Here is a 72,089-nt window from a genome sequence, read left to right as displayed (position 1 = left end):
AGTGATTGGCTTAGGTCGTATCACTTGATATGGATTATTGACCCATAATGACCTTAATTTGCATATATAGGGACACTACCCATGTTCTATTATTGTCCCTATGCCAAGCAATATTCATGTAGCACAGAAATCTTACCGGGGATTTGCTTTGACTATGTCAAGAATATGTGCCTGAGAATATACTGTGTGATAACACATTTATTGCATGCCTGGCCTTATTCCGAGACTGGTAGATGTCATATTACCCTGGTGTTATTATTTACCAATTCACAACTACATACAACTCGTCTTTCAGTCTCGGGGGAAATATATAATTGCTATATAACAATTATTCAATAATAGACGTCTACATCATAGCCAGGCAATAAATGTATAATAGTCCATCCCTGTCATCAAATTATGTTGATATACATGTACATGTAGGTACACAAGACATTACAATTCTCTCCGATGCTAAAGTATGACCAATTGAGAACTTCCCAACCTCGAAAATCCGAGGTTAGTTAATATGCTAAGCTGGTAGAAATGTGTTAATTGGCCTCATCATCTATATCAACAGAAATAAAGAAGTGTCGGGTATTTGCATAATCTTCTTTTCCATCTTTTCATTGTATGCATGGTGCACTCAGACCACTATAGAAAGTTGTCTTGCTGCTAGACGTTCGGGCTTTCTCTCGACGAAGTTCGCTGTGATGGCAAACGCCCATCCTTGTCGTATTGTAAATTCGGAATAACACCTGAGGTCTAGCAGCTAGACTAGGACATGAGTAGCTGTGGCCAGATTCATAGGAAGTATTTATAGTAGGAGCACAGAAACTTCAAAGGCTTATTTATTCTTTATTGTTTAGTATAATGTCGTAGCGTTATTTTACAAATTGTGACGCGAACTTGGCTGCTTTATAATGAACACGCAGGACAATAGCTACCTTAGCTCTGAAATATGATTTGAGAACTCTGTCAGCAGTTGTGTCGCAGTTCTCTGAGTGCACATTTCCAAACTTTGACCCGTCTTTTTTACACCTGACCCCATGAAGACGCGACATTACACAACTATCCATTATCGGATAAAATCTAATTTTAGACTCTAGGTTAGATGCTTGCTCTGATTCACTTTTTATGATATTATCCTATAAAAAGTACTCTGTACGTGCGAAGAGTAATATTAGAGTCTAAAATTCGATTTTGTTGGCGTCTGTCAAATCGCTACCTAGTCTTGCTGCTAGATGTTCGTGCTTCCTTTCGATACTATAAGCGAACGAAGTTCGCAGTGAGGGCTTGCCTTGGATGTTCCATCCTCGATAGCGATGTTCGGTCGTGTGTCGTATTGTATCGGAAGAACATCCGAGGTCTAGCAGATAGACTAATCGCTACCATGAAAAGAGGCCAATGGTTTGCGTGATGTTGAAAATAAAACGTCCATATGATTATTATATTGAAACGTCTTAGTGAATACACACAACTAGCACTATAAACGGAGATGTGTTCCAACTCACACTCAGACTACTAATGAATATTTTCAGTGGTCTGAGGTTACACAGACAAGGAACACAAACTTTTATAATGTTTTGCACTCGCAAATCCGTGATCAAAGAATGTACACTTGCTATTGAATCCAGGATGAATAAAGTATAAACGTTGTAAACCTTTCTCGAATATATTCTGACAGTGATGTTGAATTTGAGGGAAAATTCTGTTTGACAATAGAATAGACTAGCCAAGATTACTGACTAGCTCTTCAATGTAAGTGTGAGCAGTGAAGTGAAAACAGCTAGTGTACTTCCCGTTTCTCGGACAAGGCAACATTATATCGCCCTTCACATGCTATTGTTTGTAATTGATAAAACAAAAGGCGTTCTATAGAATATCATATCCCTTCGTCGCTAAAATTAACAGAGACGAGAAAATGACGGAAATGCAAGTTATCGAACATTCAGGACAAACACCTTTTTCAGTTAGAAAAACTTCCCTTTTTGAAATGGAGATTAGTCCCCAGCATCATTTTCACAAACCTGCGAAGAGGCCTTGATTGACACAACATTGTACAGTCATGGACACAGTCTATCTGAGAGACATTCCTTACTGTTCACAAATACAGACATTTCTACTAGGCTACATCCATTTCGTAGGGTCTATGATCCATCTCAGACTGGTTGACCACTAGTGGTCTGAGGGTCCATGTCACCCTGCTTGCATACGGAGTAAGTCGCCTACAAAGAGACAGTTGTGAAACCTGGGCTTACCTGAAACGCTAGTAACTAAAGATTTAACGCATCTGTGTTCAAATATCAGCAATAAATCGACTATTTAGTAATTTTACCTCGCCTTGGCTACAAAAATACTAGTCCCAGTCCGGAGGACCAGAAATCCCGAAATCACAAGTTCAATCGTAATTTATGCCCCCGATTCCTCCGGTCCTCCCCGTGTAAATACTGAAGGTTCCCTAAATAGTACGCCATGGCGTTCGTCCTTGGCCTCATTTTACATGGTAGGGTATACAGAAGTTATTTTCATGAGTGGTTCGGTTTATTCTGCTGAATTTTCAGTCTCTTTCGCTCGGCAGAATAAACTGAATAACTCGTGATTCGTGGTTCAGTTCTTGTCTATTAATACGACAGAATTAAAACGCCTGATGCGGTGTAATAGATAGTATTTTGATCATCTCGTGTCATCACACTCTTACCGTTATCGAGGCTTCCTATTTTGATAGGGAGCGTAGGTCTTCCTACGAAGTCGTCAGCTTTCTCCACCAAAGCACTCCTGATAGCATCGTACTTGTTGAGAACTACGACCAACTGTGTGCCCAGACGTACCGTAAAGACATCACCGTACTTGGTGGCTATATCGCGAAAAGTACGGAATTGTGTCACGCCGATGAACTCATACAGGTTACCGACGAGAGGAAGTCCCCAAGGCCCTGGCGGTAAATTTCTCTGCTTGGTCTTGAATAGGTTGAATATCAAATAAATTGTCAGGTAAACGATGGCGGCTATCAACACTGTACGCAAGTCCAGCCATTTCTGTAAATTTGGCAATATCATGTTGAGTGACATCGTAGCGTGCCTTAATTTTTGTTCACTGTTTGCAATGTAGTCAGTCGTCAGTGTAGTCTGTAGGGTACGCCCTGACGGGGGCGCCCTCACACTGGCAAGATATCACTTACACTAACAGTTTGCTCTATTTATTATTTTCTGGGAGATTATCACTCTCAGTTATGCATAATTATAACTAGTGTGTCCATGTCTGACTGTTTGTCCAATGTGATAATCTTCCAGAAGATTAGATATAAAGCAAATGTTCGCGATAACTGATCCAGGCCATGCTAATTCTGAGTTATGGGGTGTTTTAATTTAGACAAGAGAAGAAGAATGGACAAAATGTATTTAATTAGTCAATAAAGAGAGAATTATATACAACTGAAATAGAGAAAAGTATCGTAGCCAAAGAAAGAAGGAAAAAGTTTTATATCACCAAATTAATAAATGAGTCAATTGATCAATATCACACACAAAATAAGTTTTATTTCATCATAAAATTGATCATTCAATCGAACAAGCATTCAATAAAATAATTAATCAATCAATAAATCGATCGACCAATCAATTATATGCTCGTTGGCCCTCGTGTATACATGTATATTAACTGGTGTGATAAATCTCTCGATACACATTTACGATTCGTCCATCCACCCTGCCAGCCAACCATCCATCCATTATATACGCCTTGCTCTCCACTGAGGGGTTGTGGACTCTTTGTTGGTAAATATAATTCAGCGGTTAGCATTTATTCCTATTCAATCTCAATTGTTCATATTTTAACTTTGAAAAGACTTGTTAAACAGTAAAAGTTAAACATGATTTTTCTCCTAAAATATTAGCAGTTTCTGTTGTTGTTGTTGTTGTTGTTGTTGTTGTTGTTGTTGTTGTTGTGTGTGTGTGTGTGTGTGTGTGTGTGTGTGTGTGTGTGTGTGTGTGTACATGCATGTACCATACTATCATGACTATGCCTGCATGCCGGCCTGCATTTGTGTATGTGTGTATAATGTTTGTGTGTCTACTAATTCCTAGAAATTGAAACGAAAGCATCAAAAATATGATTGCATATGTTGGCACCTGTGAATGAATAAGCCATTTACAGTACTGTAACAGAAATCATGGATGCTTATAATATAATATATGTATATTATATATATGTATGTGTATATATGTATATTTATATAGGATAAGTTTGTGCTGAAAGCGTGTTTATGATTTGTGAACTGCTGTTTGAATATATTCTTTGCTAATCCGAAGTACAGTTTTCTGTAGTTGTCATTTCTTGTTTCTTGCGCACTATACATAATGTTGGTGTGTCTGTGTCTGTGTGTCTGTGTTTGTGTGTGTTGACGCTCATCGTTTGACTGTCTTCATCCTGTACTTTGGAGGTTGTAATGTTACGTGCATACTTCCTGTCATATCCGGAAGCGGAAATTCGTCATCAGACACAAGTGTGTAGTGTTGTAACACACTTGTAAAAACCAAAAATAATTCCATCTTCGCCAACTGCTCACCAAGACACACACGTGGTCCTGAAACATAGAATGAACCTTTTGTTGATACAAGTTTATGGAATTTGTTTCACAACAAGACACTATATTTAACATCATGCCATGAACCTTAGATATGCTATCTGACATCTGGATCAAATGACAGAAAATAGTTAAAATGGGAATGACACGCCAGGAAATATATGTATTAATTACATAAACTTGGGTTATGTGAAGGAAGTAAGCGCTTAGAAATCATGAATATTCAGTGTGCATCTAATGAATAATCATGTCTGCTAAGACCATAGATCTTGACCCATGATGCAATGTGGTTCCACCGAAAGAACAAGAAGAGTTTCGACTCGTGTTTCTTGGCAACCGAGCAAAAAGTGAAGCTTTAATGACACGGATTACTTACCTAGGCCGAACGGAATGTAAGTATCTGGTCTGAAAAACTTTCCTTCAGAGTCTATGAAACGACTCGGATCAAACTCTTCAGGTCTTTCCCACAATTCTGGATCCCGCAAGGCACTCCAGATATTGGGCAATACCATTGTATCTTTAGGGATGTCATATCCGTATACTTGGGTGTCGTTCACGGTCCAACGTGGTACAGACAGTGGCACTGTACTAGCTAGTCGCAGAATCTCAGTAATGGTAGCTTCCGTGTAGGGTAGATAAATTCTGTCGGACATATTAGGAAATCTGTCTTTACCAACGACTCTGTCTAACTCTTCCTGGACTTTTTTCTGTATGTCTGGATATTTGAGCATGAACAACCATGCCCACATCAGCGTTGAGGTGGTTGTTTCCGTTCCAGCAGCAAACATGTCCAGTATAAGACAAAATACGTGGTAATACTTAAACGGGAGGCCTTGCACTTTCACGATTTGAGGGGATGTCTCCGAAACTTCTTTTTCCCATTCTTTGGTAGTCTTCAAAAAGACGTCTATGAAATCACGTATATTACCAGGATCATATGTCTCCTCGTGTTCTTTGATAAAAGGTTCGACGATATCATATACACCTTGGTTATATTGAAGAAGATATTTGCCAAATAGGAAATCTATGATCTTCCCAGCTCCTCTAAACATGTATGGCATACCGAGGTAAAGAGGCCCGATTTTGAAGATTGAATCTAGCGACGCGATACATTTCTTAAATCTGGAATCTTTGTAATCAAACCTCTCACCTATCGTGATTGAACATACAACGTTATACACCGTGTTTGTCATGGTTTCCATTGGATCAAATGCAACCATCTTCTGGTCTTCGAGAGCTTGCAGCAAGTAACGTGATTCCTCTGAAATACGTCTTTCCATTGACGCTTTCCCCATACCAAACGTTCGCAGGTAAGTCAGAAAAAGTCGTCGCCTTAATTTCCATGTTTCGCCGTTCGAAAACACAATACCTGATTGGGAAATATATAAAGCAGAGTATGTTATAACCCGTGACACTGAAGTAAAGCATATTACTACCCTTAACAATGAAGTAAAACACTTTCTGCATTTGTCACACTCATTTATAGCATTCCTATCAAGGGGATAACCAAATTTGTGGGCTTTCTAACTGTAAATTTGTAGACCTTCTAACAGTCAATTTGTGGACTTTATAATAGTCAATATGTAAAGATGTTTTCTGCTAACAAAGTGCAGACTACTTAAACCAAATGATAGCTCTAAATATGATCTAGACAGTGTTTTATAGTATCTATGTCATCAATTATTCAATGTGTGTTTGCTGCTATGTTACAGATTGTGTACAGATTGATTAGGTAGAGAGAGACGCTACATACTGTGCTAATGAAAATGCAATTGAAACTGTGTACTTGTACACTTGATATTGATGCTATAAATAATAGTGGTAAAATATACCAACTTTTTACTTGTGTCTTGCGAGCTATTATAAATGGCTTGTGGAGGTATATGGTGATCATTCAGGATCATTGGTACCGGGTCATACTGTTGGTTTGACAGGTATGCGTATTTACCAGTTCTTCTGTTTGATCAATTTCTCTGAATACACACTTGGAAAGGGTCTCATGTTTGATAGATGCATTTGCAACTTCAAAAGTGAGTGAGTTAAACCGAGCTTTCTACGTCATATATAATCCTTCTTAGACTAAGCCTATGATGGTTATTACCTAGCCTATGTCCTGACATGGACCGTATTACGTACTACAGTCCCAGTCTAGTCAATCGCCTTGCTCAAGGCGTTAAATGTGGTTCAACACAACACCCCCCCCTCCCCATGGTGAAAAGGTGCATGTCAGTACTAATCCATCACAAATTGACAGGCTGTCGTCATCGCTCATTAATATTAATTTGTACAGCTGATTCAGTTTCGACTATGATAAGCAAATATCCACCCAGGACTACAGTCTTAAAACTAAAATCTCGTGGGGACGCCACTACGTCATCATGTCTATATGAATGACATAGGGGGGATCGGAGCACAGATATCCCTGCTCAAGCAAGGGAATTGACTAGACTGGGATTGTAGTACGTAATATGGTCCCTGTCAGGACCTAGACTAGTTATTACCCGAATATTGCCTTTCACTAAGCCTTTTATCCAATCGAAAGTGACTGCTTCCTTTGACGATAGTTTGGAACTTTAATCTTTGAGACAAGAACCAAATCGAATCAAGCAACCAATCTGTCAATCAACAAAGCAGTCAATACATCAATATATCAACCAAAATATTCATCCATCCATCCATCCATCCACCCACTGGCATCCATCCACCCAGTCCGTCCGCCAACTATTCAACCAACTATCCATGAAACACTTACCCACTATCCATCCATATATCCATCCATCCATCCATCCATCCATCCATTGTTCAATCACTCGCTCACTCACTCACTCACTCACTCACTCACTCACTCACTCACTCACTCACTCACTCACTCACTCACTCAATCAATCAATCAATCAATCAATCTAATCAATCAATCTATCCCCCCCCTAAAATGCTGCACAGCATATCATCTCCATGTTAGAGTAGTTGATGTCGCATTCATGTAGAGACCAGGCTCAACATGCCTACCAATTAACTATTAACACTGCAACGTATATCATTGTTCCCCAGGTGAAAAACTGATGCCATACATGTGAACGCCTACGTATTTACTTGATAATTAGTACATCATACTTTGTACTGCCACACCACGGTATTGTTGGATTCATGGGCTAATATTCGTTTCCATACTGAGAGTTTTACTAAGGACTTTAACATAAATATACAGTGATCGTATATATATGCAAAGTGCATATAACTGATGGTGGGTGGTATTGTTCGGATCCCATGAGCGATACAAAATGTCGGCTAATTGCCGACAATAAAACAGACAATAAAACACATGATGCGGTGTCAAACAGTTTTGATCATCTCTTGTCATCACACTCTTACCATCATCCATGCTTCCTATTTTGACAGGGACCGTTGGTCTCCCTACGAAGTCGTCAGCTTTCTCCACCAAAGCACTCCTGATAGCATCGTATCTGTTGAGGACCACAACCAACTGTGTGCCCAGACGTACCGTAAAGACATCACCGTACTTGGTGGCTATATCGCGAAAAGTACGGAACTGTGTCACGCCGATGAAATCATACAGGTTACCGAGAAGAGGAAGTCCCCATGGCCCTGGCGGTAAATTTCTCTGCTTGGTCTTGAATCGGTTGAATATCAAATAAGTTGTCAGGTAAACGATGACGGCTATCAACACTGTACGCAAGTCTAGCCATTTCTGTAAATTTGACAATGTCATGTTGAATGACATCGTAGCAGTACTGATGCCTTGTTCGCTGTTTGAATTGAACTGAGGTCAGGGGTCAGCCTGAACTTTATAACACGGGTGCAGAGCTCAGGAGTACAGTCTTCGTCCTGATTTCATCGATTCTGACACGTCTGTATCGTTTGAAAAACATGTTTTCGTCAAGTCTTTTTCGTCATTGTTAAAATGCGCATGCGCATATAGCGCTAGTTACACAACCAAGTTATACAGTGTGGACAACGCAATGAATACGTCGTTAATTCTACGATATTATTGTGTTGAAATTGTGCGATGCACCTAGGCATGACGGCATGCAACATATAACCGTTTCTGTATTACACATTTCGCGCCTTAAATGGACTTGCTCCAACTAACATTTGTGACCTTGTAACTCGCTATTGTCCTACCCGCACTCTCAGATCTATGGATCAATGTCTACTGACACCGACGTCAGTTAACACCAAGTCTTACGGTCAACGTGCCTTTTCACATGCTGCTCCTAAATTCTGGAATTGTTTGCCAACAGAACTTAGACTTTGTAACTCTGTTGACATTTTTAAACGAAAACTGAAGACTCATCTTTTTAAGAAGGCGTATGCCTAGTTTTAATTTGTTTCATTAGTTGCTACTTTTATCTATGAACTTCGAACTTGTGGGACTTTGAACGTTTTTAACTTTTATCCCTTTTAAGTACATGTACGTATTCCTTTCACCTTTTTAGTTTTGTTCAGCACCTTTGAGCAAACCCTATTTGTTATTATACTGGCGCTCTATAAATGTTATTATTATTATTATTATTATTATTTATTGTTGCTGTAGGACGTTTAGTTATTATTTTTTATTATTATTATTCCCAACATTATTCTTTTGTGGCGGTCGGATGATATCCTAAGCCAAGTCCATAGTGTTAGGTAGTTTTCCGTTGTTTCCTACAGTAATTACGACGTGGAGTTTGACTGGGAGTAACACTAGAAGTCGGCTACATGGTAACCTTCAGCCACGTAGGCAGGTCACATGGGGTATATTTTCCCGCTATTTCCAAACATGGAATACGGCCTCGAAACATAAGTCTTATTTGTAGTCCATTAGCTTAATTTTGGCGGGGTTTTAGTGTATACAAAGGGGAGAGTTTCCGAGATTTCGTTAGTCACCCTGGGGACTCACTGGATGCTGTAATTTCGGGGAGAGAGTACTTCGTACTTTCGCTATTTCGTAGCCGACTTCTCCACAGTCACTGACCCGGTAAGCTACACTGGTTAGCCCGTTGGCCTGGTTCGTACATGTGGCTGTGGTAGATGCTGCACGAGTTACGAGTTGTATAGTGGGAAACTAGGCCTTGTCAATACAAAACTAGACCTCTGTCCCTGACGTACCAAACTGCTGTCTTGTGTTATCCTTTAGTCTGAAATAAAAGTGACGGTTAGTCTGAAACGTTCTTGCTGTGCGTTCTGCTCGTTAAGTGTAATTTATTGGGGTGCGAGACGTTAACCTTGCTGCGATCCCCGATCGCTCCATACCTCCTGAACAGATATTACGTGGACTTGGACTCACGGGGCTATTTGTTGGGGGAACGGGGATTCGAATAAGTTCTCACGTTAGACAAATAGCACGCACGGGGCACGAGTGCGACACTTTGTACAGTTTTTCTGTTTCAGTCATGGAATATACGGAGTGACCTAAGGGGCCATGTCACTACGAGTTTTAAGACGAGCAGTGACAAAACCCTTAGGTTGCAAGTATTTTCATGCTGAATGAATGTACGAATACTGAGGAATGATATAATTATACTTCCTCAAACAGAAGTTATTAAAATTCGGGAAAAATTATGGCAACTTATAACACATACTTCGAGCGCCATCGTAACGTAGACATGCGCATGAGTTGTCGTACAGACAAGTAAGAAGACCTTCTTACTTGTCTGTGGTTGTCGTACGTTTCGTACAACGACCGTGGTATGCAATGACGAGGTATGCTCTTCATATAACGTGTTATTTCGCCGCTAGTAAAATAAAACCATACCCCTTGATGTCAAAACCAAGGTCAATGTACGTATCTAATACGTACACGCTAACTTGAGAACTTTATGTAACAATCAAATGACTTCTAGCTAAGACGTCAACTGAAGTGATAATGACTAAGTCATTCTATCTAGACATCTTTATATATTCGACCATCCAGCCATCCAGCCAGTGATCCATCCATCCATCCTTCCATCCATCCATCCAAGTATATGTCTGTCTGTCTGTCTGTCTGTCTGTCTGTCTGTCTGTCTGTCTGTCTGTCTGTCTGTCTGTCTGTCTGTCTGGCTGGCTGTCTGTCTGCATGGCTGGATGGATTGGTGCGTGCATACATGCATGTATGGTTGTATGTATGTATGTATGTATGTATGTATGTATGTATGTATGTATGTATGTATGTATGTATGTATGAATGGTTGGATGCATAGAGGTAGGTATGTAGGTAGGTAGGTAGGTCGTAGGTAGGTACAATGTAGGTGTGTCTCGCAGTATCTATCCATCTTCCTTCATTCTACATAATCCATCCGTCCGTCCAGCCAACCATCCATTCATCCATCCTTCCATCCAGCCATGCAACCGTCCGTTCATCCATCCATGTGCATACAAAGCTATATATCTTCACAAAACCTTGAATGGGCTGGAACTTTAGTAGTCTATCAGCTAGCCCTCGGATGTTCTTCCGATAAAATACGACACACAGCCGAACAACGCTATCGAGGATGGAACATCCGAGGTCTAGCGAATGTCATCAGGATATAAATAACTGCCAATCAGAGAACCGTATTAGCGACAAGCACAAACAGAGGACAATAGCTAAATTTTCATGCATATTCATCTTAAGGAGGGGCTTGTAAAAATAACCACCAATGCGTTAACTAACATGTGTGAATGACAAGGTCTACACACTCATCAAACACAATTACCATAAACTGATAAGACATAGTAATGACATAAATGTGTTTGTCAACACCTGCATGCAGAGATTGAATATATTAAAGTATATATATGCATATATGGCCCAACCCACCGCTTATCGTAATCTCAATGGAATGTCCGGTCTGAAAATGACATTCGCTAGAATGTTCGGGCAAGCCCTCACATGCGAACTTCGTTCGCTTATAGTTATAGCATCGAAAGAAAGCCCGAACGTCTAGCAGCAAGACTAGAACTTTAGTTGAGGAAGACCAGTGTCATTGCGCTTGACACGAGGAGGTGCAAAAATCCTATCAGATTTCGAAAACAAAAACTGGGGATATAACAATTTGTACTCCGGTGTGGGCGTTAAATGTCGACTGACAGTTACAAATGAGGCTATTGACCAATCAGGGAAAAGCATGAAGACCGGTGTATCAGCTGAGTAGCAAATTTACCTAATATCTTTGGCGGGAGTGTATTTTCTCTGTATGAGATCCTGGGAAGAATGATTAGATGCAGACAATCATAACAAAAACTTGTTAAATAAGACTTGGTTCACTCACTGAACGTTATTTTAGTAATAATAAATGTAAACATGGCCACAGAGGGTATTTAGAAGGTGAACAAAATCAGTTTCTTACTTGTCTGTGATAAAATACGTAAGTCGCAACTTGTAAGTGATACACAGTATCATGGCAGGGAGAAAGCGACAGCTTGCTGTTATGACATCTGAGGACATAGATCAGAAATTGAAGGTAAGTGGTACCGAAAAATACACAATATGGTATTGCTGTTTCTTTACGCTGGTCTTGTTTAATAGACACAGGTGGAAGTTGTACTTTTTATAGAATTGCTGTTGCTTGCTACCGCGGACACATTATTGCAGACATCCAGAGATAGATCGTAGTGCATCTCCTTACAAAGAAGAACACGTGAAACCGATGGGGAGCAGACGATCAATGTGTGTCTGAACATTTGTACAAGCAAAAAAGTCGCAATAATTGAAGACTGCATTGTGTGTTGATGACGGACATATGACATATCCATTGTTATGGGATGTTAGCTTTATGTACACTATATTGCTTCGTAATACACAACATTTCAAATGTTTCATTGGTGTATTTTATTTGCGCGTAATTATGTTTCTTTACATTAGTCTTGTTGAATAGAGACAAATAAACAATTTCTCTGAAAGTTGTATTTATGATATCAGTAGCCACGTTTTGTTTTATCAGTGGCGATTGAATTTCATATCACTAGTTCCATAAACATAATGAATGTGATTGTATTGAGTAGTTTGTAGTATGAATGTCCTGTATAATAATAGCAAGTACATAGTGGTACGAAATACACCGTCAATTGAGATGTAATTGCTATTTTCGTCACAACGTATATGTAATGATATACGTGTGTGACATTGAATGTTGACACTGGCGTGTATCAATGTTGTCGGCTGTAGGCGTCAGTCTTCTTATCGGAAATCAAAACACAGACGCTGGGTGTATGAAGTTCTTCCTGGAAAGAATATATCACCACAAATGAAGTTCCAGGGGTACAAGATAAACGTCATCCGGGCAATACACGCCTCCTACGTTGACGTGTATTTACCCGGACGGTATTTATTACTCTCACCGAACATAGAACACCGATGGCAAACATCCAACATGAAGTTATGGCGACCGATATTTTGCAGCTCCCTTTACTTCTTCGTAAAAGAATTATTGTGGAACGGCGTGACGTCATTAATTCCATTACGTATATTAAATGAAAGTGTAACTACATCATTATCTAGTGTATTGCCAAGCTATTTATTTTCTTCTAATAATAGCTCGAAACAAAAGAACATACTGATCGACTGTTGATGGCGTCATGCTACCATAGCCTTCACGTGTATTTCCACCCGGTTCAATATTGCGACTGGTATGTAATAAGTATGTTACATGTATATTTCTATTTCGGAATTAAGAAACAGATTAATTTGTCAGGAAAGATAAGCAAGTGAAATCCACAGACATACAGTATATACTATGGTGAAAAAACCTACACACTCACTCTCACTCCCGTGACTTGCTTTGCCGAATTGTTTTCATTTCTACTCTTCTTTTTCTGTCTTTATAATTAAACTGCTCTGTCTGTCTGTCTGTCTGTCTGTCTGTCTGTCTGTCAGGGAAACGACGAAACCAGACTTCCAAAGCTCTGTCAAATGGTGTAACAGTTGTGAACCGCCCGGTCAGGCATCCAGGGCACTGTCAACTTTTATATAGTGAACCGATCGAAGTCAGGCTTCCAGGGCTTTTGTCACAACTTGTAGTTTCCTAAGTAGAATTTTATTATTATCTGCTGTGTATAATGAAAACTGACAATTCTAGGGACATTTTGTGATTTTATTACTAAGTTAACCTATCGATATTACTCAATGACAATTTATCGAAACCAGTGTTGAACGGAGAGCGAATCTAATAGAAGCAACAACACTTTCCAAATATCCTAGTGCAATTTGTATTATCCGTTTAAGTTTGCCCTCTGGCTTTCTAAAGGCCGATACAGTTTACCTGAACAGTTTAAATTATAGCCCAACTACATTTGTACTTGCAATTTGTTGATAGCTTTCAATAAATGGTGTGGGGGTTTTTTACACAAAAGGGCCATTGCATTACAATTCTGCTGATGCTAAAAGTAACACCTTTTAGCACCTTCTTACACCTGTACCCATATGGTGAATAACGCCACCAGCCTACGCTTTGGGGCTATGTGTAAATAAAACTTGTTTGTCTAAACTAAGCATCTTGCTGGAACTCGTTGACACCTCTCAATCCGATAATTGTCAGTAGTTGTACCTCAGATCACAGACAAGAAACTGTGTTCCTTGTCTGTGCTCAGATGTTGTACCATGGCTGACAGTCCTGCTTGCAGACGGTGCACGCGTTTCGCTCAACACCGTCCTACGAAAAGTAACCGTCCTATAGCGAGTGCGAAAACAAAATACTTTCGCACCAATAACAAAATAATTACATATAATTTTTTTTTATAAAGCTATCAATATTAGCAATCGGTCGAATATGTACTCATTTTACATCTTTTTGACGATAGTAGTCGCTGGTACGATCACAAAAAGTGTCGAAATCGGAACTTTTCCAGTTCCGACTGATTTCAAAGTCCCGCCTTTGATCGGGCGTCCACTTGCTTGGGGAGGGTCATATTTTGCATTACAATGTTTGGGGAGGGTCTCATTTTACAATCCGTAGTTTTGTGATCAAATTGAAGATTCAATTATTGTCAATTTGTTTTGTGTGTTTTGAGATGTAAAAGTGAGATGAACACTTTACGAGTACTTCACATGCCAAAATACAAAAATAAAAACACATATATTGTAAGAAAATTGTTTAATAAAACAATTGCATTGAGTGTACCATCTCACCTTATCACTCACACTGTCCGTAAATGTTGTTGTTAAAATATGATGGTGATGGTAGCAGTGCTGCTGCTGCTGCTGATGATGATGATGGTGATGATGGTGGCCGCAACCAGTTCTGGTTGGAAACGCTGGGAAGAGTCCAGTTCGATACAGACGTGTTAGGGGTTGGCCGATGTTTGAGGGCGCACCGTCACGGCGTACCTTACAGACTAACAAGTGACCAGATCAGACAGAGTATGCACAACATGAAAAGCACGTTTTAGATACTAACTAGATTGTGTATGATTATCAGTGAAAGGTAACTAGCCAGTCTTTTACTGTTTGTCACTTTATATATACAAATATTGCTTTCTAATACAGAGTCAAAATCACTTAATTTGTATGTATACATATAATGGGAATATTGGTTAACGTTCAGTATATGCAATTGTCATGGGGAGGGTCATGTTTTACAAAATGGGACAAAGGGGAGGGTCACTTTTAACAAATGGAGAATGGGTGGGGTCATGTTTTACATAACAGACCATGTGTGATTTCCTCCGGCCCTCCCCTCTTGTAAATACTGAAGGCTCCCTTAGGTCGCCCAACATCTCCTGTGACCTCTTGTGTAACCTTTTGATACTACGGCCTATTGTTATGCAAATTTGTCTCAAGCTGTAATCTAAAAAGTAAGTTCGTCGACGTTTGTATAATGTAAGACAACAACAGGCATATTTATGAATTAACTCGCCAAATCCTATGATAACCGACAGGAAGGTACATGACTTAGTTGTCTAGAACTAAAAGTTTCATTATTCTGGCCCCTATTTTCTGATCAATAGCGATGGCGTTCGTGACCAGTTGGCAAACGACAGTTCCAAACGACAGTTGGCGAATAATATCTTTCTTGGTCGGATATCACCTACAGTAATGAATTTACTTAAACAAATGTTTCATAGAAGTGTATAATTATCCAGTGGAAATGTTTAAAATATCAGATACATTCGATACATTAATAAACATCAAGATCGATTATGCTTACATACGGAAAGTAGTTGAAGTGTTTACTCGTTTGCAGTGAAAATACTAGTCTCGCTGCCAGACTCATGACTAGCTTTGTAAGGCGCACAGAATGCGCCCTGAGCGGCGAAGCCGCGAGAAGTTAGGGACTTAAGTCCCGGCAAGTCCCTCTCTTCTCGCGGCTAAGCCGCTCGGAATACATATCGATTAGGGACGATAGTCACAAGTCTGGCAGCGAGACTATGAAAATACCTAACTAATTTGCATAGTTATTTGATACTTCAGAACTTAGTGATGATAGTCAAAAAAATAGTGAAATACTTTATGAACAACATATTTTTTTCTTCAAAAAGTGTGTAAAAAAGAAAAGAAAAGACACGTATTTATTTATTTATTTATTTCCATCAGGGATTCGTTTTTCATTAGGATCTATTTCATGTAAATTTATCTCATTTGCTAACCCAACAGTGAAAATATAAAGCTCGATGTGTGGTCAGTTTTTTCACCTTGGCCTTAGCTGAAAACACTGTTTACAATTAACTATGTTAGAAAGGCTATGCACTGAGCTTGTAATTAAAGCATTTGAAAGTATATATACCTTTCCACTTGATAGAAATGCTATAAATGAGTGCGACTAATATAGAAAGTGTTTTACTTCAGTGTTAGGGGTTGCAATAATATGTTTTACTTCAGTGTTAGGGGTTGTAATATGCTTTACTTCAGTGTTAAGGTTGTAATATGTTATACTTCAGTGTTAAGGGTTGCTATATGCTTTACCTCGGTGTTAGGGCGTGTAATATGTTTTACTCCAGTGTTCGCGGTTGTAATATGGTTTACTTCAGTGTTAAGGGTTGTACTATCTTTTATGTCAGGGTTGTGATATGCTTTACGTCAGTGTTAAGGGTTGTGATATGTTTTACTTCAGCGTTAGAGGTTGTAATATGCGTCACTTCAGTGTTAACGGTTGTAATATGTTTTACTTCAGTGTTAATGGTTGTAATATATTTTACTTTAGTGTTAACGGTTGTAATATGTTTCACTTCAGTGTTAGGGGTTGTAATATGCTTTACTTCAGTGTTAGGGGTTGTAATATGCTCCGCTTATTTCCCAATCAGGTATTGTTTTTTCGAATGGCGAAACATGGAAAGTTAAGCGACGTGTTTTTCTGACTTACCTGCGAACGTTTGGTATGGGGAAAGCGTCAATGGAAAGACGTATTTTAGAGGAATCGCGTTACTTGCTGCAAGCTCTCGAAGACCAGAAGATGTTTGCATTTGATCCAATGGAAACCATGACAAACACGGTGTATAACGTTGTATGTTCAATCACGATAGGTGAGAGGTTTGATTACAAAGATTCCAGATTTAAGAAATGTATCGCGTCGCTAGATTCACTCTTCAAAATCGGGCCTATTTACCTTGGTATGCCATTCATGTTTAAAGGAGCCGGGAAGATCGTAGATTTCCTGTTTGGGAAATATCTTTTTCAATATAACCAAGGTGTATATGATATCGTCGAACCTTTTATCAAAGAACACGAGGAGACATATGATCCTGGTAATATACGTGATTTCATAGACGTCTTTTTGAAGACTACCAAGGAATGGGAAAACGAAGTTTCACAGACATCCCCTCGAATCGTGAAAGTGCAAGGCCTCCCGTACAAGTATTACCACGTATTTTGTCTTATATTGGACATGTTTGCTGCTGGAACGGAAACAACCACCTCAACACTGATGTGGGGATGGTTGTTCATGCTCAAATATCCAGACATACAGAAAAAAGTCCAAGAAGAGTTAGACAGAGTCGTTGGTCAAGACAGGCTTCCTAATATGTCTGACAGAACTTACCTACCCTACACGGAAGCTACCATTACTGAGGTTCTGCGACTAGCTAGTACAGTGCCACTGTCTGTACCACGTTGGACCGTGAACGACACCCAAGTATACGGATATGACATCCCTAAAGATACAATGGTATTGCCCAATATCTGGAGTGCCTTGCGGGATCCAGAATTGTGGGAAAGACCTGAAGAGTTTGATCCGAGTCGTTTCATAGACTCTGAAGGAAAGTTTTTCAGACCAGATACTTACATTCCGTTCGGCCTAGGTAAGTAATCCGTGTTATTAAAGCTGCACTGACTGCAACTGGAATGCTCAAACCTTTTTAAAACACTGTTTTGTGGGATGTAGTTGACTTTCCAATAACGTCGTACATCCTGAACAGTATTGAATCACCTCTGTGTTATTATATACATATAACAAGGTATAACAATACCAACTAACTTGATTTGGGGGTCCGCACCTTAAAACCAACAGTCCTAACACTACCGTGATGATTTCAACCCGTTACTTTACTCCATATGGACACAACCAACCTTTAACCAACACAATATGATACAGCATCGACATAATAATATATGATAATAAGAATACAATATCTATATAGCGCCATATATATCCAAGAAAATGCTTATAGGCGCTTCATAGAAGAAAAAATGAATAAATCAAAAAGTACTGCACAAAGAAGTACAATGGCTGAAAAAGGTAAAAACTAAACAAAGTATTTCACAAACATTGTCTCAACAAAGGTAAAATGCTTTGAAGAATAGGAATTAACAAATATTGGGACTTGTATTTTAACACATTGAATGTTTAGTAAATATATAGTTATTTGGCTGACCATGAAAATACATACCTTAGTTACAGCAAGTGTGGCTTTAATATTGTTTAGAATAAGTAGCTGTAATCAGTCGTGATAATTTTATATTTATTAATCTCTGTTGCCATCGACATGTTTGTTTGTTTATTTGTTTTTATAAATGTACTGTTTTAGTTTATTTAAATATTCACCTTATCTTATTCATGTTTATTCAAACTTCAATCAGTGAGTTGAGGAAGTATAAAGGGTTGAGCCACCATGAATCTGTGCCAGGGGTAAATATTGTAAAGCGTTTTGAGCACAGTGGGAAAACGCTAACCAACATTATTATCTTACATAAAGTGCATTGCTACGATGAAAATAACATTAAAGGGGAATGCCACTCCAACAAATAAAAGTATTGTCGTAAACTTTGGGTTGTGGAGAGTCGTTTCATAATTTCACATTGGTTGCCAAGAAACCAAGTCGAAACTCTTTTTCACCTCTCTTGTTCTTTCGGTGGAACCACATTGCATCATGGGTCAAAATCTATGGTCTTAGCAGACATGATTATTCATTAGATGCACACTGAATATTCACGATTTCTAGGCGCCTCCTTCCTTCACATAACCTGAAAATACCTTTTATTTCCTGAAGTGTCATTCCCATTTTAACTCTGTTCTGTCATCTTATCCAGATGTCACATAGCTTCTCTATAAGATTGGTGGCAAAGTGTTATTTATAGTGGCTCGTTCTGAAACAAATTTCATAAACTTGTATTCTATGTTTCAGGACCACGTGTGTGTCTTGGTGAGCAGTTGGCGAAGATGGAATTATTTTTGGTTTTTACAAGTGTGTTACAACACTATACACTTATGTCTGATGACGAATTTCCACTTCCGGATATGACAGGAAGTATGCACGTAACATTACAACCTCCCAAGTACAGGATGAAGACAGTCAAACGATGAGCGTCGATACACACAGACAGACACACAGACACAAACACAAACACAGACACAGACACAGACACAGACACAGACACAAACACAAACACAAACACAGACACAGACACAGACACATATACCAGCATTATCTAGTATTCAAACGGCAGTTCACAAACCTTAAACACACATGTAATCATAAAAGACTCTAATTCAGTACGAACTTATCCAAACGCAATTGGGGCTTGGAAGAATATATGTATATATATAAATATATATATATATATATATATATATATATATATATATATATATATATATATATATATATATATATATGTGTGTGTGTGTGTGTGTGTGTGTGTCTATACTGGAGCAAACAGTGCTCAATACATATACCTGTAGAGCGATATAACTACTAATAATAGTACAGTATCAAGTAAGATACACAGGAGCCGTTACACACACACTCCAACTCAGCACTTCAGCCCAGACAGACAGAGTGTCTTTCGCCTGCTCCTTCTAAGTGCTTACCCTGAGGAAGGCGACTTGTGCGTCGCCGAAACGTTGGTGTTTTAAATTATATTAAAGATCACATTGAAGATCGGAGACCAGTTGAACCGCCTCGTTTTATTTATTTCACACATATTTTTTATGGTCTTAGGATTTCGATACTTGTTAGTGTTTGTATTGTAATCAGTGTTGCGCCCCCCCCATACATATCTGTTATTATTCTATGTATATGGTGACAACTGTTTCCTTTGTGTAGATATAGCAGTCTGTGCTTTGTGTAGCTATAGTTCAGTTGAGTTGGTAGGTCCAGCATCAAAAGAACACAAAATAAGACAGTAATCCACTAGATTACACACAATGACACAATGTTACTAAATAACATCGGATAAAAGCCTATTTATGTGCAGGTCAAAGCAGTACTGTCTACAAACCCGTCCCAGTTTTGTAAGATCTGTTTCAGGTAGTTGGTTATTTATTTCCTTTAGCTTAGTAAAAGTTGGGTCATATTTGTTGTTGTTGTTGTTGTTGTTGTTGTTGTTGTTGTTGTTGTTCCTTTGTGGATGTGGACTATTTATGTAGTATTTCTTCAGCTTTGGATAGAAAGTTAACTCTGGCAGTATGGAAATATTCACATTTGCTTATAGTGATCACAGAGTGTACATGTAGGGTTTGTTGTGTGTTGGTTGAGGTTGGTAGAACTGTTGTTGAGGTTCATAGAGTATCTTTTATTTTGATGCATAGTTTGTAACGCAGGCAAGTACTTGCTGGGCGTCAGTAGTACCATCAACTAGTAGAGAGGTATCATCTGCAAACGAAGGGCAGACACAGTTAATGGTACAATGTGACAGCCTATTCCCTGGTTATAGATATCTATAACATTGATGTATACCTTGTGATGTGCAGATAAAACGCCTCTTTGTCGAACTCCATGTTGTATTTGAAAACTGCTTGAGATATTATTACTCCATTTAACACTGGAAGTAGCACTTTTGTATCATTGTATGATAGTCTAGACAACTGGTTGAGAGAAATTGGACAGACAGAGTGTACGATAGAGGAACTTATGCCACACCACATCAAAGGCTTTTTTGGCATCAAAGGTAATAAATAAAAGTGGGCGTTTATTGTCTTTAGCATTATTTATAACTTCAGAGACTATAAGAGCTGCATTAGCTGTTGACATATTCTTTGTAAATCCAAATTGTAATTTGTTTTGTTGTTTACAGAAAGACTTATCAATCCTGGTGACCAGTGCTTTTGTGATGATTTTTCCAATAATGGGTAGACAGGTAATACCACGATAGTTTGCAGCTATGTTGTTTCCTATTTTTGGTAATCGGCGTAATAATTCCTTCTTTTATAGCTTGGGGAATGTGGTTATGTTGTAGCATGGCATTGATCAGTGGTAAAAGGTGTTTGATGATGATAACTTGACCTGTCTTCAAACGTTCTGCGGTCATACCATGAATATCAGATGCTTTGTTATAAGCCAATGAGTCAATGTAAGTTGTTAACTCGTTTTCCGTTATATATAGAATATCTTGTGGTTTTAAACGCCATAAGATTTCAAGTGCACACATGTCTCTGTTTACATGTTTGTAATAGCCACTGTTGTAGTATGGGTTTTAAAACCTTGAATAATATTTTCTTCTGTATATATCTTGTTGTCAACATTGAGTTCCTTTATGTTCGTATTCTTAGATTTTCTGAGATCTAATTAACTTATAGAAAGTATTCTTGTCTTCACTATGTGTTACCAGTAGCTTATTGTATAATGCAACTCTTTTGATCTCAAGTGTTATCCTGATCACTTTACGAAGCTGCTTACGAGTTTGACGTCTTTGAATAACTATAGGGTTTGTATGATCAGTTGGTCTACCAGCTTTGATCCAGTTTGAAGCTGCTTGTCTGTTTTCTTTCATAGAGGTGACAATGTTTGGGGTTCCATACTTTGATACCTTTTTTTGTACTCTTTTTCTTATGTGAACAATTGGTGTTACAGGTTTCATTAGTCGCTGTTTTTATAGCATTTATAAGGGTATGAGTATAGTTATCAATGTCATGGTTGAACATGGAAGTATGACCCGTTATACTTCCATGGTTTGAAGTTCTGCAGCAGCTGTAGAATTGGGTAGATACTTGTCAAAGTACATATCATTGTTGATTTTTTCCCAGATTACTTTAGATGGCAGGTCACTTTTTGTTAGTTCCTAAGATAAGATGCTCGTTGGTCACAATACTTCCGTGAGTGTTTGAAGAGATAGTATCTATACATGAAAACAGAAGTATTAACACTTTACCTTTTTCCATACAAAATAATGTATTGCATCGGGACTGAAACTAGGGTCACACATGACATTTTTTAGCAGAAAACACTGTACAAACTGACTCTGTTAGAAAGGCTAAACACTGGGCTTATAATGGAAGCATTTAAGAGAATACTTTTCCACTTGATAGGAATGCTATCAATGAGTGTGACTAAAATAGAAAGTATTTTACTTGATTGTTAAGTGTTAAGTGTTGTATTATGTTTTACTTCATATTAAGGGGATGTAATATGTTTTACTTCAGTGTTAAGTGTTGTAATATGTTTTACTTCAGTGTTAAGTGTTGTAATATGTTTTACTTCAGTGTTAAGTTTTGTAATATGTTTTACTTCAGTATTAAGGGTTGTAATATACTCTGTGTTACATATTTCCCAATCAGGTATTGTAATGTCGAATGGCGAAGCATGGAAATTTAAGCGACAACTTTTTCAGACTTCCCTACGAAAGTTTGGTATGGGGAAAGCATCAATGGAAAGACGTATTTTAGAGGAATCGCGTTACTTGCTGCAAGCTCTCGAAGACCAGAAGATGGTTGCATTTGATCCAATGGAAAACATCACAAACACAGTGTATAACGTTGTATGTTCAATCACGATAGGTGAGCGGTTTGATTACAAAGATTCCAGATTTAAGAAATGTACCGCGTCGCTAGAATCAATCTTCAAAATTGCACCTCTTTACTTCGGTATACCATTCATGTTTAAAGGAGCTGGGAAGATCCTAGATTTCCTGTTTGGGAAATATCTTTTTCAATATAACCAAGGTGTATATGATGTCGTCGAACCTTTTATCAAAGAACACGAGGAGACATACGACCCTGATAACATACGTGATTTCATAGACGTCTTTTTGAAGACTACCAAGGAATGGGAAAAAGAAGTTTCGGAGACATCCCCACGAATTGTGAAAGAGCAGGGCCTCCCGTACAAGTATTACCACGTGTTTTGTCTTATACTGGACATATTTGCTGCTGGAACGGAATCAACCACCTCAACACTGATGTGGGGATGGTTGTTCATGCTCAAATATCCAGATATACAGAAAAAAGTCCAAGAAGAGTTAGACAGAGTCGTTGATAAAGACAGGCTTCCTAATATGTCTGACCGAACTTACCTACCCTACACTGAAGCTACCATTACTGAGGTTCTGCGACTAGCTAGTACAACGCCACTATCTGTACCACATTGGACTGTGAACGACACCCAAGTATATGGGTATGACATCCCTAAAGGTACAATAGTATTGCCCAATATCTGGAGTGCCTTGCGTGATCCAGAATTGTGGGAAAGACCTGAAGAGTTTGATCCGAGTCGTTTCATAGACTCTGAAGGAAAGTTTTTCAGACCAGATACTTACATTCCGTTCGGCCTAGGTAAGTAATCCGTGTCATTAAAGCTGCACTGACTGCAACTGGAACGTTCACACCTTTTTAAAACACTGACTTACAGTAACTATAGACTGTTAGATACTTCATGTCGTTCCACCCTCACTGGCCTTCTCTGAGAGGGGTTGACTGATGTGTGAGGGCGCCCCATCATGGTGTTCCTTACAGACTAGTCTGGCTGCTAGACCCCTTGGGCTTTTCTGCTCATTGTCAAGGGCAAGGCGACCGAAGAGTGTTGAGAAGAAAGCCTGAGGTCTAGCAGCTAGACTACTTACAGACTAGACTTACAAATAATGTCGTACACACTGAACAGTATTGAATCACCTCTGTAGCATAACAAGGTATAATAATTAACTTGAGTTTAGGGTCAGCACCTTAAAATCAGCAGCCCCAATGCTCTCATGATTTCAACCTGTTACTAGTGGTACTACGAAAGGACACAACCATACCCTAATGAACAGCATGCACATTACCGAATTATTGGTATTTTAACAATTTTCAGTAAATGCATAGTTCTGTGGCTGACCCAAAAATACATACCATAGTTACAGCAAGTGCATCTTTAATATTGTTATAATAAGTAGCTGTAATCAGTCAGTTGTGGTAAAATGTATTAATCTCTGGTGCCATCAACATGTTTGTTTGTTTGTTTTTATAAATTTACTGTTTTCGTTTATGTTAAATATTCGACTTATTTTGATGTTGTCATGAAGTTTCATGTTATTCATATACTTGAATCCTGAATGTGTCAATTTTTTGTTTTTGTTTTTGTTGTGTGAGATTAACAATACAAACACATTTCAGTTGCATTATTCCCTTTCTCCATTGTGTAGCTGTGGCAATTGAGCAGAGTTGGGTTACTCTAAACCAGGGCACTAGAAATGGAAATGGATATTGTACTGTGGGACATTAAAGGGAAACACCACTGTGGGAAATAAAGAAACTTCCTGACAACTGAATAGGGACTTGCAGACTGCTTTTCATAAATTCGTTTAATAGTAGTGTCCGTGATTTAAGAGAAATTTAAAGTGAAGATATTCTCATTTCAGTAGACTTTAATTACTATCCTGTACTGGACCCCTGCTGTGAAATGAAAATCATGTTGTGACACAATGCTAATGATCATACATACATACATACATACATACATACAGTGTATTGTTATAATGAAAATAATGTTCCAGGGAATGCCATGCCTACCGTGGCCGATAACGACAAACCGGTCTTCTAATTCAAGTGTCGGTCTTCTAGTTCAAAAAACCGGTCTTCTAATTCAAGTGTCGGTCTTCTAGTTCAAGTGTCGGTCTTCTAGTTCAAAAAACCGGTCTTCTAATTCAAGTGTCGGTCTTCTAGTTCAAGTGTCGGTCTTCTAATTCAAGTGTTGGTCTTCTAGTTCAGGTGTCGGTCTTCTAGTTCAAGTGTCGGTCTTCTAGTTCAAGTGTCGGTCTTCTAATTCAAGTGTCGGTCTTCTAGTTCAAGTGTCGGTCTTCTAATTCAAGTGTCGGTCTTCTAGTTCAAGTGTCGGTCTTCTAACTCAAGTGTCGCGTCCATCTTCTCTTTCAATAGTTTTCTATACTATACTATACTATACTATACTATACTATACTATACTATACTATACTATATACTATACTACACTACACTATAGTGTAGTATAGTATAGTATAGTATAGTATATAGTATAGTATTCCCGTATTTGTTTGCCCAGAGTTTACTTGTGTTGTTCATGAAATAGAGATGTCAGGATTATGATAGTGGACTCAAGTTACTAGTATTTATTTCTGTTTCATTATAGCCTCTCCTCGCTATTTCCCGGTGAAGAATTTCACTTTCTTCGAAATTCTTCTTTGTTACTACATATGCATGTTCCTATCTATCTGATCGTTTGACCCTTAATGGACCCTTTGAAGACTGAGTCTGGGTGACATGATTGCCTGTGTAAATATTGGAATGAGTTTTGATATCAAATACTTTGTGTTATTGGTGTCGTTGACATTTGTGGATTGAAAAGATATGTTACTTCCGTATCTGAGCTTTCCAACGAAAATTTGAAAGTTGAATGTATTTGGTTTATTTTTTCACTCAGATTATTTAGTTCGACTTGGGTGCCACAAAATATCACGAAAACGTCATCCCTGAAACGTGTCCAGAGTGATATTTTATTCGTGTAGATTTAAATAATGTGACTTTCCAGTTCATGGAATGCTATGTCGACTATTTCGGGTGAGGCCCAAGAGCCCATGCTACATACACATGTTTGTGTGCAGAATTCTCCATTAAATTTAAATGTGTTTTTCGTGAGAATCACATAATAGTTTTAAGAGATACACTGGTAGTGGTTTTGGAATGCTACAGTCGATTGTTTGTGTAACTGGCGAGTCAAGTGACATATCTCGAAAGCCGGACATCCTCACATGAGATCCCATTGGTCTAGTATAGTATAGCCGGACATCCTCACATGAGATCCCATTGGTCTATAGTATAGTATAGTATAGTATAGTATAGTATAGTATAGTATAGTATAGTATAGTATAGTACAGTACAGTACAGTACAGTACAGTACAGTACAGTACAGTACAGTACAGTACAGTACAGCAAAGCAAAGCATAGCATAGCATAGCATAGCATAGCATAGCATAGTATAGTATAGTGTAGTGTAGTGTAGTATAGTATAGTAAAGTGTAGTGTAGTGTAGTGTAGTGTAGTGTAGTGTAGTGTAGTATAGAAAACGTTTGAATGAGAAGACGGACGCGACACTTGAGTTAGAAGACCGACACTTGAACTAGAAGACAGACACTTGAGTTAGAAGACCGACACTTGAATTAGAAGACCGACACTTGAACTAGAAGACCGACACTTGAGTTAGAAGACCGACACTTGAACTAGAAGACCAACACTTGAATTAGAAGACCGACACTTGAGTTAGAAGACCGACACCTGAACTAGAAGACCGACACTTGAATTAGAAGACCGGTTTTTTGAACTAGAAGACCGACACTTGAACTAGAAGACCGACACTTGAATTAGAAGACCGGTTTTTTGAACTAGAAGACCGACACTTGAATTAGAAGACCGGTTTGTCGTTATCGGCCACGGTACATGCCAGGAAGTAAAGGTATTTTCACAAACTTTGGGTTCTGGAGAGTATGATATAATAATTTTCGCTTAGTTGCCAAGAAACACCAAGTCAAAACTCTTTTTCACTTGTATTGTTCATTCGGTGGAACCACATTGCATCATGGGTCAAAATCTATGGTCTTAGCAAACATGATTACTCATTAGATGCACATTGAATATTCATGATTTCTAAGCGCTTACTTTTTTCATATAACCCGAGTTTATGTACTTAATACCTTTATTTCCTGGCGTGTCATTCCCATTTTAACTCTGTTCTGTCGTGTTATCCAGATGTCACATAGCTTCTCTAAGATTCGTGACAAAGTGTTATTATTTATAGTGTCTTGTTCTGAAACATAAACTTGTATTCTATGTTTCAGGACCACGTGTGTGTCTTGGTGAGCAGTTGGCGAAGATGGAATTATTTTTGTTTTTTACAAGTGTCTTACAACACTATACACTTGTGCCTGATGACGAATTTCCACCTCTGGATATGACAGGAAGTATGCACGTAACATTACAACCTCCCAAGTACATGATGAAGACCATCAAACGATGAGCGTCGATACACACACACACACACACACACACACACCATGGCAACATTATCTACAGTGTGCAAGAAACAAGAAATGACAACAACAGAAAACAGTACTGCGGATAAACAAAGAATATATTCAAACAACAGTTCACAAATCATTAACACACATGTACTCATAAAAGACTCTAGTTCAGCACAAACTTATCCAAACTCAATTGAATTGGGGCTTGGAAGAATGTATCTGTATATGTATATGTATATGTATATGTATATGTATATATATATATATATATATATATATATATATATATATATATATATATATATATATATATATATATATATATATATATATATATATATATATATATATATATATACATATATATAATATTTTATATATAATTGATTCATTCCTTTCAATTTCTAGGAATTAGTACCCATATGTATTGAAGATCCCAAACGTTTTTGGCACACTCTCCGTAGACTTACTATTTCTAAACCACATATACCTTGTATACAACCCGAGGCTTGGTACAAATATTTTAGTAGTCTCTACAAAGAGCAAAGTGATAATGTTCCTTTCCATATGTCAGAAGAATATACACATCTATTTCAGTCAGCTGTTGATGATGTTATACCAGCAGCAGTCGAGGATATAGATTATGATATACTTAATTGTCCAATAACAGATGAAGAAATACTTGCTAGTATCTCAAGTCTTAAAAATGGGAAGTCAGCTGGTCCAGACAACATCTTGGGAGAATTTTTTAAATCATCACCACAAGTTTTACTTCCATATCTGAAAGCTTTATTCAATAGAATTATGGATACGGGTATTTTTCCAACAGAGTGGGCAAAAGCGGTAATTGTTCCAATTCATAAAAAGGGTGCCACCAATGTACCAGACAATTACAGAGGAATCTCATTGTTAAGTATCTTCAGTAAAATATTCACAGGTATCCTCAACCGTAGACTTACATTTTGGGCAGATGCTTTCACAAAGATTGACGAAGCCCAGGCTGGTTTTAGGAGAGGTTACTCAACAGTTGACAACATTTTCATCTTACAGTCCATAATCCAAAAATACTTGACATTGAATAAGGGAAAATTTTATTGCGTTTTTGTTGACTTTTCAAAAGCATTTGACACTGTGGAACGACAACGACTTTGGTATATTCTTTTAAAGGGTGGCGTCAAGGGAAAAATGTTCCGCATACTTCATAGTATGTACTGTGGTGTCAAATCGTGTGTGAGAACTGACAAGGGAAAAACCGAGTATTTCGAGTGTCCGATTGGAGTGAGACAAGGTTGCATGCTTAGCCCTTTCCTCTTTTCATTTTTCATCAACGAGCTAGTAAGGGAAGTGCAACGTACTGGCCAAAGGGGGGTTCAACTTGCACCTGACCTAATAGAAATTTTATGCTTGTTATTTGCTGACGACATTGTTATGTTTTCTGACAGTATCTTTGGTCTGCAGAATTTATTACACACTTTGAGTAACTATTGTGAAAGGTGGAACATGAAAGTAAATCTGTCAAAGACGAAAGTAATGGTTTTTAAAAACGGCGGATGTATATCGAAAAAAGAAAAATGGTTTTTCAGAGGGCAGAGACTTGATGTTGTATCGTATTACAAGTATTTAGGGGTTCTTTTCTCCTGTCGTTTGAAGTGGTCTTATGCGACAAAAATACTTTCACAACAAGGTAGAAAATCATTTATGTACATGTGGCGTAAGTGTGGAAAAGTAGGAACATTGTCATGTAAAACATTCTTTAAAATTTTTGACACTTTCATTGTACCAATTTTAACATATGGTTCTGAAATCTGGGGTTTCCAGAGTTATGTATTATTGGAAAGGGTGCAGCTGTTGGCATGTAGAATGTTTCTTGGCGTATCAAAAAGTGCCCCGAACTGCGCTGTACTAGGGGATTGTGGAAGATACCCTATTTATTTGTTAACAGCAAAAAGATGTATCAAATACTGGGCGAAACTTTTAAACATGCCAAGTCAAAGATATCCCAGGAAATGTTACGACATGCTCCTTCAGATAGAGAACTCTGGTGTATGTACTAGGGGTACTTGGGTTAGAGAAATTAAAAGTTTACTAGAAATCTGTAACCTGGAAGATGTTTGGAATGCGCAACATGTTGAAAACATTGATTTATTTGTAAATACTTTTGTAAGTAGATTTAAAATATTTTTATTTTTGAAATGGCAGAGTGATGTATCAACTTTTGATAAACTTTTACATTACAGAAATTTTAAATTGTCATTACACCGTGAAAAGTACTTGTCTGAAATCAAGTTTGGCCAACATCGCATGGTGGTTGCACGCTTTAGGTGTTCAGCACATTGGCTACAAATTGAATTGGGGAGGAGAAATAATGTACACCGTGATGACAGAATATGTACTCTCTGTGACCTTCATGAGGTCGAGGACGAATTTCATTTCCTACTTAAATGTGCATTTTTCAATCAATACCGGAATAAGTACATACCACATTACTTTTACTCTCCTCCTTCCTATACAAAATTCATTGAAATCATGCGTTCTGAAGACAGTGATACAATCCAAAAACTTGCTCTTTTTCTTTATCATGCACTATCTTTGAGAAAAGAAGCAAACACTATTTGCTGAGATTGTGACGTTTTTGTCTGACTATGTACTAATTTTCTTTGTATTTTGGGCCGATGGCCATTAAGTACAATAAAGTGACCAGAATGAATGAATGAATGAATTAGTACACACAAGCATATACACAAATAATCAAATACAGGCCGGCTAGGCAGGCACAGTTTTGTACGTGAGTGCGCGAATGCACATACCTGCGCGCACACACACACACACACAACAACAACAACAACAACAACAACAACAATAATAATAAAAAAGTTAAATCTGCTAATATTTTAAGAGAAAAATAAAAAATAATGTGTAACTTTTATTGTTTAACAGTCTTTTCAAAATCAAAATATTAACAATTCAGGTTAAACAAATCTCTGAATTAAAAAGCAAATCGCTGAATTTAAAAAAAAGAGTCAACAACCCTTCAGTGAAGAGCAAGTCGTATATAAGATACATACATACATTTATACATATATGACTGATGCATTCCTTTCAATTTCTAGGAATTTGTAGACACACAAATATATACAGAAATAAACAAATACAGGCCAGCAGGCAGGCATAACATGGTATGTGCGTGTGCACAAATGCACACACACACACACACACACACACACCAACAACAACAACAACAACAATAATAAAAAACTGCTAATATTTTTAGAAGAAAAATCACATATCATGTTTAACTTTTATTAACTGTCTTTTTATAGTCAAAATTCAGGTTGCTCTAGATTCAAAGCGAATCGTCAATTAAAAAAAGAAAGAGTCCACAACCCCCCAGTGGAGAGCAAGTCATATATAAGACACATACACCCAAGAAGTATATATACATGTATTTCATGTATACTGAAATGGCTGCAAAGGTGGTTCATATACATTTTTAACCAGACATAAACTGAGTGCCTCCCATAAGGAGAAAACAGCAAACATTGCTTTCTGTTGATATAACTTGATATGCAAATAACTGTCATTGGCATTCATTGAGTGCCAGTCTTAAGCATAAGGAGGGCAACGTTTCTTCAAATACATAAAGAAATATTCTTTATTTAAATCAATTTGTTTATTGTTATTTGTTTTCGATTCTGTTGTTCTGGGAGTGATCACCTTCTTCTTGGGAAGAAAGAAATTTGTAAACAAATGATAATAAATGAAAGAATTAGAGGTAAATATTGATAAAGTACTGTATTCACCACATCATATTTTAATCAGATTGTTAGGCATGGCATCAGGGATGCGGAAAAGAATCTCTCAAAGTTGTGGTGAAAATAAAAAAATCAACTTTGACAGGACTACACATTAAACCAGACCTATATTCTTCTGCTGCAGTAATTGATGAAACAATCGACTTGGTTAGAATATGCTAACACATACGAGAACTTAATAATGGGCTTGGGGAATGACAAGTAGTAAAGGATGATACAGGTCTATCGAGCACAAAGAAACATCAACGAGATAGAGAGAAGATGAACTATAAAGGCATCTTTTTCATCCAAGATAAGGCCTCGGTGCACATCACCAACTACAAAATGTACAGAGTTAGCCATCTTTAAAACGTCAAGTTCAACAAGACCCCAAAATGTACAGAGTTAGCCATCTTTAAAACGGCAAGTTCAACAAGACTCCAAAACGTACAGAGTTAGCCATCTTTAAAACGTCAAGTTCAACAAGACTACAAAATGTACAGTTAGCCATCTTTAAAACGTCAAGTTCAACAAGACTCCAAAATGTACAGAGTTAGCCATCTTTAAAATGTCAAGTTCAACAAGACTACAAAATGAACAGAGTTAGCCATCTTTAAAAACTTTAAGTTCAACGAGACTCCGAGGCCTTGTACTTGCTGAAGCAGGCAAGTGAAGCAGAGTCTGAGACATTGAGCACAACACAAAAAGTTGTCAACTATGAAGTATATAATTATGTTCTCTAAACAGTCGAACCTTTTTAATTTCAAAGTGTACATCTTTCTAAGAAGACAACCAAGAGGTAACTAGTGAATGGAATTTTTGGGACAGTACAGAAAATGAACAAGAGGAACATTTTCCTAGGATTGGTAAAGCAGTAAAGATAGAACGAACTACTAGTGCTGTAATTACTCAGAGAAGGCAAATACCATTATGACTTGTGTTACAAAGTATATAATTGTATTATAAGACAAACAGTAATTGTATCTAGGCTACCCGCTGTGTGAGGTCTAATTGATTAATGAGATAGTAACAAGAGCTAGGCCATGTTATCACATGTAATTATGTGAATGTTGCAAGTGTCACTATAAGTGATAACTCACAACTTTTAATGAATTCAACTATAGTATGGAAACGGGTATTTTCAAAAGTATTTATCTCTGAATTACATTAACTGTAGTTCATAAACACTTCCTAAATAAGGAAAAGAATTGAAGTTTATTGTAAACATGTTATTTACTGACCATATTTGTATTACGGAATGAAGCTTTGAATTTGAATAAAATGTGAATGTAGGGTGTATGCTGGATGGCCAACTGATACGAGAGATATCTGGTGGGGCAGTAGGAGAGCAACACGTCTTTAACTTATTGTAATTGATCTGTGCCATAGTAGAAATATTACGGAGAACGAACTGATTCAATCTAGTCTGAACTGCTGTAAGTGAAGGAAAACAAATCCAAAGCTCTCAGATTGTTGGTTCAAGCATACATCATCTTCACCAAAAGTAACGTTTTGAGTGCTTGTGAGTTTATCCACAGAATACGTGTCCTGAGATTCTGGTACCTCTGAGATAGACTGTGTGCGTCTGAGATTACAACTTGAATTTGGTCAATAGCTATCACCACCAAAGACTAGTCGGTAACACTTGCATATGGTATTGTCACAGATGACATATTCATAATTTTAGTAAATTTCATATTTTGACTACATTATGCCCTACTTCGACTGATATGAAAGGTCAGTAGACTTTCTCAAGGATATCGAATTCAGACCACAGGAGCGTACTTGAGTCTGGAAGACAACAGTGTGTAATTCACACATAACAAGAATTCATATTGACCATTTATCAATGTTGGGAATAGTGATTAGAGCATAGCAACTCCTAGTCAAGACTTAAAGTGGCCATATGGATGAGGATTGGGTATTTATTTTGGATATCGGACTCTGAATGAGGCAGCAGTTTGCAAGTGACATACAAGTTTAAGACTTGATGGACAAAGAACTCATTAATCATACGGTAGTAAAGATTTTCTAAAGATTGACATTTTTTTTATTCCTCAAATTTATTTCTATTCATTATCAGCGATTTTGTTACTGTGTGTACAAAGCTAATCATGACATAGAAATGCATAAGAAATAATAATTGTATGCTCGATTTACTTTGACGAACAAATTCTTGAAATCTATTTTCGTATCAGAACCATTTCAGTGATACTGTTTTACATCTCATCGCATACTAACAAAAAGAATACTAATGATGATGCATGGCAAATTTGTAGATTATGAATAATTACATTTTTCGAAATATGGAGTAATGGAAACTCCTATCGAAGTTTTATTGACTCTGAGTTATAGTGTGCCGAAAACACTACAGAAATGCATTACTCACACATTGAGTCTGACTGTGTGATTTAAAGTATAGTATAGAAAGGAACTATGTTGCTATAGCATTATATTGAATTGATATCGCACATTGTACGAAACTTAATGGTATATCATTTGCAGATAATGGTGTACCTTTATAAGGCTGTTCATAAATTCTCCCCTGAAAAGGAGGGAGATCTACGTCTACTAAAAGGAGACATAGTTGAAGTTGCTGGGCTGCCTTGGCAGTTCCAAGGCACTCCATATAATCCAAGGGGATGGCTGAAGGGGCAACACAAAGTACTGAAAACAGAGGGGACGCCCAGTCATTGACAGCACGGAAATTGTACCCCTCGTCCACCGTACATGTGTACATTGTTGTCGTTTGTCACCTAACAAAGAACTCTTATAAATAAATCATGAGTGACGATAGCAGTTCAGAATTCACCAACAGTGATGGAATGTCAACCCATATGCCTCATCAACCCATATGCCTCTTTGGAAGAAACTTTGAAGTGAATGTTTTCAATGCCAACAGGCTAACGGATTTGGATGATGGTAGTAATGAATACTACTCGGAAGACACAGGACACCAAAAAATGCTAAATAAACTTGTGGAATCCCACCATCTTGTTTTTGAAAAAGGAAACCCCAGACATCTTTATAGTGAGTAAACTGTCTCATTAACTAGTGAATGGAATTTTTGGGACAGTACAGAAAATGAACAACAGTAACATTTTCCTAGGATTGGTAAAGCAGTAAAGATAGAACGAACTACTAATGCTGTAATTGTTCAGAGAAGGCAAATACCATTATGACTTGTGTTACAAAGTATATAATTGTATTATAAACAAACAGTAATTATATCTAGGTTACCCAACTGTGTGAGGTCTAATTGATTAATGAGATAGTAACAAGAGCTAGGCCATGTTATTACATGTAATTAAGTGAATGTTGCAAGTGTCACTATAAGTGATAACTCACAACTTTTAATGAATTCAACTATAGTAGAAACAGGTATTTTCAAAACTATCTCTGAATTAAATTAACTGTAGTTCATAAACACTTCCTAAATAAGGAAAAGAATTGAAGTTTATTGTAAACATGTTATTTACTGATAATATTTGTAATACGGAATGAAGCTTTGAATTTGAATAAAATGTGAATGTAGGGTGTATGCTGGATGGCCAACTGATACGAGAGATATCTGGTGGGGCAGTAGGAGAGCAACACGTCTTTAACTTATTGTAATTGATCTGTGCTATAGTAGAAATATTACGGAGAACGAATTGATTCAATCTAGTCTGAACTGCTGTAAGTGAAGGAAAACAAATCCAAAGCTCTCAGATTGTTGGTTCAAGCATACATCATCTTCACCAAAAGTAACGTTTTGAGTGCTTGTGAGTTTATCCACAGAATACGTGTCCTGAGATTCTGGTACCTCTGAGATAGACTGTGTGCGTCTGAGATTACAACTTGAATTTGGTCAATAGCTATCACCACCAAAGACAAGTCGGTAACACTTGCATATGGTATTGTCACAGATGACATAATTCATAATTTTAGTAAATTTCATATTTTGACTCCATTATGCCCTACTTCGACTGATATGAACGACCAGTAGACTTTCTCAAGGATATCGAATTCAGACCACAGGAGCGTACTTGAGTCTGGAAGACAACAGTCTGTAATTCACACATAACAAGAATTCATATTGACCATTTATCAATGTTGGGAATAGTGATTAGAGCATAGCAACTCCTCCTCAAGACTTAAAGTGGCCATATGGATGAGGATTGGGTATTAATTTTGGATATCGGACTCTGAATGAGGCAGCAGTTTGCACGTGAAGTACATGTTTAAGACTTGATGGACAAAGAACTCATTAATCATACGATAGTAAAGATTTTCTAAAGATTGACATTATTTTTATTCCTCGAATTCATTTCTATTCATTATCAGTGATTTTGTTACTGTGTGTACAAAGCTAATCATGACAGAGAAATGTATAAGAAAATAATAATTGTATGCTCGATTCACTTTGACGAACAAATTCTTGAAATCTATTTTCGTATCAGAACCATTTCAGTGATACTGTTTTACATTTCATCGCCTACTAACACAAAAAATACTAATGATGAATTATGCATGGGAAATTTTTAGATTACGAATAATTACATTCTTCAAAATATGGAGTAATGGAAACTCCTATCAAAGTTTTATTGACTCTGAGTTATAGTGTGCCGAAAACACTACAGAAATGCATTGCTCACACATTGAGTCTGACTGTGTGATTTAAAGTTTCTACAGTAAAGAAAGGAAATATGTTGCTATAGCATTATATTGAATTGATATCGCACATTGTACGACACTTAACGGTATATCATTTGCAGATAATGGTGTACCTTTATAAGGCAGTTCATAAATTCTCTCCTGAAAAGGAGGGAGATCTACGTCTACTAAAAAGGAGACATAGTTGAAGTTGCTGGGCTGCCTTGGCAGTTCCAAGGCACTCCATATAATAATCCAAGGGGATGGCTGAAGGGGCGACACAGAGTGCTGAAAACAGAGGGGACGCCCAGTCATTGACAGCACAGAAATTGGACCCCTCGTCCACCGTACATGTGTTATGTAAATTTGAACATTAATGAAAATAAAAGGGGGTTTACACTTAGAACAGAAGCAAGGAGGCATGGCTTCCAGGGAGTCGAATGAATGGAGCAGAGGCTAAGTGCTTTGCTATGGTTCTACTTTATATATTTTGGCTTCACCATGAATCTGTTTGATGTCTGCTAGTTAATTTCCTAAAGTCTGGAGTGATCTTATGTACAAGTGGAAATATGAGAGTGATTCTAGTATTGTTACATGATCTACCAGCTTATGTGCGGAGATCAGAGAGTAACACAGATGGAGTATTAAAAATAACGTTAACATTAGAGGTCGACCAAATTGTTACACTGGTGAACGACCCCCCCCCCCCCCCTTCTGTTGCACATTTTCCTAGGATTGGTAAAAGTAGTAAAGACAGAACTAACACTGTTGATCAAATATGATTCCACTACTAATGCTGTAATCACTCAGAGAAGGCAAATACCATTATGATTTGCATATGGGATTACAGTTGTGAAACTTGTGCATTATTGCGCTTCACTAACTTTGTGTGGACTTAATTGTCATCACCTAGTTGGAATTGACAGGTTGGGGACTATCCCAGGCACCGTCCCAGGGATATGATAGCCATGGCATCTAGAGAAAATGCATACAACTATTATGTATTTATTTACTCTTTTTTGTTACAGAACATTCCTGGGCTACAGCCATGTTGATGATGCATTTAGGTTCAAACCCAGCCATGTTGGTGTCAAGTTGGACCGTACTACGAGAGTGAGTGCCAATAACCTTTGCGGTGCACTCAACTTCTTTAGGTTGTTTGTAACCGTGGAATTAGTTGACACGATCTGCAACTATACCAATCTGTATGCACACCTCCATGTCATAGATCAACCAAGTTATGGTGAATCTGACGGTTCATGGCAGGAAGTCACACCTGAAGATATGCACAAATTTATCGGTTTATTAATTTTCATGGGTTTCTATTGCTTGCCGTCATGCGATTGTCAACTGCAAGGACAGCACAAGACAGATGTCTGTTACTAGGTCAGGCATGGCTTTGATTAACTTTTGCCCAATGGCTTTGCTAGTCATTCTACAGAACATATTAAGGGTTCCATCCACCCAACTTACCCACATTTTATCAAATTTTAGCCTGTAGAACTCGGCACAGAAATTAACCAAAATTCCAGATATTGTCTCTTCATTCACACAAAAGTGGTGAAAGACGATTTCTCTACAAATGGTGACAGTGGTGGGATTTTTTCTTTGTTAATTTAAGGATTGCTAGTTTCCAAAGTGTAGGAATGAGTGAGACAATGGCTGAGGATGAAGGGGTAAGAGATGATTGAAGTGTGGGAGAATACAGCGATGGTGATTACTATTTTGAACCTATGGTGGTAGTAGATCAGGTAGGTGATGATACACCAGAAGTGGTAGTGAGCGTCCAAGGAGCATGGCCAAAAGAAAGGCAAAAGAGCATTGAGGTAATTGACCAATGTGTCAAGAAAAGGACGAGTCTGACTGACAAGAGGATAGCCGACAATTTACCAAGAGAATTACTGGGGAAATGCCTAGAGATGATGATTATTACATGAGAGAGAGTAGGGAAGGTAGTAAGCTTGCCCAAGTTATGTGGTTAGAATTTGAAAGAATGCAGAAAGTCAAAAGAGACTTCACTGAGAAAATCAAATATTTTCATCAAAAGCTTAATAGGGTAAAATACAAGAATCAGGCAATTTATCTCCCCTTGAGAGAGGCAGTCGACAACACCCCCAGTAAGAATGCAATGCATAGGGAGGATACTATTAACATTTACAAACAAACCAGTGAGGATGTAGATAATGTAAGTAAGACAGGACATGGGTGTGGCTATGAGAGGCATTGAGAAATCAGCACAAGTCCAAATTTGACTGGACAAATATGATGGACGTACACCCTGAGACGATTATAGGTTGTACTTTATAGAAAATGGCAGATATAAATGGTTGGGTTGGGGTCTTGAAAGGCAAGCATCTATTTTTAGTACACTAGAGGGTCCTGTGAGGGAGATGATAATTGATGAGAGAAGGAAGGGCGAGATTAGCTTTGAGAGGATCAGCAGTATATTAGAGGCTAGGTATGGGACCACCAAGAGGACTGCAGTATATCAGTCTGAGCTGAAAGCCTGAAAAAGAAAGCCTAGTGAGAGTTTGTCTGATTTAGGGTTTCATATCAAGAAACTAAGCAAGGCTAGCATATTCGGATCACCCAGAAGTGAATATCGATAGGGTTGCGAGGGACAAATTCTGTGATGGGATAGAAAGGAAGGAGGTCCATAGTGCACTACATAGTGCAAAGCTGACATCCCTGGAAGATTCAATTAGTATAGCTCCAGAGGAGGAGATATATTTGTTAGGTCAGGAGAGATATCAAAAGGAAGAGAATTGAAGAAATTTGTGAGGAATTTTGATAAGGATAAGGATGCAATAGGGCCGGACTACTAATGAGAACAAGTTAACAGGACTTATTGAGAAAGTTTTGTCAAGGCGTTCAATGGAAGGAGTTGAAGTCAGGCCTAGAAGTAATAACACGTTATAACTGTCAATGTAGGGATCCCATAACATCACAATATACAAATAAGAAGGATGTCATAAAAGAGATGACAGATGAGCGACAGCGTTTCATCTGTTTTAACTGTAGTGGATTAGGACACTATGAGAGAAACTGTCCATTGCCTAGGAAACAAAGTTCACAGCAGGGAAACAAGAATCAACCAGAAGTGGGTTGTCTAGCACATCAGGCCGACAAGGGGAAATGTAAGTAGGAATGAGCAGGGAGCGAGGGAAATTATTTTCGTTAAGTCAAAGCCTACATCATTGCATATCACTATAACCAAATACAGTGTTGCAGGGTGTTTTTGTTTAGACACAGATGCACATTGTAGTATAATTTCTATTCATCATTATTGGAGGATGTAAGAGAAGTACTGCCTTATTCTTAAAGTACGTAACTCAACATTAGCTCAGGCAAACAGAATCATTAATAGTTGTCAACTGCAAGGCAAGCACAAGACAGATGTCTGTTACTAGGTCAGGCATGGCTTTGATTAACTTTTGCCCTATGCCAATGGCTTCAATGAACATATTTAAGACAACATTTGATGAACAAAGAACTCATTAATCATACGGTAATAAAGATTTTCTGAAGATTGACATTATTTCTATTGCTCAAATTTAATTTAATTATGACAGACAAATGTATAAGAAATAATAATCGTATGCTCGATTGACTTTGACAAACAAATTCTTGAAATCTATTTTCGTATCAGAACCATTTCAGTGGTACTGTTTTACATCTCATTGCATACTAACAAAAAGAATACTAATGATGAATTATGCATAGAAAAATTTTAGATTACGAATAATTACATTTTTCAAAATATGGAGTAATGGAAACTCCTATCGAAGTTTTATTGACTCTGAGTTATAGTGTGCCGAAAACACTACAGAAATGCATTGCTCACAGTGGGGTAGGACACTATGAGAGAAACTGTCCATTGCCTAGGAAACCCAGTTCACAGCAGGGAAACAAGAATCAACCAGAAGTGGGTTGTCTAGCACATCAGGCCCACAAGGGGAAATGTAAGTAGGAATGAGCAGGGAGCATGGGAAACTATTTTTGTTAAGTCAAAGCCTAAGTCATTGCATAACACTATAACCACATACAGTGTTGCAGGGTGTTTTTGTTTAGACACAGGGGCAAATTGTAGTATAATTTCTATTCATCATTATTGGAGGATGTCAGAGAAGTTCTTAAAGTGCATAACTCAACTTTAGCTCAGGCAAACAGAATCATTAATAGTTGTCAACTGCAAGGACAGCACAAGACAGATGTCTGTTACTAGGTCAGGCATGGCTTTGATTAACTTTTGCCCAATGCCAATGGCTTCAACCATTGAAGCGTCAATTGTATAATGACTTTCAAAAGGAGGATGAAACAGCAGCGTCATTTGCGTGTCGCGTTGAAATAAACCTCAGGCGTAGATATATGATCGTGGAGGTGTCCGTGAGAGCGAAATGGACTTGATTTTGCGCACCACTTTGTGGGAAGGACTGACTGACTCGAGAGTAAAGGACATCGCTAGGCACAGATATGAGAATGCTGTACATGTTTAAGACAACATTTGGTGGACAAAGAACTCATTAATCATACTGTAATAAAGATTTTCTAAAGATTGACATTATTTCTATTGCTCAAATTTAATCTAATTATGACAGTCAAATGTATAAGAAATAATAATTGTATGCTCGATTGACTTTGACGAACAAATTCTTGAAATCTATTTTCGTATCAGAACCATTTTGGTGATACTGTTTTACATCTCATCGCATACTAAGAGATAGAATACTAATGATGAGTTATGCATGGAGAAATTTTAGATTAAGAAAGATTACATTTTTTGAAATATGTAGTAATGGAAACTCCTCTCAAAGTTTTATTGACTCTGAGTTATAAATGTGCCGAAAACACTACAAAAATGCATTGCTCACACATTGAGTCTGACTGTGTGATTTAAAGTTCCCGCAGTAAAGAAAGGAACTATGTTTATATAGCATTATATTGAATCTGCAGTTCGAGAAAAATATTTGATTTCAAATTCGAGTTTAATGCAGAGAGTGGACTGAAATGAGCTGTATAACTGTCTATACAAAATTCTGATATCAAGATAAAATATTAAGATAACTAATCATTCCGCAGATCATATTAAGGGTTCTGTCCCCCGACTTACCCACAGTTTAACAAATTTTAGCCTGTAAAAGTCAAGCAAGGGAATATACCCAAAATTTCAGATATTGTTTATTCATGCACACAAAAGTGGTGAAGGATATTTCCTCTGCACAGTGCAGAGAGCACATTGCATGGCATTGGAGGTAGCACAAGTTGTTGCAAACACATGAACTATTATATCCAGGACAATGTGGACCAGGAAAAGCTGACATGCGATTGGTGTAGCAAAGAATATTGAAGAACAGTTTAATTTACAAAAGATATCGGACTCTGATGCAGAACACATCATTTTGCACGTGTCGACATAATACATGTTTAAGACTTGATGGACAAAGAACTCATTAATCATACTGTAGTACAGATTTCCTAATAATGATTGACTTTTATTTTATGCTCGAATTTATTTGTATTCATTATCAGCAATTTTATTGTTTTTAAAAAGCTAATCTAATTATGACAGAGAAATGTGTAAGAAAATAATAATTGTATTCTCGATTCACTTTGACGAACAAATTCTTGAAATCTATTTTCGTATCAGAACCATTTCAGTGATACTGTTTTACAAGACCGGGATTGATCAAGTATTGCATGATGACATGGTGGAACTTACTTCACAATTATGTCAACAGAATCAATTGTTCACTCGCCAGAATGAAGATTTGCGACAACAGGTACAGTCTCAAATATTTTCTGACAATACCTATGTATGGCTGTCAAAATGATTTTGATAGGAATCGTCCATGTTATGGCAGAAGAGAAATTATGTCTGGCAGACAAATATGTAGAAATTGTAATCGTCCAGGTCATATGGCCCCATCCTGCCCAGAAAGGAATAACAGAGGCTGTTATTCATGTGGTCTGGTCATGTCACTTGCGTTTCATTTTGTAACTGAATTTTACTTGATATTTCTACTTCGATTATGAATTTCCTGTTCGGATCTAATAAAATTTCAACATGACTATTTGGCTCAACGAGGAAAACGGAATATAGGCAATGGAGGCTCTGGACAATAACTGCCTTTTACGTGAGGATCCATTTTATGAGGCTCTACGTCGACATGACAACCCATCCATTCTAGAAGCCCTGTGATTACAATGCATCACTGAATCTCCAGCATGTGAGGACTATGCTCCTACATGTATTTATCACGTCATATCACACCGGCAGACGTGCAGTAATTTGATACAAGCCCTCTTTAATTCTATGCTTAAAGCCGATTCTTTATGTCCATATTTTGAACCCCTTGTTCCATATTTTAACCAGCCAGATGATTGTTTGCTCTGTGTATCTTCAAGATCAGGCACTGCATTTCTCTAGGCAGGAGCTTAAAGTTTTATGGAGGTGCTATTCAACTGTCACAATCAAAAAGTGAAGCCCACCATCGAGTATCGCAACTTAAACTCTCGAAAAGTATCCAAAGAGCTATACTAAATTCACATGCTATTTTCATCATTACAACTTTTCCACTAAATTCGGATGAACCATATCGCTATACCTATAAATTCTACACTATCCAGTGTGGCAGATTTACTGAATAAGATGATTCTGAAGATCATGATGAAAATGTCATCTTTGGACAACATATATGTTACACCAATTTATGATGCATATTTATTTCCACCGATTGATAACACATATTTGTTTCCTCACAAAAGGAATATAGAGAATACAGAGTTCCAGACATCTCTCGCATTCTTCGTATTTCTTACATAGACCATCATCTCCATATTTGTCGTGTTCTGGCCTAACATGGTAAGATAACTTTTGACTACCCTCAGCCTCGCTTTCATTATAGCAAAAGCAAATATTTCTTAGAGCACTCCAAGCTAGATAGCTTAAAGGTTATTTTAGCCTATCTTTCAGAATCAAGTATTCTTTGGCATTAGCTGAGAATCGACGTGCTTTGTTATGCATTATCTATGTGCTATGATTATTGACATTTAGGTAGTTCTGAAAATCGTGATGAAAAGTTCCGTATTGTTATACGTCATATCACAGGAAAGGAACTATGTTGATATAGCATTATATTGAATCTGCGGTACAAGAAAATATTTGATTTCAAATTTGAGTGTAAAACAGAGATCAGATGGAAATGAGCTGTATAATTGTCTATACAAAATTCTGATATCGTTCTCAGACAACTTTCAATGTTGGCGTCATGAAATATTTAAGAGATAGTGTGTATTCATAGCACAGATGCTTACTGTAATCATTTGATTTTTTTAAGGAGAAAGATACCTGGATTGCTTGAAGATAGGAATACTTAAGTCATCATCTAGTTATGAACACGATGATTCAGATATATCTTGGTTGATATTATAAATTTCTTTTTTTATTTCATTATGTTCAACTTTAAAGTGCTAATTCCCAGCAAAATTTTAAACCTGAGAATTGACGAATGTACAAACATGTACTTGTATGGTACAGTTAATGAAAATAGGGGGAGCCCATATGGTATATTATGTATGATCGATCAGCATGTTTGTGTACATAACTGCAAAAGACTGGCCAGTCAACGAGTGTGTGCCTATGTTTCTGATATAATTCAGAAGTACATAATTCAATAGCGAACTCAGTATATATTTATTCTACACTTCAATTTTCTATTTATCTTTGATGTGTCATTTGTTCATTGAAGTACATGTTGACAAAATGGGTATATCTGAATCTGAACTTGAGAGTTTAGCAAGGGTCACATGACTTTTATGTTTCTAACACTGAATATGAAACAATAATAATTACTATTTATTTTCATATTATTTTATGAAAACATGAATAATTTTTACTTCTAAGTTAATGACAGCTCTTGCCAATATTTCAAATTTTACTTTCTTCACCTAGAACAGAGTATTTAAAAAGGCTTTGAGCCTATTAATAAAGAAACACATCTTTACTGTCTTTTGTGATTCAATTATCACTACTGGCACAAAGAAGCAAAAAGAGCTCATCAAGGTAATATCACTACAAGAAAATGATAAGACCCCACTGGAAAAAAGTCTTTGACTTTGCGGGTTATCCAAGTAATTCAACAATTTGTACCATTTCTTTTTTTCTTTGTGTGTATATATATATATATACGGTTGAGCATGTTGTTTTACTGAAACTAAACTTTGTAAAGAACACTTCGTCAAAGAGCAAGAATGTTACTAGGTTCAGAGGTAGAACCTATGTATATAAGAAAGCAGTTAACAATGACAGTGGTGATGTCTCTATTTCCAATTCAATTAAAATAACCCCTTGGTTGCATGGCAAAAAATTCTGCAAGAAATTTACCCAACAAGAAATTTACCAAGGAGAATATAATATAAATTGGATGATACTCTTGTAACAGAAGTGGCTCAAAATGGAAGCCGCAGTTGTAGTGGAGAAGACAGTAACGGAAAAAACAGCGAAGAGTTGGAAGAGGGCTTCTATGAAGTTGAAGTAAACTAACACATAATAAATTTTACAATTAGTCATTTTTAGTGGCAATTAAAATGATTGAAAAATGTGAAACTTGTGAAATTATACATGCCTACTTTTGCAGAACTAGAATTGAACTAAAAACGCTCTCATTCAGAGATATCATGTTAGCATAGGAGGAGCACTGAAACGATAACTGGTTGAAGAAATTCCAGAAAGGAAACCACGTAGAACTAAAAGCATTTGATACATGTCGTGATGGTTCAATATCGCTCAATGACCTCGGAGTGAGCCTTTCTTTCAGCATTAGTTTCCTCTCTATCTGTGCTCCAGTGGTTTTAATGACTCCTCACCAGTAAGTTACTCCATACTATTTTATAATGATGACCAATCAGCATCTCTCTCTCTATCACACATTTATCATTTGTAAAACCTTCAAACTATTAGGAAATTAGAAGAGCAGTACAACAAACACATATTTTACTTGTACACTAGTGTTAATATGATAACACTTTATCTGTCAATGTTTTTCAGGTAATAAATATGGGACAATGAGCAAATTAGCTATTGACCAAAGCAATATTGATCAGTTCTATAATCCTACAGTTGTACCTATAAGTGACATAGAAATGTCGCCACCCAAAAAGAGACTAGCATTGGTTGGCAGAGTTGATTCAGAATTTGGTGCAGCCGTTTTGTACTGTAGGGACATTGTTGAACTCACCTATATCTTATTTGTGCACAAGTTTACAATTTTAATGTTTTAGTATCACCCTGCAGTGCTTGTAAGAACTGTGTATGCACAAAAAAGTGCAAGTTAAGTACACCAGTTATATTTATTATAACTTGTCTTTCCAGGAACTTCATATAAGCATGCTTATTAAAGATAACCACGTTATAAAGAAGACCCCACCATACCTTCCCCACAGAGTGTGGGAACAAAGGTTACATAAAACTAATTGTTGATACACAGTCCAATGCTGAGGACTGGGCAAGCATGGCAGAACAACATTTTGAGGATATTAATCTAGTCTTATATAAAGTTGATGAATTTGGTGAATTTGTGGAGCTGGAGAAGCCAAACGAATTTACGTATGAAAAACTATACCAACAACAACAAAGTCGAAGAGTTAGCAGTTGGAAATTTTCCGTATACATGTATACAGGGAAAAGTATGTCTTGTTATTAAATGTGTTAAAATGCAATTTCTACTGATTTACATTACATCACAATTTTCCTCATTGAACAATTTGTGATGCAAAGTAGCAATATACCAATAAAGTTAAAGACAGCAGTTGAACCTTACTATTATATGTATATTTTATGGGCCGTATCTTAGACACAAAATTATCCCAGATATGTATACAGGACTCAGTCCTTGATTTTTTGTGGTCTGACTGAAAGTGTAATCAGTATGTGTAAATGTGCCTGAATACCACCATCTGCAAGACATTTTGAAAATAAGTATGCCATCCACTCGGCATATTTGTTACAAGGCTGCAAATGTTTAGCACAAGTGATTTACAGCTCTACCACCAGTTCCCAACTAAAGAGTACACAATGTTAAAAGACATTTCAAATTGAAGAATAATTATAGCCTTCTCTACCCAGGAAAGTTCACAATGTTCATGTAGGTGTAGCCTTCTTTCAGTTTAGGCATATACTGAAAATATAGTAGAGTGGTAGAGGGCCCTCTCTGGTGTTAGTTGGGTTGGATTATATTGTGACAAAGCTAGGGAATTGAGAGCGATCACGAGTGAAAGATGGTTGAACTTGGGAGGGGATGAATGTTGATTATAATGATCTACCAGAAGACATGGACTGTTGAACACTAAAACTGTTGATCATAGATTTAATTCGACATATGGACTGTGGAACACTAAACGGGTGATCATAGATTAATGAGAAATATGGACTGTTGAATAGATATCTAGATGGCGTTTTACTAATATAGACTTTTTCACTAATTTGAACTGTTGGTCAATAGAGACCTATTATTTACTCTATATATATTCTTTGCACTCCTTGTTACTGGATAGACAATACTTAGTTCAAACAAAAGAAAATTACACTGGAGATTGTTAACATTGAACTCTGAACTCTGAACTCTGAACTCCGTTTCATTGTCATAGTCGCGTTAATCATTGCTTATACAGACTTCTAAGCATGCGCGAATGTAGGCATGCACTTTCCTTTGTACTTGTGCACAGGACAGTCACGACGTAACAATTGGTCTGAACTTTAGTAGTTCATTGAGCTTTTATAGTAAGCTAACAATGAAATTCAGTACAAAAAGTTCTGCACGGACAATTTTCCTATGAATTTGCCGTCAACTGGTGAACAATCATCAAACTGTTGTATTTTCATTTCAGTACGGAGACTTGAAGGAAAGATTGAACAGTGTTATCCCTGTGAGTAATGATGAATATAGATAGTGTATTTCATCCAGATCTTCAAAGATATGGAGAGTGAGACAACGACGTTGCGCTCTGTTGCATGAAGAAGGAATGACAAGTAGAGAAGAAGAGTGATGCAATTTTTGTGTTATGTCAGTTGCCTTGCATAGAAACTACTTGTCTTTAATATTAGCAGTTAACTTTTTTTTCAGGATGTATTTGATTGGGTGTGCAGTGATGTACAAAATTTGCCACCAAAATTAACTGTGGTGGGAAGAGAAATTGTGTGGACGCGATTGCCAACACTCATAGACATGTGGCTCCAATACAGAGATAAAAATTACATTAATTGTTCTCTGCTCCTGATGTTGTTTGTCAAAGAGGTGAATAACTACTTTATTCCACTTGCATGAAATGTTGATCAAGAACAAAATATTAATCAAAGTTAATACACACAACTTGATGTATAGTGGAGGCGCTGGGTAATGATTGCCTTTTACGAGAGGATTCATTTTATGAGGCTCTACGTCGACATTACAACCCATCCGATCTAGAAGTCCTGCGATTACAACGCATCGCTGCGACTCCAGCAAGTGAGGACTATACTCCTATTTTTGAGGATAGTGTTGAAATTAGTCCACGGAATGTTAAGTATCTTTACAATATGGATAAAGTTACTTATCAAGCAATTATCAATGACCAGGCGACTCTTGTGGAGTATGCTTTAAATAATTATAATTTGCGTTTTCCATCGAACTGTTATAACCATTGGCAGACACATATTACTGCTACGGCCATAGAGCATTCCAAGCTACATAGCTTGAAGGTCATTTTTGCCTACCTTTCAAAATCAAATATTCCCTGGCATTATTGTGTGTTAACTTGGCATTGTCTATATATCTGATGTGGAAAATGAGAAATTTAAATATAGTGTTGCAAATCTTATTGGCCAAAAGAGTTGAATCGCAGGAAATTTCTTGGTTCATATCTACACTCCCATCGTCTACAAAACAATTTGAACCTCCACATAACACCGATTATATTAAATATATTGTTGAGGCACTAAAGTGAGCTATAGTTGCATGGACAACATGGGTAAATTAATCAACGGTCACAATAAAGCCATACTTTCAAAAGCTAAGCAAACACAACAAAATACCTGTAACTGCAGAAAACCAAAGGAGTGCCCTCTCGCAGGAAAATGCCTCATAAAAAGCGTTGTTTACAAACTTTGAGAAGCAACAGTCACCACTAACCAAGATCACAAATCATACATAGGTGTTAGTGACACAGAATTTAAAAGCAGGTTTAACAACCACAAGTCTTCATTAGTGGGTTTTCACCTAAGGACATAGACGTCATATACGATGCAAATGCGACATATAGCGTTTAATTAACGTATTGTGATGCTAATATGACGTAAAGATGAATAGCTACGACGTAACCAACAAAAGACTACTTATTAGGCTATAGATAGTATGCAAGGTCCTCAATAGACATGGGACCTTGAATGCAAATTTTTGCTATTGTAATTCAAATAGCTTGTCACGACTGAACTTTGGTTAACCTCTAATTTACTTATCATCACAGGTGTAAACGTGCCAATCAGAGACAAGATTCTGTCTGTTTAATTATTTCCATAAAGAATAGGCACCCCACCTGTTCTGCAATAAAATTGAAATGTGTATTTGATTAGAAACCACACTTCAGCTTTCATTCATACACGATGACTGGGCGAGGTCGCATCGTACGCATACCCGTAAGCGATGTTGAAAGGCGACTCATTTTTGAGGCTTCTCGCTTTTACCCGACAGACTACCAGTCTGTGGTCACTCATGTCCAGAGGAATTTGCATTTGTTACCGAGTGATGCTTCCGACCTTTACCTTACCAGACACGCAGCCGTTGTGCGTCGTCGAGTGCGGAACATTATTCAAAGGCAATGTAATAGGTATGTCCATAGTGTATTTTTTGTATGTTTTGATCATGAATGTATCGGTGTTCCAATCAATATTTCGGGGAGAGATAAGGGAAGAACCATATTTCTTTCTTCTGACAATGAGTGTAGAAGTGTGGATAGGTGTAGGAGAAATAATATTTTGATCTCGTAATGACTCGAGAAAATTTTTCCAACAGACGGAAGTGGAAAAAAAATGTGATGTGGTGAAATCAGCTAATTTTGGTAATCATTTGCTGCTATTCAGACTTCCTTTACCCACATCAAATGCTTGTCATCTAACCTATTTTAAAAGTAAAATGAATGACTCCCTTTACCCACATCAAATGCTTGTCATCTAACCTATTTTAAAGTAAAATGAATGATTTGAGTGTCACATCAGTTCACAGAGATATATACTTTATTTTGGACAAGCTTTGGCATTATTTTCATGACACTGTCAGATGGCCAACAATCGAGGAATGGAATGAACTTCGCGACACATGGCCAGAAATTCCCAAAGCACTTGGTGTCATCGATGGAACACTCCATGAAATATACCGGCCCCAGACAGAACCTCAAGAAGAGTTTTACTCGGGACGCGCACGGTATCATTGTTTTTCATCACAAATTATCATCGACTGCCGTGGTAACATCCGACTTCTCAGAACAGGTTTTCTTGGACACGTTAACGATGCGGGACAATTTCAATTGCTTCCCCTTATTGGACCGAACAACGATCTAACGTTTCCAGCTGATTGTGTGTTACTTGCAGATAAAATTTATAACAATAACTACCCACTATTAACAGCATTTCGAGAGAACCAAATACAACGAGAACACAGAGATTTCCAACGTTGGTTTAACCGAGTTCACGCGGGCTATCGCGTGAGAGTGGAACACACCATTTCATATTTCAAAACTTTCCGTGTTTTGCAGTACATGTATAGACACCAGCGTTGGTTTTTTTCCGTTGTAGCCGACGTTTGTGGGGCTCTTGCTGAGCGACATATACGCTTCAGTCAGGAAATTCATTAACATCATGTTTTTTCAAAGAAAAAGAAATTCATTAAAGTCATGTTTTTTCAAACTAAAAGATATCTCTCTCTCTCTCTCTCTCTCTAGAGAGAGAGACAGAGAGAGACAGAGACAGAGACAGAGAGAGACAGACATACAGACAGAGAGATCTGTACATTATCGTATACAGACACCCCCCCCCCCCCCTAATCAATGGTTGAATGTCAGCTTTTAATTATAGGCTATTCAAAGTAGTTTCTTCAAAAATGAGGAAAAGAACCATTTAGCCACTTTCTGAACAACAATGGAATTACTGGTGGAGCAATGTGTCTGTACCTTTTCTAGCAATGTCAACTATGTAAATGAAGGATGTCGCGATGATATTGTTCTGTAAACATCAGTCGAAAAAGCATGGGGGACAGCACCTCTTATTCATGCATGAAGTTCGGTGCATTCCATATGCAAAGTAATCAGGACGAAATATTTGCATTTAACGTCCTGCCGCTATTGAGAACCTTGCATATTTTTCTATAGGCTAATGTCTCTCTTTGTGTGTTAGGTGGTACCTATTCAACTTTATGTCCATATCTGCATGACAATACCTCATTATCGGCTTTATGTCTGTATGCAAGGTCTAAAGTCCTTAGGTGAAAACCCACTATTTAAACTTGATCACAAGAAGAAAGACACTGCACTCAGTAAATACATTTGGCACCTAAAAGACAGCAAAACTAATTACGACCTACACTGGTCAGTTCTCAAGCAGGCTTCCTCATACTCTAACGTTACCAAACGATGTCAACTATGTCTCTGGGAAAAATATTTTATTATAACTGCCGACAAATCAACGAACTTGAACAGCAGAACTGAATTAATCAGTAAATGCCGGCATGCTAACAAGTTCTTACTTAATAATACGTAACCTTTGTTGTCAATTTTTTTGTGTACACATAGCCGTCAGTGAACACACATAAGTTATGTACATAAAGCAGAATGTATAGCTAACGAATACTATTAAACCACACTATTACACCCGACGATCCTTCTGGTGAAACGGTCCGTAGTGTAAATCCACAATGTAATATCAGACTCGTCTTCTTTCATTTTTATTTATGTATGATAGCTCTCCAAGGTGATCGAGCACTCTACTTGGCGAAAGAAGAATGAAATTATATGTATTGTTGAGGCACTATGTATCTTTGCTCTCTGTTTAATATTCACGACTACCTATACCTCATAACGCCACTCCACAATGTGACCCCTTGCGTTCGACATGGTTTACAATTTAGGGGTAACATCACTGGAATTTTGATGGTTGACAATTGTCAAATTTAATTTACATTTGAGTAATTACCGGTACCTATTTTATTTTGACGTCTTATTGAATTTCTGTCCTTTATCATAATCCAAATAAGGACTTTTAATCTCTGGACAATGAGATACTTTTCAACACTGAACGTTGAGACAATTGTGACCCAACACTTTGACTTTTGAATATTATTAAGGAACAAAGTTGTTAAGCTGGCTTCAACTTTAACGTTGAAGTTTCTCAATATTATTATATTGAAACACAGACTTTGATTGTTGAAATGAAGTTGAACTCTCAGACTCTCGGACGGTTTTGAACTTTTAAGGTTCACAAGAAAAATTTTGAAATTTGAATTTTAGATTAAGTACATTTTGTGACACTTTCCACCTTTATTAATTAAGCTAATTAAGATAATTAAGTTAATTAAGTTACATAAGTAAACTTTGTGAGAAAATTTTGCTTTGGTCCTGTGACAAATCGGTATACCTTTTAACCATTTTTACCACATTGATTAACGAGACAGAGTCGTGGGTCAAGTAATGTTATTCTATCTTAAGAAGTGGAGGCCACATGTCACAAAACGGAATATGGGCAATGGAGGCTCTGGGTAACGATTGCCTTTTACGAGAGGATCCATTTTATGAGGCTCTATGTCAACATTACAACCCATCTGATCTAGAAGCCCTGCGATCACAACGCATCGCTGCGACTCCAGCAAGTGAGGACTATACTCCTATTTTTGAGGATAGTGTTGAAATTAGTCCACAGAACGTTAAGTATCTTTACAATATGGATAAAGTTACTTATCAAGCTATTATCAATGACCACGCGACTTTTGTCGAATATGCCTTAAATAATTATAATTTGCATTTTCCATCTAACTGTTATAACCATTGGCAGACACATATTACTGCTACGGCCATAGAGCACTCCAAGCTAAATAGCTTGAAGGTCATTTTTGCCTACCTTTCAAAATCAAATATTCCCTGGCATTATTGTGTGCTAACTTGGCATTGTCTATATATCTGATGTGGAAAATGAGAAATTTAAATATAGCGTTTATTAATTAAGATAATTAAGATAATTAAGATAATTAAGTTAATTAAGTTACATAAGTAAACTTTGTGAGAAAATTTTGCTTTGATCCTACAACAAATTGGTAATCTTTTTACCATTTTTACCACATACACGTCAAAAATGACAAAGGGATCAACATGAGTTATTAATTCGACTTATTCAAGGAATACATCCCCTGATTATGAAGTTTACTGTGATAAACAATCCAGTTGGCTTTGAACAGGCATGCACATTTGCCAGGAGATTTGAAATTATCGATAGTATGTCTGAAACTAATGGAAATACCATGGATTTCAAAAAGAACTGATAGAATTATGAACTCTGTGACCTCTAAGGATAGACCTATTAACCCTACGGACTCTGAGGACAATGTCGTACCATACAGACATATTGTCAAATACCTACAAGAGAGACTCATGAATCAACAACTGCAGCTGCAACGTTCATTAACTCAATGGGAGGAAAGGGAATTCCTTAATGACAGAGTAAGCAGCAAGTGAAAAGGCTGCAAATCAGGTGCCTTACCTTGAGAAGAATATCCCTCATCTTAATCAGATGGGGAAACAAGGAAAATATTCCCCACAATTATTTTCAATCTGACTCAACATTTTCGGCATTTTGTCAAGAATATTTTGAATGTCATTGTTATACTGACAGACAACAGTATCACAATTTTAATAACAGAAATCGTTTAGTTGACCATCTACTAGAAATTGTCATAAGTATGGTCATATTGCTAGTCAGTGTCGACATAAACAATCACTTATAAAAGCTTCTAACTCTATTGTGAAGCATGCAGGGGCTATCATGGGCAAATACGCCCAGCATGCTAAATAAACCTTCTTTAAGTATTATGGGAATTGCACTTGGACGAGCTCTCACATGTGCTCACACCAGCGACATTTTAACAGCAGCAGGGATGCCTGAAGAGGAGAACCAAATCTTCCAACAACAGAAAAAGAACATGGATCGACGGCCGGACCAAAGAGGACCAACACCTGGTAACCAGCGACCAGCAATACAACATGGGAGACCCAATGACCAAGGAGAGTACCCACCCCCTAAGGACATACGGCCCCAACAACTCAGAGGCCGAAGACTACAAAAACCTGCCTTCCCTCCAGACAAATATGACAGGAGAGAAGCTTGGTGGGATTACCAGATCCACTTCGAGACTTGTGCTAGAGCTAATGACTGGTCATATGAGGAGAAAGGGTGGATATTATCGACATCACTCCAAGGCCGAGCGAAGAAACTACTAAATCATTTGACAGACCCCACTTACATTTGCTATGAGGAACTGGTTCAATTACTAGAAAGGAGATATGGTACCTCTAGGAAAGCAGAGACCTTCAAGGCACAACTAACAACCAGGAAGAGAGGGAAAAATGAGTCCTTGCCTGACTTAGCTCAAGCAATTTTAGAACTGACTGAGCTGGCGTTCCCACAACTAGATATGGCGGCAATCGACAGTGTGGCCCGACAACACTTTATAGGAGCCATTGAGGACAGCACGATACAAATGCAAATTCATCATACAGCAGGGTTGACCCTAGATGATGCTGTTTGTGCAGGACTTCACACTGAAGCATTCTTGGAATCGGAAGCCCAGCGAATCCAGTCCAGAGATTTGTCAGGGCACTGGCGCTTGAAGATTCTGATCAGGAGGAAGAGATGAAAACAATCCAGCAGGTGAGAGGAAGAGATCTCAGAAACCACAACACGCATGGGCAGTCTGTCCCACAACAGGTGTTAGTCTTAATTGACCAGTGTAGACAACAGGTACAACAGATATGAATGTTACCAATGCAGACAGCCTGGTCATATCAGAAGAGACTGTCCAACACTGGTAGAAGGTAACACACAGTCAACCGTAATGACGATCGGACTATCAGACAACCAACAACAGAAGGATACCAACACCAATTACAACACAATGGTGGAGGAAGCACAAAACAATGAGAAGACTTCAGTCAGCGTACAGGAGGAGACAGGCAACAATAATATTGTGATACCTACAGTACCTGCTACTGGTACCAACAAGAAACAAGCACCCTATGTAATGGCTACTGTTAACCGACACCCAGTTCCGATGCTGATAGACACAGGTGCAGCAGTATCACTTATATCCTATCAAACTTATCAACGACTACCTGTAGACAAACGACCAGATCTAAAACTGTACAGTCACTCATACTACTGAATGTTTACCTGTCACAGACGCAAACTACAAACATGCTCTTGATCTCCTTAAGAAATTATACGGACAGAACCATAAGATAATTCATGCTCATAAGAAATCCTTGTGGGATTTACCAAAACCCACCAGTGAGCAAGATAGTCTCAGGAACTTTTATGACATACTGGAAAGTAGTATTCATAGACTCGAGGCTTTAGGGAAAACTGAGACTGAGTATCTGGACCAGAGGGGACCAACACCTGGTAATCAGCAACAAGCAACACAACTTGGGAGACTCAATTGTCAGGGACAGTACCCACCCCTAGGGACAGAGGGGGGGGTGGATACCTGTCACCTGACACGCTATCACATCAGCTCATTCGAGCTCATTCTGCATTGACACAGCATGGAGAGCACTTCCAGTTTGCTCATAGCCCTGGCTTGCTGTTTACAAACTTGCTGCTGACAACAGATTGACAGGTACGTATCCATTTTCACAGTTTCATACATTTTAAAGTTGTCTTTTCTGATTTTCCAGTCAGATTTATTACTTATTATTACTAGACTAAGTATATCTATAATTGCCAAATAAGTTGGTTTGTCATAATTTACTAGGTTGATTGCGCCACTGATTGCAGTGTTATTTATCCTCTGTTTTTCCAACTTGTATCATTTGTATCTGGATAAATACCAAGTTAGAAAGAGGATTAGTACAAATACAATGATTATCAATCAGTGTTGACTAACAACTAAAAGTTACATTACCTAAAACAATAAAAAAACCTGTCCTGATCAGTGGTGCTGATAACATAACATTGGAAAATCTCAGCAATAAGAAAATCCAGGAAGGAGGGAGTTTACCATATATGCGCAGAAATAATAATTTCAAAATCTTCAACTGAACTGTACAATTATCTTCTGTATAAATCATATCCCTGTTTAGGTGTGTATGTGTGTGTGTTAACTCACTAAGTAACATTGGAAATGTTGTAATGCTGTCACATACTTTTAGTGAATAGCTATCTAAAACTTAAACTACATGTCATATTTTTTCATCTGATTAGCAATATGTGGGTTAATTTTATTTGCCTTTCCTTCAGGTACATTAAGTATTTTATGGCACGAATGAACTATCTGAAAAATAATGGTGTCAGACCTGTTGTTGTGTTTGATGGTTTTAACCATCTGCTAGCAAAACAGGCTGTGAGGATGTCACAAAACAAGTACTATGCACATTAGTAAAAAATAAAACCTTGTGGTTCCAATTACATTCAATTTTACAATAGGTGAGGTAGGTAGATTTTTTATTTTATTTTATTTTATTTTTTTCATGTGTGAGTGTCTAGTTCAGGTTGTCCATTGTTTTTCAGATGGTCTCTGTGTTATTTATTTGTTTCCATCAGATGTACAGACATTACAGATTGGAAGACCAGTTTTATATTGTCTTTTTAAATTGATGTCAGTTTCTGCACCCACTTTTTCTTGCGAGACTTCATGATTTTATTATTATTTTTCTTGAATACATAAGAAAAAGTTTACAGTTGGCATGAAAAAATAGGTGGGGTCAGGTAACCTGAACCAAACATGCCTCATAATGATATTAGTCCTTGTTAGCTCAGTAGATATCCACTGTTTTTTACATATTTGATTCATATCATTGCATGTATTTTATCCTGATATGGACTGCAAAAGAACAAAAGAAGGCAGGACCCCAAACTCAATTTCGGCAATACATTTTATGCGTACTCCCAAGAGGAACTTCTATGACAAAGAAGGCATCGTCACTGTTACTATTCAAAAATGATGCTTTTCGAAGTTCATGCACTTGTTATTTATTGTTCCTAACTTGTAGAGAAAGAGCAAACAACTTACAAAGAGGTCTTACCCTGTCACGGTATGGAAACCAGTTTGCAGCAAGAATGGCATTCAAATGAGCAATAAATATCACTGAAGACATGGTACACAAGCTTATCAAAGTAAGTTTTTGTTTATTTTGTTTTGGCTTGATTTTTCTATTGTGCCATATTGGTTAATTTACAAATTAAAATGACTCCCAGTTGAATAGTAATTACTAGACTGATTACATCATACACAGATATACAAACATTTGTTATGTACTCTGCTGAAAACTGTTCCTTTCTTCTATCATAGCACCTACAACAAGCCAATATTGACTTCCTTGTGGCTCCATATGAAGCGGATCCAAAATTGACATATTTAGCTTTAAAATGTGGAATTGTTGACTACATAATTACCGAAGACAGTGACCTACTCATCAATGGCACACCGAAAGTAAGACATTTTTTTTTTCATACTGATGTTCATGTTTGTGACTAACTTTAATACACAGAGAATTATTACATTACACAAATGCAGAACCACAGCCTATAACTGGCATTTTGTGTGAGGTGAAGGGTTTATCTTTTTATGTCTTCATTTCTTGCATGTTTTGCAGGTTATCTACAAATTTGACATTGATGCTGGTGTAGGAGCTCTCATAGAGCAAACCAATTTATTCAAATCGTTCCCAGAGTTAGATTTCGCATTTGAGAAATTTCAAAACATCTGTGTACTTTCTGGATGTGACTATCTGAAGTCAATTCCTGGTATTGGAGTAAGGAGGGCAGTGCAATCCATGAAAGCGATTGAAGGCAACAATACTGTTCAGGTGAGCTAAATCTATTTTCGGAATTGTATGTACTCCTCAACAACAATCACAGCAGACAAGTTACATTGTTTTTTAAAGTATATATCACTACAATAAAAACAATTGCTGTCTTTGTGTCTAGGAAATACCTAAATATTGGAAAACATATCAATCGTCAGATAACAGTACCTGATACATATGCGGACCAATTGCAGAAGGCACTTCATGTATTCTACAGACAAGTGGTCTTTGATCCAGTTACTAAAATATATACACTTTTGAGAGCCGACAATGACAATATGTCACCAGGTGACAGCTATGCTGGAACTTGTCTTTTTACTGTTTGTAATAATATCTTTGCATGAGTAACCTTACTATAAATTGTTGTACACTGTTTATATATTATATTATTTCTTGTCTTAGCCTGTTCTCTAAATGAATGTTGAAATACCTCTATTATTATTAAGTCCATACAATGAAACTACTTGCTTGCTTTAAGTATTTTATGCTACTAAACTTAAAAAAAAAGATGTTAGTAGAAACTCTGAGATACAATGGGTTTGACAAATTTGACATTTTCTCGTGATCCATTTGATACCATGAGATTTGTACCCCCTTAAGACATAGTGGGATGACCCAACGTATATTTGATTGCGGTTCTATGTACTAACTTTTGTTTTATTCTGATTACGCAATTAAAGTAATCCACAAGTTTTGATTGTATTTTTATGTGACACTGAACCTCAGGTAATGTGAATCTCTATACGAAAGGTCTTTTATTGTTACTTATTGTTTTTTTATTGCTCACAAGTTAAAATTGTTTCAGTCGAGGTAGTCGCGGGTGTATCTTGCCAAAGGTCCGGCAAATGTAACACGGTGATGAAGACCCGGGAATAAAAACTTCTAAGATGGCCATTGTCCAATTGAATTGACGGGAGTTGAACTCTCCACAAAATCCAAACTATCTGCGGAATCGTGTAATGAAATTGCATTTAACAGGGACACGAAGGGAGCTGGATATCTACTGACATTATTTGAGCTGGTCTTTGCGAAACCTTGACGTGTAAGGAAGTATTTCCTGGACAATTTCGAACGTCAGGTTTGCTGTACCTGAACGAAGTGTGCATGCTAGCAGAGGTCATTTTTGTATATTTAAGGTTTGTATTTTTGGGCAGGTGGCCAACAGTACTGAATAAATGATTGATTGATTAAAGTTTTTTTTTATGTAGGATAGGTTAAATGTCGTATATAGTTAATAGACAATATCTGATTACAATGACTACTTTACCAGACAGGACATATACACAATAGTTGTTGATAAATTCATATTTAAATACAATCTTCTATATTGTTGGGTGGTGGAAATAATTATATTTTAATTTTTTTGTATGTTTTTTGTGACTAACTTACACAGGTACATGTTATTATTACTGTTACGTGAAGATACAATGTACAGTAAATTTTGAAATGAGAAACTCGGGAATGTGTGTTCTCTGGTTTTAAACTGAATATTTAGGAGTACAGAAATGCAATACTGTGATAAAGATCAGAGTGAGTAGTTTGATCTTATATTATCAAGTGTTACGAAACAGTCAGTCACGCGGGAAGGGACAACAAATCTCGCTGCATATAGCAAAGACTATCACGCAAGAGACTTTATTTTTAAGACAAAATTGTAGGTGATGTAAAATCATGAAATGACTCTCCAGAACACATACATCTCTATGATGAGCCGACTACAAAATAAACGAGGACAACTGGTTCCTTGCTGCATGTCAGGTGCACAATAAAATGTCAGATGCATTATATGTTTAAACTTTGAAAAAATCATACTGAAATTACAATTGTTGCAAGTACAATTTGATGAAACAAAAGCATATAGCTACAGCATAGACAAGAGCGCTTTAAATTACCACACCTTTTGCTGACATCAGTATATCTAACTTGACTTGACCAGTATATCTGACTTGACGAGACATTTAACAAGACAGCAATTACGCAATTCCCTGTGTGTTAGAATTAGAAGAATTGATGGTACGATCTGATGGACTATTCCATTATTCCCCGTGCTCACAATCAATTTAGTGAAAGGACTGGGGATATCCAAGAAAGCATGAACATGCCAGTTCTATTCAATGCTGAAGACAATGCAATTCTATCTGTGGACTTGCCATGTGATGTTTGTGACATTGAGATAGCCAATGTCACTTACAAAGTTCTATGGAAGTGGGATTTCATTTATAGTGATCTGCCAGATGACAACAGCACCACTTCAACTGTGTCAAATTCATCATCGAGTAGCCAAACAGCTAAGTCTGCATATAGCAGCAGCAGTGAGGCGACCGGTGATGACATTTATGTTTCCAACCAAGACGATATGTATTCTGCTAAAAACCCACACACACTGCCTTTTAAAGTGGTTGGAGTTACATTTACAGAGGAGCAACAAGAAGTTCTTTACCACTTGAAGAGAAACACGCAGGAACGAGAAAATACTGAAGTGTCAATTACTCGAAAGAAAGGGCAGAGGTTGAAGGAATTGGGATGGCGAATTAGAGAAACACTGTTGAAAGCATACCCACATGCTCGTGGTCCTGTATTAGAGAGATTATGTATGCACACTTTGTATGATGCTTTGCAAGATATCAAATTAAAAAGGGAAGTTAACAATTTTCCAGGGGCAACCTTGGAGAGTGTGATAGCTGCTGCTAGAATAGAAGAGGGGTTCAAGCAAGCATGTAACACTAGGGGAAGGCAGACCTATACAAAGTCAATAGATATACCGGGTGCAGATGGTGTAGGAAAATTGCTGGCAACTGCACTATAGTGATGACACATTTAGATAAACTGAACACAGCCACAAAACAATCTAGGGATAGAGGTAAATACTCATGAGGAAAAAGAAAACCTCAATCCTGGAGATATCCAGAAATACTAACATCTACAAATCAAATTGTCTGGAGAAACTAATCACACAAATGAAGGCTATAAATTACCACTCGGAACAAAAAAATAAAAATAAAATGATCTCCTGACATTAGAATACACAGAGCCCTCAAGATTAATCCAAACCCAGATGAAATCACTCTGGGATTTCCCAAATGACACACACAAATTATTATTAAGATAGCCAAAGAAACTCAAATGATACTTTGGCATTCCTGTACCTAAGGCCATGTGAGGGAAAATGAAAAATCTGTACAAAGACTTTCCCATGCCACTGGTTCTTGAGAAATTACCCAATAGTATTTAGTCACATCAAATGAACACAGAGATAATGGATGGAAACATGCAGAGCCATGCACAGCATTTTTGAAAGCAAGAGAAGCACTGGAAGCTGATTTGATCAAAGAGCTGGTATTACTTACTCTGAACACAGACTCTGAAGTGCCATATACCATGGCTTTCTACATGGATATTGTAAAAAACTGCAGCTGCACATGGAATGTCATAACCAAGAAAACTTAGGACATCTGCCTACTTCCAAAAAAATCACCACACTTCAACAACAGCTGCTTTGCTATCACAGATCACAAGGAATATGACATAACATCATGAATAAGATGACAATGCTTTGATTGCCTGGGAAGACACACATGTTTGAGAGTATAACGAGAAACAAACACATTACTGGGTTCTTTGATTTCATGATGCATTACTTTACATACTGTTTCTAACAAATTATACTATTAATCGGTTGCTGTGACAACTGTCGGAAACTCAATGTCTAAAACAATCTCTTGCGGGAATAAAGGTAATAATCATAAATGCCATTCCCTGATCATGTGACCATTTCTGTGGTTAAATAATCTCACAAATGATGTAACCTGTTATATATAGTTATAGTTAAATAAAGTTCGGTAATGGCTTGCTTGGTAATAGCACTCCTGGTGCGTCTTTCACTCTCTTACAAACCCCCCCACCCCCCTCACCACAACCATTAAGAACATGATTGCATATAATTAAGCTCTATTAGAATTGATGCAATATATTTGACATATCACATCCCTTTGACAGACAGACAGACAGACAGACAGATACACACACACACACACAGACAGACAGACAGACAGGCCCATAACATTACCTCTCATTACAGGAGGTAACACTCAAATGCCATCAGAAATAGAATCAACAGGTATGCAGCTGATCAACAGCTCCATCTACATAACATAAATATCTTGTAGGAAGTCAATATTTAAAGAAAAATAAATGAAAAAAAATAACAAAACAAAACAAAACCGACACTTTTGAACAATTCAAGTGCTGTAAATTATAGTTACGTGATATTCCTTCATAATTCTAAAATGGACAAGGATTCAAGATTCAAAAGTTTCCTATTTAGAAGTAATGCATATATTTTGAGAAAATATAATATAATTTATAATCATAGCAATATTTACACATATGTGTCCACTCCATGGCTAATATAGTTCATTACATACTCTTCTTACACTTTCTGTGATATTTTGTAGCTAGCGTCTAAATTTACCAAATCTTCACTGACTGTCCAGAGTTTGTCAGCCAGATCCTTGTCATACGAATCCTTAGAACTTTCCTTCTCAGCAGTCTTGACATAAAACTTTCCAGTAATTCCTGGAACAGACAAAGATGTTAACTACAATAAGGCGTTAAAAAAAAATTTGTGTGGTTCCGATTACATTCAATTTTAAAATAGGTTGGGTACATAGATTTTTTATTTTATTTTTTAATTGTTTTTTTCAAATGTGAGTGTCTAGTTTAGGTATTTATGTTTTCCATTGTTTTCAGTATGGTCTCTGTGTTATTGGCTTCTTCTCATCAGATGCACAGCCAGTACAGATTGGAAGAACAGTTTTATATTGTATTTTTCAGTTGATGTCTGTTTCTGCATCCACTATTTCTTGTGAGACTTCACAATTTTCATGAATTTTTATTTTTTTTCTTGAATATGTACAAAAAAGTTAAGGGTCAGTGTGAAAAACTAGGCGGGGGTCGGGTAACCGGAACCAAAACAACTTATTTATTTGGCCTAAATGCCATGATACTTTGATATAATACTAATTTTGTTTTCAAAACTGCAGAAGTTGAAATGGTTCAAGCAGGATAGTTGCATTGTGATTTTGTGAATGCTTTGATCTAATGTGCTTACAGAGGCTGCAATGGATGGTGTGCTCCCCAGGGAGTATGAGAAATTTAATGGGTCACTGTACCAGTGTGTATCTGTGCCAGGGCAGGGGTGAACAAATCATTTTGTGAACTGGTGGTCCCCAGACCAGTGTGGTCCTGCTGAAAGAAATAGTGGTCTAAGGTCCCACTAATGTGAAACATTAAATCTGACCTATGAATCTGTATATTCAGACGACTTTTTAACACAGTTATTAACAGTAAGGTACTGTCCAACGGACCAGACAAGGTAAAATTTGTGTGGTCCGCCCCAAAAATCACTAGTCCTGGACCCAGGACCAGTAGATTTGTTCACCCCTGCAGGGGTATAATTATTGCAAAGCATCTCATGCACTGTTTGGGAAAAGGAACCCATTACACATTGCAGTTGTATATTTAAATTATAAGCGAAACATTTTGTAAGTGCTTGTCTTGTATGCTATTGACAATTCAAACTTGGTTTACCTTTCCAGCTTGGGTCTGTGGCTACTGTGGCAATAGTTTGTCCACCAGCATCTAAGGGTCGTGTCACTCCTTTCCACCAAAGTATTGGTGTCATTAAATAAAACACACATTTCATGAAGAAACTGTTGTTGCGAGACAGACCAGTGTCAGGAATGAACCCTAAAAGAACAATAACATTTTGAACTAATTAATTTTCTAAGGCTTCAATAATGCCATGTTAATTAAAGAAAATGGATAACTTTTGTTTCTGACATTGGCAGTAGTGTTTGTTTACCCTATAAAAAGGACATTGACATCCTCAAGAAAATTCAAAGGAGAGTGACAAGGATGACACCAAAACTGAGAAATTTAAGAAACACAGATAGACTGAAGACACTTAACATGACTACATTGGAAGAGAGGAGGAGAGGTGACTTAATTCAAGTGTTTTGTTTCATTCAAGAGATTTGACAAAAAAATTAAAAAGGAACTATTATTCAAGCATCACCAAAACAACAGGACAAGAGGACACTCACTAAAAAAGAAAGAAAATATTTCTTCCCACAGAGCGTCATATGACAACGAAACAATTTTACCAGAATACATCATATAAGCCACAACTGTTGTGGACTTAAAATTAGACTGGACCAGTACATGAACACTACAAGGGATAATATGAACCTTTGAGGCTTTCTTCCCTGTCTTGCCCTGGTTAATTTACAACTACGGCAATCACATTCAATCACGTGCTGGGGTTACTTTACCATTGTTCTATAAGAATGGCATTTCTTTCAAGCCAATGAAAACTCCTCAACTAACAATACTGCGCATGCCTAAACATGATATGTAACTATTGTTAAAATACACATTTCAACGACATACATTTCGAGTTACAAAACACCCGGCAGTCTAGACAGAAATGTCAACATTGCTGTCTTTAAGTTAGAAACATTTAAGCTGAAAGGCCCAGTTTTAATTAGGATTTACATGACTTGGGTGAAAAATCTCAGTCACAATGTATATGGCTGGGTTAGCACTTGTGCATTCCCACAATAGCGGAAATCGATGGTAAAAGGGTCAAAAGTATGAAGCTGGTCCAAAGCAAATAAAATGATCCTGTTTAATCAGTAGGTCTCCACTGATGAGAGGCACACACTCTAATATTAGTGAGAACCTGGTATTGAATTGTGGGCCTTTACGTGACCATGTGACTAATAATATTTTATCAACGTCAACACCTTTACTAGGCTTTAGTCAGCTATGCAAATGAAAACATGTGCATTTGTAATTTGCAATTTAATAGAATTGCTAACATTGTTGGACACACTTTCTCACAACTCACAAAAACTCCACTTACCAGGACAGAGACAATTAACGGTAATACCACTACCTTCCAGACGTCTTGCTAATTCATATGTAAATAAAACATTGGCCAGTTTTGAGTTTTTGTAAGCTAGCAAGTTGTCATAGGTGTCACTTTTTTCCAACATCAGATTATCAAAATCGATGTGAGCCGGTTGACCTGAAAATAACAATATGATATTGATCGCTAAGCTTGTTTGGTGTTACAAAGGTACATGAAGGTGTTCCTGACAATTTTCAGGTCAGTACTAAATTCTAAGCATGAAAAAGTGTTGCCTGGCTGATCTACTTCTCCACAACAGCAACGTTACAAGATGTGTTTTTCACTACCCAATGGCATTCATTCACCTAGTCTGTCGGGTTATGCCACGCCTATCAGCTGGCACTCACTGAAGGTGGCTGGCCGATGCACGAGGGCGCCCCATCAAGGCATAGCGTACAGTACTAGAGACTACATTTACCATGAAACAAGAATAGTTTAATTACCTATCTTTTGAGGCGTATCCGGATTATGCATCTCTGACGCTGTTACTACTATCCTGGCTTCTTCACCTTGTTCTGCTGTTTTCTTTAAGTCTTCTAACAGTAAGTGAGTTAGTAGAAAATGACCTGTAGAATTTGCAAGATATTTTTGTTTTATATTAGTAAGAAATGTTGCATACACTGCTGTAAGCTTATTCATACAGGAGTTAGTTTTTCTGTATCCATTGGTTTGAAAATGGAACGAAATGGTGTAAATCTAGTTAAAAATTGGGGGTTTCTACTTTACTCAAAATGACAATTACAATTATGCAAATGATATGACTTTGAACTCACAACATGTACGACTATACACCAACCAAATCTTCACAAGTAGCATAGCTGTCTCACTTTATGGAAATTTATACTTTGATATTTCCTGCATAGCTTGTATGCTAGAAATATCAATGGTAGGTATGACCTTTCGAGCAGCCTTACTTGAATCTATGTTTCTATTTACTCAACCGACCCAGGCCCTATACCGACCCATGCCCTATACCGACTATGGCCCTATACCGACCCAGACCCTATACCGACCCAGGCCCTATACCGACCCAGGCCCTACTGACCCAGGCCCTATACTGACCCAGGTGCTATACCGACCCAGGCCCTATACCAACCCAGGTCCTATACCGACCAAGGCCCTGTATAAAAAATTTTCATTGGTTGTTGAAATTCGGTCAAACAAATGGTTTAACATTGCCTTCTGACTTTAATTGTCATTGCTAAGTCATTCAGATCATCAAAGTATGATTATGAAATGAAAGTATCACCAACATATACATGTACTCATACACTTTTTTTTTTTCATTTTCAACCAACCAACTGATCATTTTTAACATCTGAACTTGGGAAACATAGAATTACGTATAGACACTCTTATAAAAACTCTGTTTACATATAGCGGCTACGGAATGAACCAAGGACCAATGGTTGACAATGAAATGTCAGAGGTTCTCCTTAGTATTGAGCCTGAGTACAGACAGACTGCAAACCAGTGAAGGATATTGAGACATTATGACACGATCTTTCGTTGTTGGGTTGCCGCAGTAACACTAACAGCCTTAGTCTACCTGTACATGTAGACTTGAACCACTATCACTACTACACTACTCCACTATAATAGCAGAATATAATAGCCATAGTTGTTCAAGTCTACAGATAGGCCATAACAGCTTCTGGGTGGCCATAACAGCCTCTGGGTGGCCATAACAGCCTCTGGGTGGCCGAGAACACTTGCATGTTGACTACCTAGGCCAGGCTGGCTGTTATAGAGGTCAGTTGTTAGGAGACCTTGACAGTGGTCTCATCCCATATATTAGTTGTGTGAAGAGAAAACATGCTATTTCAAGATCAAGAAAAAAATATTGTATCTGTGAATCTTTAAGTCACCAATGATAAAAGTTTCATTTTACGACAATATCATTAATCATACGAGGAAATGATGTCAGTTGACCTATGACCTACCTAAATGATTGACACCAAATGTCATTTCAAAGCCATCCTGTGTTTTCAAGCCACTTTCTTTACCAGTGAATAATCCAGCGTTATTACACAGGACATGGAGAGGTCTGCCAGTAGAATGGAAATTGTCGGCAAACTGCCGAATAGACGCCAATGAAGCCAAATCTAACTGGTGAAAGAAAGGCACGAAATATACATACTTTTATTAGGTGAGTGGTACTTTGAAAAGTATTGACTCAATTAATCAATAAACCTGTCAATCAAGTTAAATAAACAAATCAATCATCCAATCAGACTATGTTTTATGTACACACTCAATTAATAAACCTGTCAATCATTCAATCAAACTATTGGCCAATCCTGCTCTTGAGTATCAACTCAATTAATTAATGAACCATTCAATCAGTCAATCTGGCTGTCAAGTGTCAACTCAATTAATAAATAACAATATCAATCATCAATTCAGCCTATCATATGTACATTGAATTAATCAATCACTTCATCAACAAAATATTTATTAAATCAATAAACCCAGCTTGAAAATTTTTTTTACAAACATTTGTGAAAATGAACATAGAATATTTCATTGATTTATCATTTAATGATTAAATTGCAAATCAAATTTGCTAATCAAATTTGACAGTTGTAAACTTAATCATGTTACTTGATTAATTCTTGATAAAATAGAACATCTGCTGACCAAATAATAAAATGCAAATAACATATAAAGACTACTTACTTGCATAAATTCAACTTTGACCCCTGGGAGTTGTTCCTTAATCTTCAGTTCGGCTTCAGTTCCACGTTCTTTACTACGACAAGCCAGAATGACAGAATAATCCTTTTCTGCAATAATCTTTGCAGCTTCAAAACCAATACCACAATTTGCTCCAGTTATTATACAAACTTTTGTTGCTAATTCTTTCGTTGCCATGGTTATTTTTCTATAACAGGATGAGATAACAAGTTTATGATTGGCTTACAATTAACTCTGCTAATCGTCCGGCAACGGCATAGTTACGTAATAGATTGTTACCGACCTAATCTAATCGTCTACTTGTTCCCTGTTCAAATAATAGCGACCCACGAGATCATTGAACCACATACTTTTTGCAACAATTGTAGAACTTAAATCGACAAAAAAAAATACCCCAAATCGACAAGCAGGAATGAATCAACTCAGTCTGAAGCCAAATAAACTTGCAAAAAATAAAATAATCAAATTTCAAAGTGAGAATTAGCCTAAGCTTCCGAGAGGACCTGCATGCTTGTTTAAAGGTGACTGTGGGGGTGCATTGTATAAACTAATTCTGAGTGGGGCCATCGTGGGTATTTCATCGTGTGATTCCACGGGCGCGGGCATGGGTTTATCTATTTACAATGTATTAGAACATCTCTATGATGTCGATAGAATCTATAATTCCTCCATTTGTAGCGCGATTTCATGAATAGTGACAAACTTGTACACTGTGTGTTACACAGAGTGTATATCTCTCTGGTATGTCATATAAAGATGCGCTGTTTTACATAGGCCTATCAGATTTCACCAGTGTAGACAGTAACTGTAGGCAGAGCAGACGAGGGTCTACGTCTGTAACAGTGTAACTACAAGAACTTTGAATGGCGTATCCAGCATAACAAATCAAAGCTCTAGTACATCCCATGTAGAAACTAATGTACAATCATACCATGAACTTACAACAACGTTCAACCAAATAACGAATACCGCTTACCTTGAATTGAGTTATACTCCTTGGCTCTCTATGGTTAAAAAGAAGGAATGCAATATGGTGGAATAGCTGTCAGTGTTGGAAGAACGAAGTGAAAGCACGCAGACGCTCGTCCAGCACTGGATCGCAGCAGACAGATGTGACCTTTGACCTTGAACATCAAGCCCTCTAGCTTATTCATATTGTTTAAATGACAACAAAACTACAGATGTGGACCTTGCCTTACTCAAAGTAAGTTTAGTTTTTAAACAAAAATAGTCCTATGAAATGTGATATTTACATGTTTTAACCATTACAACTATTTTCTCCCCATGCTAAAAGAGTGTGCACAGTATTCACGTAGCATGCTTCATAATTATTTATAGCTATGTGTATACGTGTACACAGCACAGTAGGCCTTCCCGGCGGTAAAATACCATGTCAACTATCATATGATATACGCAGCATCGAATACATTTCGTCTTTTTTATCCAGCAGGCAAAACAGTATTTAGGAAATTATAGGAATGTTTATAAGTTCGATGAAACTTTACATACGTTTTCTTGCAAACAGTCAAGTGTGCAAACTATTCATCTTGTAGGCTTCATACATATAAGTGTAACAAATAGAGAGGTGACCTCTACTGTTAACGTAACCCTCCTCTCTCTCTCGCTCGATCTCTCCACTCCGTACACGGGATCCACTTGGACTTGAAAGGGAATTAGCTCAAACTACACACAATGTCCATGGTTAACCTGGATCATTTAGAAGTAGCCACGGAGCAGATGGAAGCTCCTGGCCTCAGATCGTCTCTTCCAAAGAAAAAATGAATCCGAACTTTCCATTCCATTAAATTCTTATAAACATAAAATATACAATACTCAAATGATTGGGTGATAAACTAATCAGCACCATAAATGACTAAAACGGAAGTGTTGCCATCGCCTTAATTCAATGCAAATGATATTGACAAATATGAAAACTAGCTAAACAATGTGATCACGTCATCGTTCTTCCAACTGTCTGTAATAAGTCATTATTTGACAGTTGATCTTATAATAGCTTAATGTTGTCATCTTAGAAGAATACTATTCGCGAAATGCAAACATTTGTTCTAAGTATAATTTATGACACTGAGCTGAGAGTTCACGGTGACCTCGCAAAACATCCAAATTTAGCGAATATTAAAAAGTTATATTTTGTCATCCGTAACATAAGCTATTATGATATATTTCACTTTTTTAAATATGAATTTCGTCTTTTATGCCCAGGAGACACATAAATATGTGGGCATTATGGGAAATTTCACTATTTCATACACAAATCAACTGTACTATATCAGCTATCATATAATATATGTGACTTTAAATAAATTTCGAGAGAAGCCTAGCCCAAAGACACGGGACACGGAAAGCATTGACTTGCTAACATGACGTATGACTGCTCAACGAGAAAGTAAATTTATCACGCGGCTGGTCATGCCTCGTAGACAAAAGTCAGGCAGGATTACAACCACGGGGTCAAAGGTCACACTTTCAACATTCAAATAACTTAGTGTAGTCATCAGTTACAGACTATGCTATCACAAAGTCTAGCTGCAATGAATGTAGCTTTGTTTGTAATTGCATTACGTTTTTGTTCGTTTTTAATATCTTATTTTGTGTTATTTACCATTTTTCGTTTTTTATTTTATTTTTTGAAATTTTCTTACGACGGGGTTTGCAAAAACAAACAAACAAACAAACAAACAAGCGGAGGACAGAGACGGAGCGAATAAACCGCTACAGCTACTCCATCGATCTTCATTACACTATAGACACTACCAAACAGTGTACATGTGGTATGGTACAACTTTTGAAAAAAAAAATTAAATATGAAAGGTTCATCACAATTTTTAAAAAGTATTCAATCAACTTGCTGCATGGAACTACTGGAGAGTCAGCACATATCAGTGTCTAAAAAAAATAAAAGCAAGTGGTTTATATTATCATGGAAGTATAAACCCTTTATACTTCCATGATATTATCCATGAACAGTACAGAGATACAAGTTGAAATCGTGATCCCCGTCACGGTTGAGGGCGCTGATTTTAAAGTGAGGACCCAATAACAATATTTGATTTCATTTATTGTTTACCGACAGGTGATGCAATACTGTTCACGCGAAATATTATATATATAGGCCTGTACATCAGGTAACAGTGGATCACAATACAATATACAGTACGTAACTGTTGACCCTAAACACTTTCAAAGATTAACTGTTCGCAATTGTTACATTTGGTCCAGGCATGTCCAGAGAGTGAGCACATACAACACACATATTGTAATGTAGTACCGATGGTCTCTGTTGCAACTTCCTTGGTTGTCTGTATCATAGTTATTTTACTTATTGCTTGCGTGCGCGCGCGCGCACACACACACACACACACACATGTACACACACACACACACACACACACACACACACACACACATCCTCCCTCCCTCCCTCCCTTCTTCCCAAAGGTACTATTTAAGAAAAAAAAGTAAAGAAATATTGCAAATTTTGGACAAAATGTACCAACAGCTAAGGGAAACAAGTGCTTTGAATAAAATATATTTTTCAACATCAATTAACCACCAACATGATGCAAATATTTTGCTTAGTTTCCTTTCAAATATTCCGCTTTCAAGAAATTTAAGCCTGTTGGAAAATTTATAAAATGTCTATTTCCAACTAAAACCGTTGATATTTAAACTCATGAAAACACCGGTTATTCAGAAACTCATCAGTGTTAAAAGTACGATTCGAAGTGGCAATGTTTTTCACAAAATCCTGTACACTGATGAGTTTGTCTGTATTGAAAAAGCTTTAAGTGGGAAGTTACATAACTCGGGGGGGGGGGGGAATCATTCCAAGGGTGTACAGTATTGTACAGTACACCAGTAGCAATATTCACCGAAGTTTTTGGTAGAAAATGGAAAACGCTCTCTCGAGTTTTAAGTACAGCATTAGCCGATGAATTTACCTGACAAAATATGTGAATATACCACAACAAATTTCATTGGACACATATACATTTGACAATTATTACATAAACAGACTTTTGAGGCTCAAATGACTGAAATAATCAAATCCGTGTATTTCTCAACAGGATTAATATATTTCCTTTGAACACCATGCCGTATATAAAACCAACCATATATAGCAAACTCTCTAGGTTCCATTATTGTTCTAGTGAATTTGATCAAATGAACATTGAATTCTTCTCATAAATATGTAAGTATAGACGTGTAACGTTGTTAACCATTATTTTATTGTGGATCCATTACTACTGAAACTGAACACTGTCAGCATTTTGTAAAATATCTTATTCTATATGAAATATATCACACACATATTAATGACATGATATACATAATGATTTATAGAATTATAAATACAAATGTGCTGTCACATATGTTTATATGAATATTAATATAAATCTAATGTCATTGTTATACTTCATGTACATGCCCAGTGTTGTTATTCCCAGATCAAACCCAACTTGAATCTTATCCCAAAACTGACAAGTCTTCGTAGAAGATACGCCCCCATACTTTACTTCTATGTGACTAAATGGAGATGTGATTTAAAAGAAATTGGTAGCAACAAATAAATACTACAAAGTGTCTGATAATGCAAGAAATTGCTGAATTCGATAACCTTTAGATCAAAGTCAAGTTCAGAGGTCAATGTCTCAAAAGTAAGTATAAATCTTGCAATATGGGATAGACACTTGAATGTAGGCGAGTTTTTTTTCGAGTTATGTGGTAAACCATGATTGTTCACTACACATATGGCTGCCATTTAGTAACAAAGTGATATGAGCACCAAAAGTAATGCATGTGTATGTTTATCTGGTTCTGCATTATCTAAAGACATGATCTTAAAGACATTAACCACACATAATTGCTAGTTGTCTACCCTGTAACGCAAGGTAAAAGTTAATGGTCATTCACACAAGAAAGCTTGCATGTGATTAACATGGGGTTAGACACTTGGATGTATCTAGAGTCGATGTACTGATGTTTTTGAGTTATAATTATGCAGTAATATAGCGATGTTTTATTACAAAATATTGGTGCCATTCAGTAAACAATACATGAGCACAAACATGTTTACGAATTGGTTTGATTGTGTTACTTGGCCCCGAAAATCACTAAGGTCAAAGGTAAGGTCTCAACAGATTGCTTGCATCTGTAGCATGGGGTAGATACTTGAATGGAGTCTCTATGTATTACAGTTTTTGAGTTATGCAGTACATAATGATTTTGAATACAAATATGGCTTCCGTTCAGGAAAGTGATATGAACACCAAAAATAATGCTTGTGTATCGTTCCTTCCTTCAATGTTGCTTGCAAACATGCTTTAAAAGAAATTGGCAATATGTAAATACTGCAATGTGTCCGTGATAGGCAGAAATAAGCTTGATGTTGACAATTGACCCTGAAGGTCAATGTCAAAGGTCAATGTCTCCAACGATAGCTTGCATCTAATTATTTGGAGTAGACACTTGAATGGAGTGTCTGTGTATTACAGTTTTTCAATTATGCAGCAAATTTTGATTGTTAACTACAAGTATGGCCGCCATTTGGTCAAATTTGCATATATCGCAAAACAAAGAGACGTTCATATGTCCCACATAATATGTCACTTAAGTGCCAGGTATGAAATTGCATATTGCATATATGAGGAATGACGTATTTTGGACGGACAGACGGAGCCCATTGTAACAGCATTCCTGGGGAGAGGGGTAATTATACCACGTGACCATTCAATAGAAAGTTGT

General features: G+C 37.2%; 5 protein-coding genes across 5 annotated transcripts in view; 2 read left to right on the top strand and 3 right to left on the bottom strand.

Annotated features, from left to right (window-relative positions):
* Window positions 1-4,385: 4,385 nt before the first annotated feature.
* LOC144444320 (cytochrome P450 2J4-like) lies at window positions 4,386-8,854 on the bottom strand. Its single transcript, XM_078133734.1, has 4 exons — window positions 8,783-8,854; window positions 7,937-8,273; window positions 4,941-5,933; window positions 4,386-4,564 (listed from the first exon to the last, which is right to left on the bottom strand). The coding sequence occupies exons 1-4, from the start codon at window positions 8,852-8,854 to the stop codon at window positions 4,386-4,388; spliced, it is 1,581 nt and encodes a 526-aa protein (XP_077989860.1).
* A 3,071-nt stretch (window positions 8,855-11,925) lies between these two features.
* Window positions 11,926-19,257, top strand: LOC144444319 (cytochrome P450 2U1-like). Its single transcript, XM_078133733.1, has 4 exons — window positions 11,926-11,988; window positions 16,520-16,580; window positions 16,763-17,755; window positions 19,079-19,257. The coding sequence occupies exons 1-4, from the start codon at window positions 11,926-11,928 to the stop codon at window positions 19,255-19,257; spliced, it is 1,296 nt and encodes a 431-aa protein (XP_077989859.1).
* Window positions 19,258-21,132: 1,875 nt separating this feature from the next.
* On the top strand, window positions 21,133-27,130 carry LOC144444318 (cytochrome P450 2U1-like). The gene is made up of 4 exons (XM_078133732.1): window positions 21,133-21,148; window positions 21,746-21,820; window positions 22,450-23,442; window positions 26,952-27,130. The coding sequence occupies exons 1-4, from the start codon at window positions 21,133-21,135 to the stop codon at window positions 27,128-27,130; spliced, it is 1,263 nt and encodes a 420-aa protein (XP_077989858.1).
* A 33,952-nt stretch (window positions 27,131-61,082) lies between these two features.
* LOC144445119 (retinol dehydrogenase 14-like) lies at window positions 61,083-66,500 on the bottom strand. Its single transcript, XM_078134673.1, has 6 exons — window positions 66,306-66,500; window positions 65,570-65,735; window positions 64,070-64,192; window positions 63,579-63,743; window positions 62,243-62,401; window positions 61,083-61,228 (listed from the first exon to the last, which is right to left on the bottom strand). Exons 1-6 carry the CDS (start codon window positions 66,498-66,500, stop codon window positions 61,083-61,085), a joined length of 954 nt encoding a protein of 317 aa, XP_077990799.1.
* Window positions 66,501-71,211: 4,711 nt separating this feature from the next.
* Window positions 71,212-72,089, bottom strand: part of LOC144444317 (heparan sulfate glucosamine 3-O-sulfotransferase 1-like) — a 2,488-nt gene continuing 1,610 nt past the window's right edge. Inside the window, exon 2 of the mRNA XM_078133731.1 lies at window positions 71,212-71,224. Coding sequence (XP_077989857.1) covers window positions 71,212-71,224 — 13 coding nt within the window. The remainder of the gene's footprint in view (window positions 71,225-72,089) is intronic.

Source organism: Glandiceps talaboti, chromosome 13, assembly GCF_964340395.1.
Source record: "Glandiceps talaboti chromosome 13, keGlaTala1.1, whole genome shotgun sequence".
Taxonomy (NCBI): Eukaryota; Metazoa; Hemichordata; class Enteropneusta; family Spengelidae; genus Glandiceps; species Glandiceps talaboti.
This window is presented reverse-complemented; position numbering and strand designations above follow the sequence as displayed.

What these genes read in the sequence shown, in the direction of transcription:
- LOC144444318 (XM_078133732.1), top strand. An exon ending in TGTCATGGTTGAACATGGAA is followed by an intron (nt 21,821 to 22,449) that starts GTATGACCCGTT and finishes TTTCCCAATCAG; the next exon opens with GTATTGTAATGTCGAATGGC. An exon ending in TTACATTCCGTTCGGCCTAG is followed by an intron (nt 23,443 to 26,951) that starts GTAAGTAATCCG and finishes TCTATGTTTCAG; the next exon opens with GACCACGTGTGTGTCTTGGT.
- LOC144444320 (XM_078133734.1), bottom strand. Translation starts at nt 8,854, where the DNA reads ATGTCAACAGAGTTACAAAGTCTAAGTTCTGTTGGCAAACAATTCCAG. An exon ending in AATAGGAAGCATGGATGATG is followed by an intron (nt 5,934 to 7,936) that starts GTAAGAGTGTGA and finishes TTTCCCAATCAG; the next exon opens with GTATTGTGTTTTCGAACGGC. An exon ending in TTACATTCCGTTCGGCCTAG is followed by an intron (nt 4,565 to 4,940) that starts GTAAGTAATCCG and finishes TCTATGTTTCAG; the next exon opens with GACCACGTGTGTGTCTTGGT.
- LOC144445119 (XM_078134673.1), bottom strand. Translation starts at nt 66,500, where the DNA reads ATGGCAACGAAAGAATTAGCAACAAAAGTTTGTATAATAACTGGAGCA. An exon ending in GGATACGCCTCAAAAGATAG is followed by an intron (nt 63,744 to 64,069) that starts GTAATTAAACTA and finishes TGTTATTTTCAG; the next exon opens with GTCAACCGGCTCACATCGAT. An exon ending in CACAGACCCAAGCTGGAAAG is followed by an intron (nt 61,229 to 62,242) that starts GTAAACCAAGTT and finishes TGTCTGTTCCAG; the next exon opens with GAATTACTGGAAAGTTTTAT.
- LOC144444319 (XM_078133733.1), top strand. Translation starts at nt 11,926, where the DNA reads ATGGCAGGGAGAAAGCGACAGCTTGCTGTTATGACATCTGAGGACATA. An exon ending in ACATAGATCAGAAATTGAAG is followed by an intron (nt 11,989 to 16,519) that starts GTAAGTGGTACC and finishes CTTTTATGTCAG; the next exon opens with GGTTGTGATATGCTTTACGT. An exon ending in TTACATTCCGTTCGGCCTAG is followed by an intron (nt 17,756 to 19,078) that starts GTAAGTAATCCG and finishes TCTATGTTTCAG; the next exon opens with GACCACGTGTGTGTCTTGGT.